At 42.5% G+C, this 72,089-nt stretch overlaps 3 protein-coding genes across 3 annotated transcripts; 2 read left to right on the top strand and 1 right to left on the bottom strand.

The window, feature by feature from the left end:
• Positions 1 to 34,608: 34,608 nt before the first annotated feature.
• Positions 34,609 to 35,357, bottom strand: LOC139639791 (2-oxo-4-hydroxy-4-carboxy-5-ureidoimidazoline decarboxylase-like). The gene is made up of 2 exons (XM_071513941.1): positions 35,183 to 35,357; positions 34,609 to 34,943 (listed from the first exon to the last, which is right to left on the bottom strand). Exons 1-2 carry the CDS (start codon positions 35,355 to 35,357, stop codon positions 34,609 to 34,611), a joined length of 510 nt encoding a protein of 169 aa, XP_071370042.1.
• Positions 35,358 to 47,374: 12,017 nt separating this feature from the next.
• On the top strand, positions 47,375 to 51,797 carry snrpe (small nuclear ribonucleoprotein polypeptide E). Its single transcript, XM_071513939.1, has 5 exons — positions 47,375 to 47,536; positions 48,582 to 48,608; positions 48,753 to 48,815; positions 49,393 to 49,471; positions 51,556 to 51,797. The coding sequence occupies exons 1-5, from the start codon at positions 47,483 to 47,485 to the stop codon at positions 51,609 to 51,611; spliced, it is 279 nt and encodes a 92-aa protein (XP_071370040.1). The 5' UTR covers positions 47,375 to 47,482; the 3' UTR covers positions 51,612 to 51,797.
• An 896-nt stretch (positions 51,798 to 52,693) lies between these two features.
• LOC139639790 (cell division control protein 42 homolog) lies at positions 52,694 to 70,162 on the top strand. The gene is made up of 6 exons (XM_071513940.1): positions 52,694 to 52,750; positions 61,650 to 61,790; positions 62,420 to 62,492; positions 62,948 to 63,057; positions 63,720 to 63,917; positions 68,238 to 70,162. The coding sequence occupies exons 2-6, from the start codon at positions 61,686 to 61,688 to the stop codon at positions 68,325 to 68,327; spliced, it is 576 nt and encodes a 191-aa protein (XP_071370041.1). The 5' UTR covers positions 52,694 to 52,750; positions 61,650 to 61,685; the 3' UTR covers positions 68,328 to 70,162.
• Positions 70,163 to 72,089: the final 1,927 nt, after the last annotated feature.

The raw sequence follows: 72,089 nt of genomic DNA, 5'->3' as shown, positions 1-72,089 counted from the left end.
TGCACTTTAATAACAAGGTTATAACAGGAGGCCCTGGAGTTAATGACAGCCTGCCTTTGTGACCGATCGAGCATGTCAGTGAGGCCAAAACGGAGCGGGATGGGAGTAAAGCACATTACATGATGTTGACTATGGCAGCGGGGCTCGCAGGGTGATTTATCGAATCTGACAAGATGTATTCATAATATACAAATTCACTTCACAGGCTTTAATGCCTCTTTTCTTGTGGAATAATCAACATTTCCAGCATCTAGGCTTCCTGCAATAATTACGTAAGTAGGAAAAAACCCCAAAAAAAACCATTTCATCACTTGATGTCAAAATTCGCCATTCTTGCAACTTTCATGCAATCTGCAGGGGGTCAAGAGTAGGCAGAGTTTGTTTTTGGGGGCCCGCGGGTATGTGGGTGGGTTCTTCTGCAATTATGTTACACTTCAGCTAACCGAAAGACATGTCAAAAAATGAAAACATGCACCGAAGTCCCTGTGTCCTCGAGCCGAGCCGCCGAGTGAGAACATACGGCACAGCAAATAGAGGAAGTAGAGCTGCTAACGAATTTTATGGCCTGTAACTGACACATGTCGCAGTCATACAATGCAGCATCTACATCCACCTGTATCCCTCCTCTCTATCTACCGCCTCAAACTTTTTTTTTTGGGCTTGTCACTCTTTACCACGGTCACCTGCTAAGAGCGGCTATCAGCTATGTGAAGTCCTCAGTAGCCGTCTGCAATCTCGCATCTTTCAGCACAGCGAAGCACCAAGCCGGCACAGATGAAGATATATATATATATATACATTACTTTCTGTGCATTTCCCTGCTGGATTTGCATGTTTTTACCCCTCATTATTTGAATAAAGGTGCTGGAGATAGCGGAGTACGTGCGATGGGGAGAGAGATGAGTGTTGATATCGCGGCGAGATACAGCGGGCCGAAGATAAACTGTCCAAAAAAAACTGTATCTTGAGGTCTGTAAGAATCGTGAGAAATATGTTTTTCTTTTCTTTCTTTTTTTTTTTTTTTTTTTTTCAAAGTTCCGTCTTATCGGAACGCCACAAGAGGCACCGAGCGTCTAAAAAATGGACCGTCAGCGATAAGCTTCGGTCATATGATGTGACTCTCGAAGCCCGTGAAATAAGTCATAGTTGGAGCAGACGCTGGAACGGATCCCTGTTTTCTATGCTGACTATCGAGCAAAAAAAAAAAAAAAAAAAAAAAAAAAAAATGTCGAAGTGAGGCAAACAACCAACTTATACAAAGCGGACACATAATGGGCCACTGTCGCTTTAGATTTCACTGATTTTCAAAAGAAATGCAAATCGTGCCACTGGACTGCTGCGGAGCAAACAAACGGTCTCTGGTCATTTGCAAGTGACCACACACACACACACACATACACACACAAACACACACGAGGAGGGGGGGGGGGAGTCTTATGATGCCCGAATCAACTTAAAGTGCACAAATGAATACAGAGCGGTGTTGTGCGAACGCAGAGGGGGGGGGGGGGAGAAAGTCATGTAAATGAACCAGGAAGCGGGGTATGTTTTTATTTGTAAGGCGACACATCAATAGAGCGGTTGTGAACGCTCCCGATCGGCGCAGGAATAAACAAATCGGCTGGAAAGAGGAGGAGGAGGGAGGGAGGGAGGGAGGGGGCGGGGGGGCCCGGTAATAGCTCCAGTCTCCACAGTCCTCGGCAAACGCGAAACATCTGTCCGTGCCCGCATCTCTCACGGCCATGCAAATGGATCGGTGAGCGGTGGAAAAAAGTAGCAAAAAATGAAAAGTAGACGGAGGGGATTAAAGGGAAAGAGAGAGCGGAGAGCGGAACGGTGAAATGTCCGATCTGAGCCCCTTGACTCAAAGAAAGGTCTCCTTCGTCTTCCGCTAGGCCAGTCGTCTGACCGATCGGAATCGTTTCCCCGATCCGATTACTTCCCGATCGGGCAGAGCCGACACCAAACCCCCGAACGGCACCAACGCATCTCACCTCTCAACATCATCACCCTCCTCCCTCTCTCTCCCCTCTTTAAGAAGACCCGACCGAGCCCGAAACCCCGCTGACTTTTACAGTTAACGTTGCAACCGGGGGCCGTTATGTGGCAGGGCATTGTGGGAAAGGTTAAGACGGCACTGGGGGGGGGGGGGGGGGAAGGTCAAAATTCCACAGCGGGGAACGCACAAACCGCTCAACAAAAGATTCCCTCTCGACTCTATACTTAATGGAAACACACCTCGGTCCTGTAGGAGCTTGCACCTTGACGCCGCCTCATCACTTTCTCTCACACACACACACACACACACACACACACATCAGTCTAAAAGTCGAAAGCGCTGCATTTTACAAGGATTAGAAACTGTTCAAAAGTGGCATGGGAAAGGCAGGGGCAGCGTTCAAGGCCGCTTCCGTTCTTTCTTCTTCATGCTGATTTACTGCCGCGCACTAGACAAGCCCGCTTATAGCAGAAAGCGCCGCGAAAGGCTCGTCCCCCGCGTTACCATCATCACATTATTACATTATTATAAGCTTATTGTGTGCGTTCACGGACGCCTGAATGCGTAGTCAAAGCACAGCTGCCAAAGTAGAAAAATGCAAATGGGGGGAGGGAAAAAAAACTTTTAAGCACAGTTATGCAGAAACAGTGATTTAGCTCCAGCTTCTCCTGTAGTATACTAACCTAAATGTGTGAAAATGCTCTCCATCACACACACACACACACACACATTCAAGATAGCTGAGGCTTTAACAGCATTTTCTGCGTCAGACGCCTACAGATGAAAAGATCTGACCTTGCGAGCTGGAGCGGCATGCGAATCTCGCTCTCCGTATTATTGAGCCGGTGTCAAACAATTAAGAGGAGAGCTCGTGTAAAAGCGAAGGAGTCTTACCTTGAGAGGCGCGTGTGTGTGTGTGTAGATGCTTGCAGGACGGTGTGTGTGTGTGGCTGCTTTGTCCTCTGCAGTCTATAGGTGTCTACTTTCTCCTGTCTGTCTGTCTGTCTGTCTGTCTGTCTGTCTGAGAGCGGCCTATCACCAGCAGAAGACTTTTACACTTTATCACCCGCCCACAAAAGCGCGTGTGTGTGTGTGTGTTTTCCTACAAAGTTCCTATAGAGTCATTTTTCTTCCACTACCAAGGCAACAGGTGGAAAGAGTATTTTCAGAAAGTGCCGCGATGAATACCCGGAGAGAGCCTTCGCACCTTTTCGCACCTTTGTCGCACAAAGAAATGATTTCGCGCGAGCATCTCTCTCTCTCTTTTCTCCTTTTGACGATTGACATCTCCCTTCTGTAATTACCCCCCCCAACCCCCGTTTCATCGTCTCGCCTTGTTTTCTTCTAAGATAAAAAAATAAATAAAAGAGAGAAAAGCGAGTTCCCACCAAGCAGATTTTTTTTTTTACGAGCTGGGATACAGGAATTTGTCTCGGTGACATGTTGACGACTTCAAAGAGTTTCACGGGCTGTCACATAACGCAAGAAGGTCGTAAACGATGACTGTACATATCACTCTGCGTATATAATAAGGGATGTAGCGGAGGGTGAAGCCAACCTCGACTTCTCCGCTTTTTTTTTTTTTCTCGAGTTCAGCCACATTTTTTAGGCCGAGATCAATTTAGAATGTCACTTTAGAATGTAAATTTACAGCATGCGGCATGAGAAGTAGTATCAAACTGATGTAAGGTATACAAGGTCTTTAAAGGGTTAAAAAAAAATAAAAAAAAATCGTTTTCTTAATCTGTTGGGGAAAGAAACGTTTTTACTTTGGTACTTAACTTAAAAAGTACTTTATTAAAAAATAAGTGATGAGAGAACTTTTGCACTCAGCACTTCCACAACACATATTTAATTCGACATTAAATATTCAATACGTAGGCGAGCGTCAAGCGGATACACTGAAAAGAATCAGACGTGTGACTTGAATTATGACCGGTGAAGAAGAAGAAAACGCCGCTGACCGACCGCCACCGCAGCCCGCAAAGTCTGAGACAGGTAACTGTGCAAATGCAATTAAGGCAACAAGTGTATTGTCAAGTCAGTGAGCCAGCTGAGCGTTTTTTATGCTTCAATTAAAATTCCTCAAGGAGACAATCCAGCCAGACGCATGGAAGAGGGTTTCTTTTTTTTTTTTTTTCTCAGACAGATCACAGGCTCCCCCCCCCCCCCCCCCCCTCAAAATCTAGCATTGTTCCATGTGATTGCCCCGGCCTCACACTGCGCTAAGGAGAGGCTGAGAGGCTGAGGAGCACACGCGCGCACACACACACACACACACACACACACGCACACACACGCAGTCTCACACTATTATTCTCCATTGTGGTGCTTCTCTGTGACTCCTGGTTCAATAGGATACAGAGAACAATGTCCAGAGCCATACAGGAGGTCAGGAGGAGAGAGAGAGAGAGAGCGAAAAAACCATTTGTCCGCTCTGCTGCCCTTATGGAGAAGTCTGAAGTATAGGAAGTGGGTGCACGCACACACACACACACACACACCAATTAGAAAGCAATGCAAGAAAATGCGGAGATAATAACGCTCAAAAAGTCTTGTGCAGGTAGGGATGGGGAGAATATGGCAGAGGAGGGGGGGGGGGGAGAGACAATGAGAGAGAGAGAAAGCGAGAGAGACCTGGGTCACCTTTCGCCCCGCATGAACCCATTCACCTAGAAGACAAAGCTCCAAAAGAGACAGGAGGAGGAGGAGGGGGGGGGGGGGGGGGAGAGTGAAAGGTGAAACGCCGAGCCACTCCTTGAGATTATCCAGCTATGCGTGTGTGTGTGTGTGTGTGTGTGTGTGTGTGTGTGTGAGACTGTGACAGTAGAGCTGTATATAGCAGGCACTATACAGTAGTGCTGACAGACTGGCTCTTCACTTTACGTCTGAACTCCTCTGTCCTGTTCTCGCACTGCGCCCATCAAAGAGCATGCTGGGAGTGTGTGTGTGTGTGTGTGTGTGTGTGTGCGTGTGTGTGTGTTCTGCGTCTGAATGTGAGTTGAGGGTAGGAAACATACATACTAGACCCAGCACAGTCCTTAAGAAAGAAAGAAAGAAAGAATGAAAGAAAGAGAGAACGAGAGAGAGAAAGAAAGAAAGAAAGAAAGGAACAAAAAGAGAGGTGGCAGCGACGGCGGTGGGGGGGGGGGGGGGGGGGGGGGGGTGGAGGGTTGCTGTGGATGGGAGAGAAAAAAAACGAGTGAGGAAAGAAAGGAGATTGACGGAGAGAAAGGTCAGGGACTCCCCACTGACGGACAGCTTTGTATGCAGCAGTCACTGTAAAGACAAGACACACACACACACGCGCACACACACACACACACACACACAGAGCACCCAAATCTAGAAATGCATCGTTCAGTACACCCCCCCGCTGTGCAGGACGCCCGCATGATTTTCACATGCCACAGACTTTGTCCCCGGCGCATGACATCATCACTCTAAACGGGTTAACGTTGCCGTTCCAAAACCGGTCTCTCTCTCCGCTCGGGGTATCCCAAACTTTTTCACATCAAGGACACCCCCCCCTCCCCCCTCCTCCTCCTCCTCCATCCTCCCCAAATAGATGCACATGAGCCCACAGACATAAGAGAAACCCCCCCCACCCCCCACCGGAGAAGCCTCTCGTTACTTTACACACAGTTCTATAACTGTACTGTACTGTGAGGAGGCCACAGTGCAAAACAGCCACTCTTATACAGTGTCTTCTCTCCTTGTGCCAAGCAGCCAGGGAGTCAAATGAAAGTGTGGAAATTGAATTATGCCTCATTTTGCCCCTGGAAGGCCTCTCGAGGACCCCTGGGTGGGACCCCGGGCCCCCTGCGTTGAGAACCGCTGAGCTAGGCCTCCGACTCAACAGACACCAAAAAAGCTATTTCACTTGTGGGTTAAATTTCCGGGGAGAAAAGTGGACTGACAAGATATTACGATTTGGTCAATATGATCAATTATTAAGCATTAGTCCTGAATTCTCCCCCCGATGGGATTTCCTGAACGGTTCAACTCTCTCCCTCTATTCTTCCCCTCTGAAAGTGGATAAAGTTAGAATTCCACAGCGCTGCCAGGCTTTTAGGTGTTGAAGCCTATACAGTAAAACGTTCACACTTGTCTGTACCTATTCTTGGGGAACCTGCTGATATCTGCTCATTTGCATCTGCCAACAGAACTGACATCATCATCATCCCCGCAAGTTAATTGTGTGAGCTGCCAGCCGTGCGGCGCTGTCAGCCTCTCACTTCTGGCATATTCAGAGAGAGAGAGAAAAAAAAAAAAAAAACCCCACATAAACACATAAAGTTGTCAGAGAGAGTAAACTTCAGATCTCATTTTTGACACAGCATAAGACTAGATGGGGAGTCTAGTTTCCTGGTATAGGAGATATGGCAGTGGCAGATACGGGCTGACATGAATACATATATTGGACATAACTTTACATAGGCTGTCAGTTGAGATATGGCAAGGTATGGGCTGGGCTAAGTGAGCCCACGTTTGATCTTGTCCTTTTTTAGCAGTATACTGGAGAGCAAAGATCAAGCAGAAATAGCCAGAAATGTGTTTTGGAAGTTAGAATTTCACATCAGCTGATAAGTTTCGTGACCTACATCTTAGAATTTATCACTGAGCAAATAATATATTGTCAGTCATCAGTCTTTGCTCCACTTAAGTCTACAGTCTGTAGTCGATTTGGAAGTTTTGGTGGCAAACGGTATTACATGCAGGGACTTTGCCAGTGAATTGACGCCTAATTTGCGCAGAAGTTCACACTGTCGAAACGATTTTGTTCATGAAAACGACGCTTCGCTTAATATGACATTCTACCCCATGCATTGCAAGCGTTAAAACCCGATTTCCGAGCAGATACAAGCGCACAGCGGCGTCTCCACTCACCAGTCCCGGTGCGTCCGGAGCTCTCCAAAAAAAAAAAAAAAAAAAAAAAAACACACAAACTTCCGTCCTCCTCCTCCTCCTCCTCTCTCTCTCTCTCTCCCCCGGTTAATAGCTCACCGCATGCAAAGCGCGGCGGTTTTGGGGACAGAGCGCTTGGTCGTCGGCTGTGCGTGCGGGACTTCTCCTCCGGTCCTTCGGGGGTGGGGGGGGAAAAGCAGATGATAGATGGCAGAGAAGACGATGTGTGGCGGTGGGAAGTGGGGGGGGGGGGGTTTCGGGGAGAGGAGGGTGGGTGGGAGAGAGACGGCGAATGCGCGTCGCGTGCGTTATCGGCGGTGCGTAATGTTTTGGAGAGAGCGCGCGCAGCCCTCCTCTCTCTCTCCCGGTTGACTTTCCTACTGGTTTGGGTTTCCTAACACACTCGCTTCGTCCGCAGCGCCCTGCCGCTCACCTCCCACTTAAAGGGAGAGGGACTGATTTCCAGGTCCGGGGAGAGAGAGAGAGAGAGGGAGAGAGAGAGGGAGAGAGAGAGAGAGAGGCTGGGCAATAGACCGAGGAAGGGGGGGGGGGGGGGGGTGTTGTCTCGTCAATATAATCTATGGCACCGGGGGAACCGAGTCCCTTGCCGTATTTACACACTTATCAATGAGTTAAATCCCCATCTTCCAACTGACTATCACTCTTCATTTCAATGGTAAATTCAGTTTAGTTCAATTCAGTTCAATTCAATTCAATTCAATTCAATTCAATTCAGTGCATTCAGTTCAATCTGCTTTACTGAAGTGAATACTACATGGACAGTAGCTTATTGCCAAAGTGTCTAAATACTATTGAATGAAACTAATAAAAAAAAAAAAAAAAGGATCTGAATCTCTCTCAGACACACACACACACACACACACACACACACACAGGTGGGGTCGGCCATTTGCACCTTGATAAAACTAAGACAGAAACCTTGTCTGCATCTGTGTGAATACCTGTCACCTCCGCTGTCACCTCTGCTGAATAGCTGAAAGAGTGGAAGAAGGAGGTGAAAGGGGAAAAGTGAAGACCTCAAGGAGAGCGAGAGAGCGAGAGAGAGAGAGAGAGAGCGGCAAAGAAAGAGAGAAAGACAAAGAGAGGAAAAAGAAAGAATCAAAGAAAGAAAGGGAATCGGCGAGGTCATGGGACTGTACACAGCGAGGAGAAGATAAAGAGAGGCGAGGCTCTATGGGGACAGAGAGAGAGCGATGGAGAAAAAAAGAGAGGGAGAAATAAAGGAGAGGGGAGAGAGAGAGAGAGAGAGAGAAAGAAAGAGAGAGAGAGGGAGCGAGGTTGGCTGTGCATTGGGGGAGCTGATGTGCCATTTCTAATCCCTCCTGTTCGTGGCTTTGTGCCGTGGCCCAGCAGGAAGTGGGAGCTGGGCAGACAACAATTAACAAAAGAGCTGTGAAGAATACAATTAGCCGTCAATGGCCAACCACGGGCCTTTGTGCCTGTCGCCATGGAGACGGCACAACACCACTATACCGAGATTACAAAACCCTTTTCTACACTTCTCCTTTTTCTCTCCATCTCCCTCTCTCTCTCTTTTACCCTTTCCCTTTTTTTTTTTCCACTTTCTCTTTTCTTCTGCTTTCAAACTCATGTTCCTTTTTTTCTCTCTCTCTCTCTCTCTCTCTCTCTCTCCTCGGTTCATCTTTTCAGCCTCACACACACACACACAAACACACGCATAGAGACACACACACACATGTTTGTATTGCTATACTTGTGAGGACGAAGGCGAGGTTGGTGCTTTCTGTGCATACTTGTACCTTGGCGTTTGTGCTTCTAGCGCTTTTCATGACCAGCGCACACCTGAAGACTTTAGTGGCGCTGTAGGGAAATTCGGCTCCCAACTTCCCCCAACAAGTAAAAAATAAGCCCACCGGAATCGACCAGTAGTTCCAGTTCAAAGACAGCTGATGAAAATTGAGGATTTAGAAGCTGTTTTACTGTACCTAGTGCTGAAAAACAGTCGACAAAGGCACCGGAAGAGGAAAGGAGAAGCTTTCCCGCACAGCAACACTAACCGGTCATGTGATATTTTAGACCAATCACAGACGGTCACACAGTCGGGGCTGGTGTGCGAAAAGAGTTCGGCTAGCAAGCCAGTCCAAAGCCGCTTCGTTTTTGTTTTTTTTCTGCAAACGTGGCCTTTTTCATTAGAACCTGCCCGAAATATGTTTTTTGCCTCCAATTCCCATGAATTCCCATCCCAAATTCCCCTTGATTGACGTGGAGAAACCAAGATGTCTTCAAACCGCGTTAACCTTGTACCATTTTTTCATTTGTTTTTCGCACACATAGTCATATAATCACACTGTGGCCACAAACAAAATGTCAAAAAAGTTAGCTTACTACAACTTATTGTACTAATTGTAGTAAGCTAGCTTAAAATGAATGTTAAACCTGCAATAAGCGATTTCAGACCCTATAACCAATCCTGAAACTAACGTGTGCTATGTGAAGATTTCCGTGAGATGTTATGATGTAAACAAATATCCACACAGCAGCCAGCTGTGTTGCTGTTTTCACCTCTTTTCTAAAGCTTGTCGTCAAAGTCGGTCCGAATCGAAGCTCCTCCCGACCCATTCAGCAGCTTTTCATTTTTAAAAAAAAAACTAGCTTGTTTCCTCCCTCGCTTTTTAAAAGCAGCGCTCTCCCCCTCCCATTCCTGAAATCAGTTGTTGTAATGGCGGAATCCATGAAGCGAGCGAGAAAACTTGTTACACTAGTAAACTTGTTAAACTCGCTACCTTCCTCTTCACTTGTCATTGTGGGACATGTGACCTTCAGCGGGAGAAAAATCTGGCAAAGTTAACCCTCTAGTGATCGGAAAATCGCTTAGTGCAGCTTTCATTCCTCAGGAAAGCTTGCTAGCTACCCCGGGCTAATGATGCTACTACTGCCGTGTAAACATGATTCAGTAAAGATACAAGTCACAATAAATACAGCTATATAGCTAGGATTCAATATTTGATCCAGTCTATTGCTTCTAGCAAGGCTGACTGGAGTTCTGTTGAAGCATTTCCCCAATCGCTAATGATCCATGTCATAAGATAACTGTACAAGATAACTGTACAGCAAAGCAGACTGCACCAAAATGTTAGCAAAAGACTATGACATGTATTGCCTGTTTGCCAAGTATATAGGCTACATTCATTTACAGTGGCAGCTGTCTTCTACAAAAAACAATATTTGAAACTGACAACCAACATACAATTTACATTGTAATTGTCACTATGCTATTTGTGTCTAATTATCATAGGACTCCACAGGACAGGCCACACATCTACAGCTGGCTGGAGACACAGAGTTACTGCAGAGTTTACTGTGTTCATCACTACCTCAAGTCTGATACCTGAGAGGGAAGACAACTCAATTATCAGGATCTTCGAGATATTTCATTTGTATATGTTGGTATTTCTATGATAATTTATTTTCTGTTTGTGCAATAACTCTGTGAGATGTTTGCTGTGTTTGTAATGAAATACATTCAGAAATAGTTCTACTGCTTTTATTGCAGAGGCACTTCAACAATAATGATAAAGTCAGACACTCCACACAAAACCGTATTACTATTTACAAGACAATCAGTATGCATAAACATGTGTCCATCCCTCTGGTTTGCACATGCTGGTTCACTCCAAATTGTGCTCCATCTCCTTGTTGTAATCAGGACATATTCTTCCATTAGACTTTGCACCATTTATTGTTAGATAAAAGATAAAATCCCGTGCTACGTCATGTCTTGCGTCTCTGCTGCTGTTTGCTGCTTATCACTCTTCTTCTTGCTTGGAGACTTTTCGAAGATCTAATTCTTCTTTTCTGGATCGCTGTTAGCTTCTTCTGCCATGCTGCACTGTACCTACTAGAATCCAAAACAGCCCACAGATCGCAGCGTAATTCTCTTCCTTGTTTACCTGATACATGAACCGCATCACTTCTTGTCTGAGAGGATTTCCTACTACTGGTTATGCCTGGCCGCAGGGCCTGGAATGGACCAAACCTGTTTGTCTTATGCATCACTGATGGGTGGATTATCTCTTCTCCTGAGGGCTTAAGGATTAAGAACCACTGCCCTAACCTAAACTTAACCTTAACCCTAAACCCAAGTCCTAACCCTAAACTAACCCCTTGAAGAAAAAAAGACCCCACTTTGCAAAAATGTCCTTAGTCCGAAGGTCTAGAACTCAAATTGGTTCTCACACGGATAGCAAAAAACAGTCCACAGACACACACACACCTTGAGGCGATGGCATACTTACAACAAACTCGCCCCAAATCAAACCACAGTCACACATACAAATATTTGTATTCTCACTGCAGTTTCGCACTGTTCATTTGACTCCACACCAGCGTGGGCGCATGAAAATGATGGCGCTTTCCCACGCTTTCCCACACGGCCTCTCATTGTAATATTTAAGACCAAAAAAATGCAGATGATCCCACACCAGGCGCCGGTGAGCGAAGAATTCCACGAGTCGGCCGAAGCCACCCCCCCCCACCCCCCCACCCCCCCGTAAATGTGTCCTTTTGTCTGGACGAAGCGGGCGAATTTTGTCTCAGCAGCAAGTACACTGCCAGCTTCAGATTCTCGTAGCTTTCTTCTCCCTCTCTGCCTTTCAGGTCGTGCACCTTTGTCTGTGCCGACGCAGCCGGCCAAGCCTCGCCGAGCGGTGCCAGCCTGCTGCGTTTGCTCTGTCTGTGGCCAAGCCGGGCCGAGCTGCAGCGCCTTCACCCCCGCTGTTAGCTGTGGTTTCCTCCAGTCGGTGGCTGGAGCGCTAATGCATCACCGGCCTCCATATTGTCCGAACCTGAACTCCTATATTTGCTGCTCGCGGAGCTCCGGAGTTTCCACGGTCGTGTGCCAAGTTGTTTTTTTTTGATGAGGTAAGATTGGATGAAACTTTAATGATCCCCGAGGGGGAAATTGAGCCGTTCGCAACAGCAACTAAATGGATACAGCAAAGGAAAATAGAATATAAATAAGTGTAGAGGAAATGGGGAGCATTAAACCTAATAATTTCAGCGCGTAAGAAAAACGTGTTAAGTAGAAATGCATGAATAAGAAGTATGAAAAAACATGAGCTGCTGCACTATGAGGGTGTGCGAAATAACGGCAGGAGAATGTGCTGAGGCAAAGAAAAAAATGAACACATGTATGATATGAGAAAATCCCCCCCAAAAAATACTTATATCCAATATGAAGTAAACAAAAAAATTGCTAAAAAATTGAAAAAACAACAACAAAAACAACAAAAACAAAGACAGAAAACCAATATATGAATTGATGTACTACTGGTTTGATAACACTTTATTGAAGTGGTGCTCATAAGGCCATATAGGCATATTGTGAGTGCAAACTTATTATAATCAGAGCAGGATACAAGCAATGTACAAAGGATGTAAGTGGTTGAATACTTCATGGGGCAACTGAGCATAGTTAACGACATGATTTCTATTTTAATGTAATTTTCTAACCTTTGTCTGATGGTTATATTGCATGACAATGCACTTTAAGTGAAGTGTTCCTATACCGATATATGACAGTGTCAAATAAGAAAGAACATGAAGAAAGCAGATATGTGAATGTATGTATGTTTTGTAACGTGGCACCAACACAAGCCCTTCTGGCAGCAGTGGCAGTTGCTGGCTGCTTGCTGTGCATCAGCAGCCCAACCTAATCTACATGCAACATGTCATAACAACCCCAACCTCAACTGAAGTCAATTACCCACACTCTCTTCCTGTGTGCCAGTTTGCCCTTCTTTTCTGAGGTTGTCAGCCCCCGATGGTAGAGATTGGAATCAGACCACTCGGCTGCTGTCTCCCCTGACCCATTAGATGGATATCTATTCTATCTGAGGGCTGCTGACTGCACAGTCTGCTGCTTCACTCTCTTCCTCGCACACATGTACGCACACTAAATAACCAAAACCATGCACTTTGCATACTGGGTCTGTGATTATACCCAGCAAACATTTTGACATTAAATCGAAGTTGATATGACAACATTGAAAACCTGTATAGCACCAAAATAGGTAGCAACTAAGGACAATGTCTGTGGTCGTCCATAGCTGCTACTTGCATTGTTTTTTTTTTTTTAATCTGGACCTAAATATCTTTCTGATATCAGTTCAAAACAGTTTCCAAAGCTGTTTTAATATGAAGTTTTGCCATGCCATTATATTGTATTTGAAAATTTTGCGCTTGTTTGGGTTGACGTTGAACATCCACCTCCTGCATGTCGCTGTCCGTCAAATATAATCCCTCTACAGGATGTTGTACAGCCTGCTGTTGACCAGTGGTTTTCAATCATATGCTATGGAGACTGAAGAGTCTGCAGGTTTTCATTCCAACCAAACAATACAGCAGCTCATCTCACCGATTAGCACACCTTCAACCAGAGAGGAGGAACTAATCAGTAAAATCAGCTGCTGTAGTGTTTGGTTGGAATGAAAACCTGCAGCCTCTTGGGCAGTGATAGCATATGATTGAAGCCTACTGATAGATGTGGAAAAAAAAAAAAAAAAAAGGTCCTACCATTGGTTCTTATGAAAGCAGTGTTTATCAATCGAGGGGTGAGAAATGATTCTGGCTCGCCCCGCAGAAAGACACATTTGAGTTTGTTGGGTCACAGAACTGGTTCAGAGCCCTGAAATAGACACGAGAAACACTGGACCAAGAGAGAAGTAGGCCTAGCCATTGCAAAGGGAGGTTTTGGGTCACTTTCCCCAGCAGCAGTCGTCACCCTGTCCCTCACGTTGACTATCTTTGTCGCAATAGCAAAGCTCTCTGGTCAGATTGAGATCTGAAGAATGTTGTCACAAAATGAGATACCTACTATTTGTAAATAGAGACACCTGCTGCTTTGAGAAAATGATTATTGATCGGAAAGCCGCGATGGACTCACAGTGTACAATTGAGGTTTCCTAACAAAAAGTCATATTCCTATAATATTTCTATAGAGACTTTTACTGTGTCTGTGGTATTCAATACTGAATTTATTGTGACCTTATCATACTCAGTGGTATTTTTTATCTCCTATGATGATACTACACGATATTCTGTGGTATATTTTAGTAGTTGCTATTAGTAGTTATGCTATTATTATAGTAGTTGCATTATGTTAAAATGTTATGATATTTATATAGTATCCTTATAATATTTATTACAGCATTACTAAAGCTCTTTTTCGTAAGCGTTATCAGCAATCATGACACAGTTTGGAAAATTGTAACATTTTAGGCAATCAGTTGAATTTTTTTTTTAAGTTGTGAATTGCAGATAATGATTTTTTCTGACAAATTGGATATAGTTTTACAGTGAAACCTTTCCCCTGTAACAATGTGACCCATGACATCAATCATAAGTATGGAATGTAAGCATTGCACACCAAAGGGAGAGCCCCAGCACAGACAACACTCTGAGATAAAAACCAACAGTGGAAAAACCTCATAAGATTATTCTGCTTAGCTGACACAATATCGCGGCGATAAGGAAGATCTGCCTATGTGTGCATTTAGCAAGACCGAGGTGTCTTCACCAGCATGCAAAAAGGCAAGGTGGGAAACAGCACACGCAACCGCGCAGGAGCACGCGGCTGAGGGTGAGGCTGAACGAGGCCTGTCGACATACCAAACCGTTTTATTGGTGTGTGTGTCAACAGGCGTCCGTGTGAGCGAGCGTGTGCTCGAGATGCTCCCGTCCGATAAGAGAAAAAAGTTCGCATTATTTCTGAGAAGCGAGCGGACCGCAACACCCTCTTTTCCGACCCATCATCCGCCGAATGCGGCAAAACAAACACATCTGCCAGCGGAAACGTGTCAAGCCGAAAGACGCGAGCCGCTGTTCGCAAAACACTGCAGACCGCAGTGGCCTGATTGAGCCGATAGCTTCGCGCACAATGTTCGAGAGAAATCCTCTGGAAGGAGCGAGCTCGCGTCGGCAAACACCGAGTCGACGGGAGGGCCCAAAAACACCTAGAGCGGGTCAAAGACGGGGTCGAAGCAGGGTACCCCCCCCAATCCCCAACCCCCCCCACCCTACCCACCTCCCATTTTCCTTCTCCCTCCGTCTCTCCGTGGCGGCCTCCGCAGCCAGCCGCACTTCTTTTTTGCCCTCCGCTGATGGAAAGCAAATAACAGGCCACATAAAAGGCCTGCTCTCTTTCCACAGACACACGCACACATGCCCGCGCTCACACACACACACACACACACGCAAGAAAAAAAAAACAAAAAAAAAACAGGGCCTCTGTGGGGGTGGGAGGAGGGGGGGGGGAGAGAGAGAGAGAGGGGGGGGCAGAGGGAGTTGAGAAGCGAGGAGGGGGGGGGGGTGGGGGTGTGTGGCACTGCCCCACACAAAGGCAGCCCTGAAATAGCCCCCTCACACAATGAGACCTGCCACTCTGTCTATGAGATAATGTCTAATTGAAAACACTGCAGCCATTGTGCTCCTGTCACCGGCTCTATTGTCCAGATAGCCCTCCCCCCCCCCCCCCACCCCCCACCCCTACCCAACCTCTCTTTTTCCATTGACGCGGCACGATTGTTCCTTGCCATTGTGGCAACCCTACTCTCTCTCTCTCTCTCTCTCTCTGTTTCTCTTTACCTCTCCCTCTCTCTCTGTATTGTTATAATTTCATTACTTATTTGTTTTTTTTTTGTTCCGCTTCTCCTTTCGCTCCCCTGCAGACCTTTTGTTCACCATATTTAGGCACTTCATTTTGGATCTGCTGCCACTGTGTGTGTGTGTGCGTGTGTGTGTGTGTGTGTGTGTGAGCAGGTGTCAGTTTCATGAGCAGATAAAAACAGGAAGCAAGATAAAATAGTTCTGCGAGATGAAATAAAGCCCTCACAGACATCGCGGAGGGGGAGATTCATTTTATCCGCGCACGGCTCTTGATTCTGGTAATATGAAACATGGCCCTCGTGATTCATTGTCCTCGGAGACAAGCGGTTATGAGGGGAAGAGGCATTGTCGGAAGCGAATTACAGCCTTTTGTTGACATTGTTGTGTCCTGCCCACGTCTACCAGCTATGGACAACCTATCACCTAATGACACAGATACCAGACGCAGAGACGGGGCAGACGCGGATGATGGGACTGACAAGGCCGGTGGAGCTGAAGGGAGAGGCGGCGGTAGACCTTGTACTTCTGGTTCTGGACTCCCTGAGGCCCTCTGGGATGTGGTGCTGCAGTACAGAGTTTGGCTTCTAGGCTACGGACAACCTGTCGCTGTACGCTGCAGCCTCTCCTGCACCTGGGTTTGGACAATGTTCATGCGACTGCTGACCACACAACTGCACTCCACCTTACAGCTGCTACATGGGCTACACATATAGTCTGCAGCAAGTGTTATATTGGTACTGTACATAGTGCTTTTGCAAAGAAAAGCAGGGAACCAACCTGATCAGACTACCTGATTAGAGACTAGGGCCTGGCCAGTATGGGTTTTGAAGGTCGATACAAATGCTTTCGGATTGAAGCTCATAGCTGATATTTTGTGTATTCAATATATTTAAATCTGACCATTTTCAAGCCAGAAAAATAAAAAAAATCCTGAGTATTCAGTGTCCGAAAACCTGTGAAACAGCTTAGACTATGTAACACTAAAATGCCATTGAAACCCATGATAATACCAATGCTAATACTGATAATAAAACATATTCAAGCATTCTTGTGTGGCATCCAATCAAAATGTTGCATTAGAATCAGCTCGGGGTAAGGGCCTCTCATAGACAACTAGTGTGATATTGATCAGTTATGCAGCAAATATGAAATCAAACAAACTGCATCAAATCCATCATATCAGAAGTGGACGATATTGACTATTGGATTTTGAATAAAAGGCCAATATATCAGTCTAACGCTAGAGACTTTTAATGAAGATTTATTGTGAGTAATAGTGGAAAGCTTCCAGAAGACAATAGTTCATTCAGTGTTCATTCAGGCCCCGGGAGTTCCAGGTGGAAGTGTGCGAGCTGCAAGCTGGGCCACTTTTCCTGTCGTTTGTGTTGAATGAGCAGACCCTTCCCTGCTCTGGGTATCGCTCTTAATACGGCCGACATGTTTGGAAGCACATACATCTGCTACGGCAATTTGTCCACACTGAGTGAGACGCGTCAGGTTGGAAGACAGCAACAGAGGAGACAGATGAATCATTGTTCCTGTCCCTCTCTTGCAAGTGGAATGCACGAGTACGGCAACTTATTTATCCTCTATTGTGCACCGACAAGTCAGGCCACAAATGTCACATGGAGACAAAGAATTGCCAGCAACACTGATAATTATCCCTCTGTTGAACTTCTCTACTGTCAACAAAAAAACCCGCAGTGGTTGAAAGGCAGAGTGAATATGTGAGTTTCAAACTGTGGACGGATTAAGAGACACTGGATACTTCCCATGACTAACCTGAATTTTGCACAACAATGTCAATAACATTTTAATTTTGAACTAAAGATTAATTGTAGAATTGGTGGCATTTAACACGATTGTGATTTCTGTTTAGTCTCACACTGTGATTTTTAATGGTTCAACAGGAATAATTAAATGCGCGAATCTTTCCCCCAGTACTTGAATGTGGTAATGTCTGTTTTTGTCTCATGCTGCTTTTTAAAATAGTAGTTGAACTGTCTTGACAGTGAATAATAAAAACAGCTCATAATTGCATGGTGAAAATTGCACAGGATTGTCTCCATGTAATATAAACTCTTGACCATGATCCTTGACTACGACTGTGTTTTGGGTGGGTGGGGAAAGATTAGGTGGGCTAGCAGTGGGGGTTTGTTATGGACTTGTTATGGACCCTTGTAGTTATTACAATTGTTTTTTGGCACCACCAAATGTGTTAGGTAGTTAGTTTGTTAGCTAACTAGATAGTGTCTCAGTGGAGGGTGCAGATCATAATATCTATATTGTCAATATTTGAGACAATATCAAAGACTATATCTATCAATATCTATCTATCTATATATATATATGTATCAGTGGAGTCTCAGTGTTTCAGTGGAGGGTACAGATCTGACTAACTAGCTAAGTGACTAACTAGTCAACTTGTAAGTAAGTGGCTAACTAGCTAACTAGTAAGGTAACAATCTCTCTGCTTTTGTCTATTTTTGTCATTTTGTAAGTTATTGTCTGGCTGTTTGGAGTTATTGTGCATGTGTGTTAGTGTACATGTATTCATAGTATTTGCACACAACACAGAAATACAAAAGCACCGCCACATTGTTGACATGCATAACAGTAACTTCACTTTGGTAGCGCTGCAGCTGAGATTGGCGAGCGAAATTTTTTTAAATAGTTCTGCTTAATTTTAGTCAATTCATCAAGAGGAGATATGCAGAAAAGATTGGTTTAATTGGTCTGGATCCCACACAATAGAGCTAGTCTTAGTCAAGACAGGTCAACATTACTGGTGTAGTTTATATTCCCTAACTCGTATGTCGTTAATGTCAACAATATGGCTGATATGACATCATGCAAATACTATGGATACACTAGCTGTGATGCAGTGTTTGATGGAGGGCTTTTGTGTCAATTAGTATGTGTTCCACTTTGTTTCGTGTTATTTATTTGTCTCTCTCTTTTGTTAGCCCTTTGAGGGCTTGCATAGTTGCATGATTCAATAGAGGAACAAAAGGCAAAAGGACAAGTCACTTGTCCTTTTCAGCTCCTGTCCGGTGACCAGAGAAAATTGATTACAGTTAGATAAATAGACAGAAAGACAGTTGTGAAAAGGAGGCCTAAAGGAAAACTCTCTGCATGACCTCGCGTGTGACTCCAATGCAGCCAGTTGCTTTGACTGCAATATATTTGACCACACACACTCTGTTGCGTCCATTTCCATGTGAAGCGTGAACCAGCTTTAACCCTACTGACTACTTTCATTCCCTAATTCCTACCTAATTCCTACCTAACCTTAAAACTGTACTCCATAAGTTTTGCAGTTTGATGACGCCTGTAGCTGTGAGTGGTTACTGTTCCCTCCAATTCCCACAAATCCTTCTCCATCAATTTATCGACCTGGCTGATCTACAGAAACAGTTGGAGAAACCAAGTGAAATGTCTTCAAGCCAGGTAACTTTGTGCCATACTTTCATTTCATTTTGTTTGTCCCACACATAGTCATATAATGATACTGTGGCCACAAACAGAATGTCAAAATAGCTAGCTTACTAAAATGAGAAAAGATTGTCTGGCAGTGAAAATGAATGTTACTCAAAAAGGCATTTCTAAAGAATGTTAGTTAGCCAGCTAGCCACCCCAGGCTAGTGATGCTACTACACAGTAGGCTAGTCGTGTAAACACAATTTAGTAAAGATGCCTGGATCACAATCAATACATCTATATAGCTAGGATTCAATATTTGATCCCGCTTCTTGCCAAGCTGACTCTGGAGTTCTGTTGAAGTGTTTCCCCAATAATGATCCATGTTTGAAAGATAACTGTACAGCAAAGTAGACTGCAGCAAAATGTTAGAAAAGGACTGACATGTATCGCCTGTTTGCCAAGTATATAGGTTACATTCATTTACAGTGGCAGCTGTACAAAACATTGATGCTCAGTCATTGATACTTACAACTAATATACTATTTCCTGTACATTGTAATTGTCACTATGCGTATCTAATTATCATAGGACTCCACAGGACAGACTAAGCACAGCTGGCTGGAGACGCAGAGTTACTGCAGACTTTACTGTGTCCCTTACTACCTCATGTCTGATACCTGAGAGGGAAGACAACTCAAGATAATTCTCAGGATCTTCAAGATATTAATGTTTAATTTGTATATGCTTGGTATTTCTACTGTAATTTATTTTCTGTTTGTGCATTCCCGTGTGATGTTTGCTATGTGATCTTTGTAATAAAAACCCTCTGAAATAGTTCATTTGTTTTTATTGCAGAGGCACTGTAAAAAAAAAACAACAAAAAAAAACAAAAAACAAAAGCAATGATAAAGTCAGACACTCCACACAATAGCATATTAAAATTTGCAAAGCAATCAGTATTCATAAAAATGTGTCCATCCCTCTGGTTTGTACATGCTGGTTCACTCCAAATTATGCTTCATCTCCTTGTTGTAATCAGGACATATTCTTAGACTAAGATGAGAAAACAAAAACCATTAGACTTTGAACTATTTATTTTTAGATAAAAGATCAAATCACATGCTACTCCACAAACACATGGTTAGCTCCACATGCTCCACATACATAATCCACACTATGTGGTGGCTCCAACTGTTAACTTACCCATATGCTAACTGAACTGACTGACAATATTTTTAGTATTAATAATGATTGATAGCAATTAAAAATGTCAGAATAAATAACTGGCTAATGAGGGACTTTTTTTTTTTTTTTTTACCATCCATTAAAAAGACGCCTTCTCTGCATCAGCTCATCAGATGCTTTTCTGCTTCTTGAGTTCTTTCCTCTAAGTAAAGATAGAACCAATATTTATTCTTGTTTTATTGTATCACTTTTCACTCTCCTTGTTTGCTTGGAGACTTTCCAAAGATGTAATTATTTTTTTCTGGATGGCTGAAGGGGAAGGCGGTGAAGCCAGTTTGTCTGCCATTACCTACACTGCACCTACTACCATCCAAAATAGCATTCATATAGCGACATAATTCTTTACCTTGTTTTCCTAATACGTGAAACGCACCACTTCCCAAGAATCCCAAACACATTACTACATTGCCTTATTTTCAATAAGGCAATGATATTTTCATGAATGTTACATAGTGTATCTTTAAGTGATGAAAGTGTAGACACCAAAATCATCCATGTGTCCCCGGTAGATCATTGGCCCCTGTGATCCATGCTAACACTTTAGCATACACTATGTTGAGTGATAGCAGGCTCCATGCTAACACTTTAGCATACACTATGTTGAGTGATAGCAGGCTCCATGCTAACACTTTAGCATACACTATGTTGAGTGATAGTACGCAACTAGCAATATCCAAAGAAGGGCCCAATCCCAATGTCCCACCTAAGGACTGAACCCTGAGCCCTCTCAGACTTAATTGACGTCACCTGTGTGCGCAGCTGTAGTGCCTGAGTGTGAGAAATCATGAGGGCTCGAAATGGTATAGGAGGAAAGGGACAGCACTTTGTGGCATCACGTGTTGCCTTGACGACGTTCTCAATTAATCAATTTGTAATTTACTCTTTGTTTGCGCCTTTGTCTAAACAGCATCATTAAGCTAAAATGAAAAGATGAATAATGTTAAATAGGCCTAGGTATATGTTTTGCAATATTGCAAAGGTTATACTGTGCTAATGGATGTAGATAATACTCTACAATATGTAAAATATGTAAAAAATAAATAAACAGTAGGAGGCATGTTGAAAGCAAAATGTACTTTTAATAAAGCTTAATGAGCACAAATAAGCACATAAGAGGCTATATTACACGCTGCTTATATTAGCAGCATCTAACATCCTTCTTAAACGTTTAGGAAAACGTAACTTTATTTTTTCTCACATGATCTGTTTATTCTTTGTTTTAATGTTGCAGTGTTTTCTCTTTTAACTGTATCTTGCATGTGGTTTCACCCTTTCATTCCTGTTTCTAAGTTCTTGTTAATTGTTTTTTGTGTTATGTTTTTTTCCTTTTGTATCGGTTGTGTTGGCTGATATTTTCCACATACATGAATATTAACGTCACAATACGGCTCATAAAGTCCGCCAGTGAGCCCTCATGCACTTACCGATTTCACAGTGGGACGTCCTGAACCCTCGCGGGCTTGTCGGGAACGCGCGTCAAGGTCTGTGAGTCTGTGAGTGCGGACATTGGGATTGGGCCTAAGACTGACAGGGAAGACAAGGAAAGTAGTCCCAGGCAGTTCAATACAGTGCACTATTTTTGTATATTTAGTGTAAAATACATTTTACAGAAACATTTTAATACTTGACAGGTAAGTATTAAAAATCTCAAAAACTTGGTGTATTTCCGAGGACTAGCTTGCTGAGAATAAAAGTGCAATTAAATCACACTGAAGTGGAGTGACACATTGTGAAACGAACACACATCAAAGAGAAACTTTTGATTATACAAACTGAAAGCCGCAGTATACCCTGGCTTGAATGATAACATCGACCGCTGTCCGTTCCTGTGAGAATACAGACTAAATTGATACAGTCTTTTTCATTATATTTCTCAGCAAACATAGGATTACATAACGAAAAGTATGACTGTAAGCCGCATTATGTATCACCTGTCCTATCCTTGTACACATTTATGCTTATTTTTACTGGTGCCAGTGTGTTTGTCTTTATAAACATGGTCTATCTCTTGCGCCCTCAGATCACCAATCAAGTGAAGTTAATGGTCAATGTATTCATGACTACACCCTGATGAAGGCAGACACGTAGCTATGCAGTTTTAAATCTGCAAGATGCCATAGGCAAATAAATAAAGGCTATTAAATGTGCTACATGTAACATTTTAACATCAATCAATCATTCATTTTGAGACATTAGTATAATAAACAAGTGATTGCTGCTGGATCGCTTTATGGCACAAAACAGGAAGAGGTTCTGTGCTTCCAGAGCAAACAGAGATAAAGCTTTCAGAGTTTCTGGCAGCGGATGGTGGAAGGAGGGAAAGATCGATGGAAAAATCACTTCCAACATGTTGATCACTGAGCACATGTTGAGCACTAACAATACCACTGGTGTGAGATAGAGGCTACCAATCATCTCCACCATGGTCTCATTTGTTTACGGTAATTATACCAAGGCATCACCATTCATTTGACAATGATATATTGATGTTTAAAAATGCTACGCATAGCACCTTTAATATTTTCATAAGAGAGAATCACCTTGGATGTTTTTGACTCTTGTTTTGCCAGACAGACAGATCTTTTCACCGCCCACTGTAGGCTATACTGTATATACATTCATCTAACATGGCACCAAGCCACCATCACCCCACACTGCAACAACTTTAAAGACATAGCAGACAGGACACAAAGCAGGTCAGGCCATCATAGTTTGTTTAGTGAGCAGACGGCTCCCTAAACGACAAGGGGTCAAAGTGTTGGAATAATGGTCGATTATGTCAGGGGGCATGGCGATGGTCAGTGATATATTAGTGAGACATTGCTGAAACCCCCCCCCCCCCCCCCCCCCCCCCCCCCCCCCCTCCAGTCCCTCTGCTCACTGACCCCGCCGCTTCTGGAGCGGCTCCGGCCGACGTGTCCATCAGATCCCCAGCGTTAACAGCCAAACAGCCTCACAATGAAAAATGCCTCCACATTTCCTCGGTTTCACAAACAGCGTCTCAAACAAAAAGCCCTTATCGGACCTGCGTATTATTCACCGTGTTAATTGGAGGGAAAATAAATGTATTGTGCATCTCGACGGTCCTGTTAAAACAAGATAAGGGCCGCACGAGCGAGCCCAAGGCACTGGCCATTGAATGGATTGTTTAGTAGAGAAAGTGTGAACGAGTTGGAAACTGTTTTTTTTTTTGTTTTTTTTTTCTTTCTTTCTTTCTTTCTGCCGTGTTGAGACCTGGCGTGACCGATCTGGAAGTTCCCCCCCCCGTAATGTTAATGCAATGTTCCCAAAATGTCTCCATGAAGCTGTCACTTATCGATTGTCACTTATTGATGCTGGCATTACCCGTACAAGCCACAGAGGTCACAGGTCAAATGTATCAGCACTTTGCTTTGAGCTACAGTTACACAGGAAACTATCGAACACACACACACACACACACACACACACACACCATCACCCTCCACAGGGATGTGAAGTTGTGTGGATTCCCCTAACAGCAACCACAGTAAGTAGCATTTGCATTACCAAAGCCCTCGCCGGCTGCACCGACTGAACCGCCCGACCTACTGTAGATACGGATAATATCAAACTGGTTAAATGAATTTGAATGCGTTGGAGATTTTATTATGTTTAATTTACATATACGATTCCACAAAGGGCCTCACCCCTTGATTACCAGTTGTCTGATTGTTCCCGGCAAATGACGTCAACCTCCTGTCTCCGCATGATGTCAGCTTTTCAGGAAGGAACAAAAACAGCTTTATTTTCTACGCATGATGACCGTGCATTTTTTTTGTTTGTTTTTTTTCAAGTGTTTCGAAAAGGTTTCATAAGTCACATTTTCTCAACCCGTACAGAAATGCAAACCTGAAAATAAAAAAAAATTGTAGTTGCGAGGAGTAAATGCAGGGAAAGGCTGAGATGTACTGTACCGCCTGTCTGCAATATGTAGTCTCTGTCACAGACCGTAACACGAGTTTATAGCATTAGTAAAGGGAGAAGATAATCAGTAAAATGAAGCAGTACAGTTGGATAATTAATGTCATGACTTACATCAATATACTCCATATTTGGTGAAGTCAGGGCGCAGACAATACCAACATGATTACACACGTTCCTATTATTGGTGTGCTTCCCACAACACAGGTTAGAGCAATAATGAAACGCCCCGCCCTCCACAGAAACAAACTGATTGTGGACTTTGAATAAAGGAAATAAACATGTCAGTGATCGCGCTTGTTTCGCAACGGCCTCGCTGACTGCCGGCTCTTTCTCAGAACTGTCCTGGGCGATACCATCGGCCGGAGACGCACACACACACACACACACACACACACACACGCGCGTGGAGAGAATAGCGCCGCAAACACGTCGCACTGAAAGAGCATGAATAGGTAGAGGGTTCAGACGCAGTTTGAAACCGCTCCACCTCACAATGGACCCGCAGAGCTGCAGGCTACTGGGTCAGAGCTGTTGACTTTAAACACTTTATCCATATCCACACATCTGCAAACAAACCGCCGACTGACATGTGTAAAAATGTGATCCTCTGACAGTCTACTAAGGATTAGGGTCAGGATTAGATATGGGTTTTTGAAGGCTGATACCGATAGATATTTTGGATTCAATCCGCCGATAGAAAGATATGTTGTGCCAATAGTCAACTTTTTATGGCTGTTTTTTCTTGTTTTTCTTTCCGCGTGTCAGTTACCTCCGCCTCAGGCTAGATGACAGCGCGTCAAGATGAGTGACAAGTGTTGGGACTGGAACTTGACCAACTGAGGAGGATGACTAACAATACGCCTCCTGCCTCAAGGAGAAAAGCTGCTTGTTGTAGCTTTAAATTTGACAGTTTTCATGCCCAAAAATGACAACAAAAAAAAATATTCAGTATTCAGTGTTTCCCCCCCTGAATTGTTCATCTTGTCAGGGTGGAAAAGCCTCTGAAACAGTATTTAGACTATCATGAGACACTAAAACTCTCCACTGAAAACCAGGATGATAATAATAACAAAACATATTCATCAATTCAGGTTCAGGTCTTCCCATAGACAACCGGTGTAGCATTGATCAGTTCTCCAATAACTATGTAATCAATCAAACTGCATCATATCCGTCCTATCAGAGGTGGATGAAATTGACCGGTCCAGATCCCATTTTTAATAATAAAAGGCCAATATCGGCTCCATATATCAGTCTAACAACTACAATCTGCTGTTCCAAGCACACTATGAATATCCTGTCAGTCAGTGAGGCAGGAAACAGACAGCCAGCGGGTTGTCTGGCTGGCTCTGCCAGGCTGGCGGGGGTCAGGCCTGTCAGGTGGGGGTCAGGCAGGTGAGGCAGACCGGGGAACAAAGAACCAACCACCCACCCACACCCCCCCTCCCCTCCCCATCCCGTCTGCCTTCCCTTCCCCTCAGAACAATCGCCACCAACAGGAACGGGAAGTGATGTAGAGAGGAGGTTGATTTAACCGGGGCAATTCCTTTGGCTGGGTCGAGGCAGGGTGTGTGTGTGTGTGTGTGTGTGTGTGTGTGTGTGTGTGTTGGGGGGGGTGGGGGTGGTAGGTAGACGAGGAAAGAGAAGGTAGAAAAGACAGCCAAGTGAGAAGACGAGAGGAGAGAGGGAGAGGAAAAGATCGAAAACACACACTGAAGTGCAAGTCTGCACTTGCATCCTGTATGTCCTGTATGTGTGTCGGTGTGTGTGTGTGTGTGTGTGTGTGTGTGTGTGTGCGATTGTGTGACTATGTGACTGTCCCATTTTCATAGTAACTGTCACAGCACCTCAACAGTGAGTGCACAGGTCATATTTAGAAAAAGATAACTTATATGTGTTGTGTATGTACATTTGTGTACAAAATTTGATTGTGGAAACTGAACTGACACAAACCCCCCAAAAACCAACAATAAACCGGATTAGGTGTTGAAATCTCCCACCTATCAGACTCAAGTCTCCAAATAAACAGGATTTAAGCTCATCCTGGTTTTTGTAAACAGGATGTGGCTTTTCCATGCACCAACTCTTCACAGGAAAAATTGAGTTTGCGGAATAATATCAGAATTATCACATTAATATGATGTTGACCATGAGCACTCACACCTGAACATTCCTATAATACTATAATATAGTGAGTTTATAGTCACCTTATTGTACTTTATGGGATTTTTTTATGTCTCCTATGGAATCTCTATAATATTCCTCTGGGAACTTGCAGTTTTTCTGTGATATTCTGTATAGCGTATCCTTCTAAAACGTCTTACAGGACAGTGGTTCTCAACGTGGGGTCCGGGGACCACCAGGGGTCCTTGAGGGGGTTCCAGGGGGCCCCCAGCAAGTTGATGAATTGTCAAACTTCAGCATTATTTCATTTACAAGAATTTAACACAGTTAGAGAATGTAGAAGAATGATTGTGTTGATCATAGTTTCTCTTTTATCTCTCTACCTACAATACAGACAGTCATGGAGTTCTGGACAAAATCATATCTGACAATAAAAACATTCTCAGATTTGGGTCCGAGAGACTAAATCTCATCAAATGGGGGTCTGTGGCCCTGAAGTGGACTAAATTACGGGTCCATGATATGAAAAAGGTTGAGAATCACCGTTACAGGATCACCATAGTTGTTTTTCATGAGAGATATCAGAAGATGCACATCAACATGACCTTGACTGTGAACATGGCTATGCAGGAGGCGGGGGGGGGGGGGTATAAGGCATGTTAACATGGGCCTCCTCGTTGTTATTTTGACTCCGGGGGCCTGCATGGCGGTCGGCCCGAGTGCCAGTGTCTGCGGTGTCTCCCCCCCCCCCCCCGCCCCCTTCGCTCTCTCAGTCTTCCTTGAGAATGCGAGCAGGCGTGCGGCGTCGAGCGTCAGCGGGCCATTCCTCTCCTCATAGCACAAACACAAGCATGTGGCACTTGACAGCGATGCCTGATGAGCGATGCGCGCCGCCACAAGCCGCGGAGGCCCGGGCCTTTTAAGACGCGGGCCGAGGGGGGCTCCGGCCCTGAAAGGCGACACCTCGGGGGCCGCCGCCGCCGCCGCCGAGGCTCCTTGCGTCTTTTCTTTCCCCCCCACTTGCCGACTCCTGTCTGTCCTCGGCTGCTAATTTCCATCACACTTTCTCGGCGGAGCGGAGGAGTAGGGGGGGGGGGGGGGGGCGGGTCTGTGTAGTATGTTATTAATACTATTGTTAACTGCACACTCAAGGCTGGCCTCCCTGACTCAGCTCATCATGTTACAGGTATATTGTGCACAACAGAGAAATTGCCAATCCCACTTTATATAATACCGTCTATTAATATCAGAGGGAATACCTTGGCCAATTATGGTTAGATGCAGGCTGATTGTAATGATGATGCCAGCATCTAGCAATAGGTTTAATGGCTTTTTTGTAGGTTCAAAGGATGAAGTGTGTTTGAATTTAGATTAAAGATGAAAGAGAGAATTTTTTTTGGTCATTTTTCTTGATTATCCCAACCCATAAATTGAGATGCTACATGTGGAAATGAGTACAGCCAGGAAGTGCCAAATGCCAAACCAAAAACGCAAACTTCCCCTGGTCTCGGGGGCATATGGATGATGATGGAGAAATCGAGGCTACTTTACTTTTCCAAACATTTTAGAATGTCTGTTTAAACTTTGATTCCAGCACTGGTTGTTGTACAGGTGGTTGTAAAGTTTGATATAGGGCCACAGCACCCTCTAGAGGACAATAGGCAATTTGTAAAGGCAAGGTCTGTTTAAAGGAATAGTTCACCCAAAAATGAAAATCCTGTCATCATCTACTCCCCCTCATGCCAGTTGAAACACAGGTGAAGTTTGTCCATATAACACACAGGGAGGCTGCCAGCACAACTCCATAGCAGCCTTCTCCAAAACAACTGAAGTCAGTGGGGACCAGTTCTTCAGAGTTCCAAAAAGACCTACAGTATATTTACACCATCATTTAGTGCAAATCTTAACTACAGCTGATTGATTTGCAACAAATAATGGTGTCTAGGTCTTTCTATTCACAGTGTGATTGTTTGGCTGTTTTTGTTTTGGAGCTCTAAAGAACAGGTCCCCATTGACTTCAGTTGTTTTGGAGAAGGCTGCTACCAAGTTGTGCTGCAACCTCCCTGTGTGTTATATGGACTAACAAATTTCACCTGTGTTTCATTTGGCATGAGGGGGAGTAGATGATGACAGAATTTTCATTTTTGGGTGAACTGTTCCTTTAAGCTCTTGTAGTTGTAGCAATTCCTTTAATGATAATAATAACATCATCAGAATTTTAAACATAATAACATGCTTATGGCTTGTTAAAGTGAAAGTGAAATTTTCTGGGAATATGGAAGCATTTTATGACTTACCAAGCTCACTCTATTTTAAAATCTTTCTCAATCACTGAGTAGAAAAAATGAGTTTACATAAGAAATGTTAGTGAAGCAGCATCTAGATGATAGAAGGAGAGGGTTGTTCCTACTCTCTAAAAGGCCTATATTGATTGGACGGTTCCTGGTCAAAAGAAACATGTCAACACCAGCACCATCCTGCAGAGGGTTATGTCCACTCGCGTTCAAAGCTGCCCAGCGGACAATAGTTGTTCCATCTGTGACAGTAAAGGAAACCCTGCATTTATTCATGACATCCTCTTCTTTCATCAGGGCGGCTTAATTAGCCTGCTCCCCCCGTCTCCAGTTCCAAGACAAAACCGTTTAGCGAGCCAATATTTTTCACAAGAACCAGAAGCACCGCGGCAATAAATGAACTCACACAACCAGGATTAAATTGAAGCCGTTGCATTCCTCAACCATGCTGTGGAAAAAGACATTTTTGAGATAGCGGAGTGGATTCTCAACCTGGAAGTGAGGCTACAGGAAGGGCTTCTTCCTGTTGACTGTAATGTTTCCTTCACCTCCAACTCGAGTGGAGAAATTTTAATTGACTGTTTCTGGGGCCTAAATGACATCATGTTCCCAACAATATTATCCTGGGTGTTTCGGTTTACCTTGTCAGTCATTTTGTAAAAGGCCGGGAAGGTCAGTGCTTGCTTTCATCAGATCTTATCGTCATAAAAATGTGCGTTTTGTCTATAAGGCCTACTAAAGATTTTCACAAATCATGGCAGCGATATCGTAAGCCACCAATCTGTATTAGGCTGTTATTACAAAATGCTCCAATATTTTAAAGTCATTTTTTGATTGATGTAGTGATAAATAAATAAAAAAAAACGTATAGGGATTAACAGTGAAGAGCTGTATCCGGCCATTTTATAAACATTGTTATCCAGCCAAAGCTTGCAGCCTAAACAAAGTTATTGATCAATTGAACAATTTAATTTATCAAACTTTTCTGCCTGACAGGTAGGGTGGCATTTTATTTATAGACATTTCCCTTTAATTACACCAGATGGAAGTGTGTTCCTAATAAGCGGGCTTGCCCAAGGGAAAAGTATGAAGTTTTAGGCCACAAACTTTCTTCAGATGAAATAGCCTATGCATGGACTCCACAAGTTCTTCCCGTCAAAGAAAAGTCCATCTTAGCAAATGATTCAGCAGAATTTCTCCCTGCTTATTATTATTTGCTTATTTGCTTATTATTTAGTTGATTTGATAAGACAAAGTCTTACTTGATCAATTAACCTAGTCTTAAAAGTTGGCAGGCTACAAAGGCCTCCTGTGACATTGTAATTTTGTGGTCATTTTTTTCCACTATGTTATTAAAAATATGATTAAATAAGCCACAATTAATTCTAACTGTTGTTACTCCTTTGATTGGGCATAGTAATAATTATGCCTATTATTATTAATTTATATCCTATAGCTTAATTCCAGTAAATTGAGCTATCTCATGATAAGCTTTGAAGAAACGCAGATTTTTTTTTCTTTCACGCTAAAGAAATGAAATATAAGTCTAGGGATACAAAGCCTCTGAAGGTTGTGCGTAAAAAGTGAGAGCGCTCAAAAACTCTCATTCAAAATCTCAATATCGTGCCATACAAAATGAATACTTGCATCAATGTAGACTACACGTGATTGCTTTCATTCAAAAAAATATATATTTAAAAAAACGTAGGCAACTGTTCAGGCATAGGTCTATGTGTTTTCAATTTTAATCAACGCAAATATTATCTGTGTCAAGGCTAAATTTTTTTGAACTTCAAAATGTGATCCACTTAGTTTTACGCAGAAGGAACACGTAGCCTGGCCCTAAGGATCATAGAAATGTTGGTACTCATATATTTTTCAATTATATTTCTAAGTAATTAGTTTAATTCTTTAATTTTATTTTGGGGAGTATTTAGTCATTAGAATGTTTGCAGGTTTTAAATTTAAAGTTAGAAAGCTATATTGTCCAGCAACTGTCCAAAATGGCTCCAAATATCTGTGTAACTGTGAAATGTATTTGTCCATAAGCTCAATCAATATTATTCCTTATCACTTTGTTGCTGATGGAATAAAATATATTTTCGCTAGACTGTTGAACACTGCTTTACGCTCATTATAGCATGAGCCGCCAGGCTCCTCAGAGGAGTCGGTTCACTAAACCGTAAGGCAGTGGTTCGCTAGTGTGGTCCGGGGACTCGCGGGGCTCCTTGAGGGGATCAGGGGGCCCAGCAAAATGAGGAATAGTTTAATTTCACTATAATTTAATTTACTAGAAATTATCCCAATGAGGGAATGTATAAGAATGAGTATTGGAATCAATGGTTTCACTATCACAACTATGATCTCCCCCACGTAGCTGAGAAAGTTTAACATAGCAGGCTATACAAAATCAGTGACAACAAAAATTTGCCCGTTTGGGTCCCTGGGACAAAGCCTCATTAAACGGGGGTCCTTGGCCTAATGTGGGTCTGTTGGAGTCTGTGACATGAAAATGTCTGAATATCTCTGCCCTCTGGTATGGCACAGCCCCGGGATCTAATAGCCTCTCATCTAATAAACTCTGCTTTTATGGACTTAATTTCTGCATTGGACAAGTGGAGCAGTGACTTCTGACGGGCAAGATGTGAAGCTATTTCTGGTCACTGTAATGAATTTTTAGACTACTGTTCTTCAATTAATAGCCCGGGCTTTTATTTGCTTCAAACACTGAACTCAACCGGCCTATATTTGGGACAGGCGTCTACCCAGCAAGCAATAGACATAATTTCAACGTCTCCGCTAGATATAGCCCCGATTTAGTCCGGCTATGTAACCCACTTCTAGCCAAAATAATCTTGAAATTGGTTAGATTTAGTTTTTGCCAACGCAGCTTGCGAGATGTATGATATTCCATCATGTAAGCAAAGTCAACAGTGATTACAAGGTGTTTAGTTTCATTTCTTTGACATGGTCTATGTGTAGCCACGATTTAGCTCCCAATTACCTCGAAATCGAGGTAATCAATTGCCGTCATTTCAACGGCTTGGCTATAGCCCTGATCACTGGCTATGTGTATCCCACTTCTAGCCAAAATAGTGTTAAAATTGGTTAAATGTAGTTTTTGCCCACGCAGCTTGTGAGGTGCATGGCATCAGATCATGTTAGCAAGTCAACTATGAAAACAAACTGAGATTAGTATAATTTCATTGAAATGGTCTATATGTAGCCACGATTTAGCTCTGAATTGGACCGGCTATGTATAACCTGCTTAAGTCTTTGCAAAATCTTATAGTCTGTCACTAAAAACTCTGTGACTTATGACACATTGTCTTTAGATGTGAGCTGGATGTGAGAGGGTGTCAGACTTTAGTCTTTTAAAAGTCTTTTCAAAGTCTTCTAGTGTATGGTAGGCATTAGGTGGCATAATGCTCCGCCCGGTTGAAGAAGCAATCAGAGGCAGAGCAGAACTCAGCAGTTCACGCCATGTTTACGGCTTATTTGGTTTATCTTGTAAGTCGCTGTGTTTTTGTCTTGTCATATGTTCATTATGTATCTACATTATTTGTTATCATGTGCAGGAACCGTGCCATTTTTAGTGGTTAGCAGTGTAGAGTAAGCCAGACGATGTGTATTCAAGTTGCATCTGTTTCTGTATTTCCTAAAACTAGTGCAGTGCCCGTTCAAAACGTGCCTGTTAGCGTTAGCAGTTGTGTTGTTGTTTAAAATGTTCTATGATTGTAGTTTTTGTAATAAATTCTTTATATATTTATCATGTTTTAATATGTTAAGTTGTTTAAAATGTTCCTGTATGTAATTTTTGTAATAAATTCTTTATATATTTATCGTGTTTGTTGTTGTTTGTTGGATGGATTGACATTTATTATCAGAACATGTTATATTTGAGTAAAAAGAATCCTTTAGCCATTATTTTGTTGTCTATTAGACGTATAGTAGTCATTCAATAGCCGTCTAATTGATGGCTAGGCTATACTTGGGCTATGGTTAGACGTCTACTAAACTTTCACTGACAGCCCAAATGTAGCCGTGTTTTAGCCTAGACGTCAGGTCTACGTATAGACGGCTTTTGGTTGCTGGGATGGGACAGGCCTATCGAATAACATATCAATTACGAATCATTCATTTGATCTCGCTCCAAGAGAGAGAGAGAGAGAGAGTGAGAGAGAGAGAGAGAGAAGCGGTGGTCGAGCGAGCTAGAAAGTGAATGAAGAGAGGGAGCGGTGGTAGCGAGAAAGCCGGTGAATCAGAGAAATAAAACGTTATTTTCTGATTGTTTCACAGCGGTTATGTTCTAAAGCACAGAGAGCAGAGAGAGAGAGAGAGAGAGAGAGAGAGAGAGAGAGAGAGAGAGAGAGAGCAACCTATCAAATTACCGGTAGCCTATCTTAGAAAGGATGAAAGCTGAAAAAAGATCAACGGAGAAATGTCTTGCTGCTGCTTCTCCTGAGTTTTATTCAGCAAATTTGACAACTGACAGCTTGAATTTCAGGTCGTACTTTTTTCTCTGTGCCACCATGGCGATCAACAAATGTGACTGAACTTTAAGCACAAATTAAAAAAAAAAAAAACTGCTTCGCAGCGTCAATGGCAACCGGCTTCTAATTGAGACCGGGCTGTATTTGTCAAAACGTGCAGCCACACCCGGCCAGTAAAAGGGATCGGTGTTTAATTGGGACTCGGCTTTTAATTGAAGTTTTACGGTAGGTCACCAAATGCGCACAGCTCAGGGGGAACACTGGTCCCGAGTGCTTCCCTCCTGTGACTTTTCTTTTTAGATGGGCTTATGCTTCCAAATAGATTTATGATCCAAGTGAGATCCTGGCGCTCGGCCTCACCGAGCACCACGTCAAGATCTGGTTCCAGAACCGGCGCATGAAGTGGAAGAAAGAGGAGGACCAGAGGAGGGCGCACGGGCGGGACCGACCCTGACCAGGACTCCTCCATCGCTTCCAGGGACCTGAGGGAGTCTGCCGGCGGGGTCACGTCCACTAACGGACCCCACACCACCCCGCCTCTTTCTCCCCTGCATGGCCACACTCTCTCCAGCTCCGGAGAGCCCGCCTAGAGCCCCCAGGAGGGCAGACACACCAAGAGGCACTTATTCTCAAGACTGGCATCCAAACCCAGATCACAGGAATCCCCAAACTTTTGTTTTTATATTAAGAACCCCCAAATAGATACACATTTGACCCCTATCTGATAAGATTATGTCCAAGGAACCCCCATCTGAGAGGATTTATGTTGTTAGATATAACCTTGTACAAAATGATATATTGTAGGTGGGGCGATGAGAGGATGAAACCTACAAGTGAAGTGAAATAATATTGACATGAAACTATTCCTCATTTTACTGCGGGCCCAATGGAACCCCCTCATGGACCCCTGGTGGACCCCAGACCCCAACTTTGGGAGCCACTGTCATAAATGACTAGAGGGGCATTTCTGTGATCTCACTTCGCCATGGGTCTGAGCTTCTGTTGGGACATAGGCTACAACCAAATGACAATGATGTGAACATTACCAAATCATGCAAGGACCACCTCTCTTTTTTGTCACAGGAGGCAGAACCTACATGGATTCAGCTGCTTACACAAACTGTGGTGTTATGGGCTAATCTGTCTGCCATGAGTACGGCTTTGTATTCTTTTTGACCTCAGAGAAATGAGTGGCAGTACAATCAAGTTTAGTTTATGAATGTATATTTTATGACTATGTCACAAATAAAGTATAGGCCATATTATCAATGTTCAGTTTTATACATATCAAGTGTTAAACTAAAATCAATGATCCATTTGTCACATTGCTTGAAGAATTCAATGTGGATGAATGATGGAAGCATGAATGAATGTTTACTAGATGTTTAAAAACGATAACATCGTGCGTAATTCGGAATAAACTAATCATCCCAGTTTACAATATACATCATAGGGTGTTAATGTTAGGCTTTACATAGAGACGGTAAGAAAATTGGCACAGGTGAAATGCCATGTAAATCCAAAAATAAGTTCAGTCAGTGAGCACGAGCCCTTGGAGACGCAGGTGACAGATCTTTTTCACCTCCTGGACGCTGCGCGCTCTCTCCACTGCGCACTCGTTTCCGAGGCGCTCGGACAGCTGCCGTAAGATGGTCTCCTTGTCGCTCATCCGGGCGCAGATGACAAACGGGAACCCGAAGCGCTCCTTGTATTCCGCGTTGAGTCGGGCCATGCGCGAGACCTCCGCAGAGTTCAACGTGTGCAGTCCGGCTTGTGCCTGTTCCTCGCGCGACTCCCGGGCCAGAGTGCCCCTCTGGAAGTCCCTGCCCGCGAGGTCGGGGAGACACCTGAGGAGCCCCTCTTTACCTGAACACACAATGGAGACTGGTTACAAGTTTATTAAGAGACAGGTCTTTTCAAACAGGTCTGTCATAAACGAGGATATTAAAAGAAGTGCAACAAAAACTCCAAGTCGCAGGAAAAGATCTTGTGTTTTGTGCGCAACTGGCCTGGGAAAGCTATATTGAACAGCCAGTCTAACCCTCAGCAGGGCTAAAAACGCAGATTAATGATGATTTGTGAATAAAATAAAATGCATGACCAACCTGATTCTGGAAGAGCCTCGATGAAATCACTGATGGCGGCCTCCAAGGCAGCCAGGCTCGCAAAGGGACGCCTCGACCACACCGCGGCCGTTATAATGGGGCATTTCTCCACCACATTACCGAGAATATTCACAAAATCGTCGTAGGAAAGAGCATTTACTGCGCTGATGTCCATGTTGTTTGTGGGGACGCTCTCCAGTTATTGCACAGGCAGTAACTACTACTGACCTTCGGACATGCTAATGTCATTTCATTTGGCCAAAATGCGTCTCCTCCTCCGTCCTCGCGGCCTCGGCATCCAAAAATGAGCCGCCATCATGAAGGACGTTCCAATTGGTCAAAAGACGCATGAAGGATCCTTCAAGTCTCCTCGGGTGCATTGTCTTGTGTCTCCTCCTCTGTCCTCGCGACCTCGTCTCCTCGCTGACCCGGCATCCAAATGAGCCGTCATCATTACAGTTTTTTCTGAATGCATAAACACTAACAGTGATTCTTGAAGCACTATCTCTGAAACCATTAACACTTGTAGCCAATGCATTTACCAAGTGTGCCAAACTGAACGCACGTTCTCTGCTTTACACTCAGTTTGTAATTTTATAACACACTTTTTTGTAAAACTGTAAACACAACTCACTGCTTTACACTCAGTTTGCAATTTACACACTTCTAGCAACACTGTAAACTTATGGCCAGGTAGCATATTTTTTTCTGTTCTGCTCTGTTTCTAGCACAAATGTTTTTGTTTTCTTCTACTGCGCTTTTGTTGTTTGAGGAGTGTTACTGTAGAACATTTTGAGAAAAAAACAAAAACGTTTTCCCCTTATTTGTATTGATAGTGTGTTATGTTCGAAATACACATCCATACTTTACACATTTGGATACCTGTGTGTATGTGTGTTGACTACATGTATGACAAAACTTTATTGCAAACTGCTATGTCCTGTACACAGAAAAAGCAAAAGCCACAAGTGTTTTTCATTTATACTATCAGTGCGTAGTTGGTGGCTTATTCAAATGATGGTTTGTGTGAACTGTATCGATGCAAAAACACCATTTTTAAAAGAGTTTGATGAGTTTTGCAAGAAGTGTTCACTTTTGCAAGAGATGTATAATGTTTTGCTGGTTTGGTGTAAGGTTTTGTGGTTAGTGTGTAGAGTTTTGCAAAAATAGCCTATAGTTTCAAAGATAGTGCCTAAGCAATCAGAAAAAAACTTTAAGGATGTTCCAATTGATTAAAAGACGCATGAAGGATCCTTCAAGTCTCCTCACCTCCATCCTCCAATAATACTGAGGTGTATCCTTGATGAGGAAATAATGAGTGAAGTCAATTAACCATTGGCACGTGCGGATATAAGCCCTCCTCCATACCATCAGAAAACGTGTGGACATTGGCAGATAAAAAATCCACAGGTGTAAGTTGCCCCAACTTGTTATATATTCTTCAAACAGAAATAGCAGAGGTTTTAAATGTTAGCCGAACTTTGTTAATGAAGGGTTATACGTTAAATGTTCATATACTGACAGATCTGTTGTAGTTGTAGGATGTCAAACTTTTCCCAAATAGGCATCAGTGAATGATCTTAAGGCTTGAATGTGATTATAGGGACAGAGGAGACGGCCAGTTGATCCTCCAGCGCATAGAGAGGGTGAGTGGGGGCAAGTAACGTGAATGTTAGGCTATATGGAGTTATTTTATAGGATTTATCATTAATATGAATGACATTCCATGATCTAATAAGCCTGAATGAAATCCGTTCAGTAGGACATAGAAATAGCCTATAAATGCACACATGCCACTCTTTTACCATGCGCGTCTCTTTCTAATAGGACCTCAAGTCACCAGCGCAGGGCTCTGGGTCTGAGGATGGGGAGCAAACGGCTGCAGCTGGCCCCGGTTCTCCCTCATGCATGAGACTACCGGCGGGAGGCCATCGGTGCTCCCTCCCGCTTTAATAGACTCATGTGTGGAGGACCAGCAGCCGGAATCAGCCCCTGTGCGCTCCCCATCCAGCCCCGATCCCAGTCCCCCTGATGAGCAACCGGGGCCATCAGATGCTGCTGCCCGCTCCCATGTGTGACCTCTGACCTCGGCGGCTTCCTCCGGTCCCCCGGCAGCCAAGAGGCGAAGAGGAGAGGGAGCGCTGCTGGGGTTTCTCCAGGAAGAAGCGACCGAGGACGCACGGGCTGAGCAGCAGATTTTCAACTATATTAGAGACAATTTTATTTTTTTATTTTTATATAAAAAAATAAATAAAATGCAAATTTCTCTGCCTTTTAGGCGTAGCCTACCTCTGTTTCCATTCTCACCATATTCATAACCTTGGTCACGGTGCGTAATGACGTTGCCATGACAGGACATATTTTCATCATAAAGGCCGGTGTTTTTGTCTTTTGCTGGAATCACTTCTGTCTGCTCTGGATCACCAGTTGGTTTGCTGCATTTGTTTGATGTGTCTCTCATTCAGTATTCATCATGCTTATGAATTGTGTTTGTGTGTTGCCATGGAATTTCTCTTCGGGAGAATAAATTCTTACTAAACCTCATTAACAGCATTTCATTGTTTTAAATCGCACATTTTGCTCTTACAGCTAGATCTATGATTATTTGGGAATTTATTATTTATTATATTTATATTATTTATTCAGGAATAAAAAGAAAGCACACTGGTTCATTGCCAGTGAGATGTCAAACAGCCCACATGATCGTTTTCTAATCCAAGTCGCATAAAGGATAAAAGTTGGACAATTTGTATAGCACCTTTCTTATCAGTGCTACAAAGTGCTTCACAAAATTAAAATGTAGCATACAGCAAACAGAATAACAAAAAAACTGAATAGAAACAGAAACGCTTTTTAGGCATTAGGATTTTTTGAAGTGTTCTACCTTCATGAGGTAGACAAGGCTCACTAGAGGCTGGCATAATTTAGATGAATTAAACATTAATCTAAACTTTGTTAAACATTTTATGTGGATAAAACATGAGCCTTAGAATAATTTAGACAGCTGTCATCCTGCGTGGGAGGAGCCTCAACGCAACGCTTCACACGTCAGTTCAATATGGCGGAGTGAGGACGTTCCAACTGACAAGCCAGGTTCACTCGCCTCCTCCCATCTTCTCCTCGTTTCCTCCGTGACCTTTGACCGAGGAGTCGAGGAAGAGACGCAAGGCGAGGAGAAATCGTTACCAAATGGAATGCACCCTTGGCACGGGGGGTGGGGCTTGGGCACCTGTCCTTTTGGTTTCCATTGCAAAAAGTGTCCTTTTTGGCCAGGTCTAAATTTTAAGTTTCTGCCCGCAGCCAGCCCCCCACTTTTTTATTTATTTATTTATTTATTTTTACAGTTGAGCACCTGCCCTCCTAAAAGTCTGTGCACGGCCCTGTCAGACACACACAGACCTATAGACCCTACTCCTGGCTGTGGTTAATATTAATACATGATGCACATTTTAGATGCAAATGGCCACAGAGCCTCTCAAACATGTAAACTCTGATCTCTGGCGCCATTTAGCACACAGACAGAGCCTCATGTTATCCTAGACTACTTCTGTTTGCAATCTACAGCCTTTTACTTTCAATATGCAAACATTTTGGGGATTTTTTTTTAAATACTTTATTGCAGGTAGCCTATAGCCTAATACTTAATCTTCAAAAGAACAAACGCACAGTGTAATATAGTATAAATCCCATTAAAATCTTTCAAGGAAGCATCAGAATCAACTGGTTTAAAAATGTGTAAAAAGGTATTGAAAAAAAAATAAGTCTGGGCTGAATCTGTTAGTAACAATTAGCTGCTGATGTGATAAAAGAAACACAAAAGGAACACTGTAATCACATTTCACTGCCCAAAAAGATCAAAAGGCAAATGGTTGCAGTCATAACAGTAGCCTATATTATCATGAAATCTAAAACCAACAGTTGATTTATTGCCAAATAACGTAGAACAAAAAGCTATAATTCTGTGCCTACAAGTGCACAGAATATCTGACACTGTTTTATGAAACCTGTTGGAGGCAGTTAGCTGCACTGATGAAAGAGACCTGAGAATACAATAATACTGTACTTACATCAACACCATATTTTCATTGTTCAAATATTATAGGCTGAAATCCGTCCTACACATACTGATAAAAAAAACGTATACAGCAAAATAAAAATATATGTAAAAAATTTAAAATAAATGCTACATATATTATTCAATCCCACCTGGTACCCTGAAAATGCTGACAATATTTTAATTGTGTGTAGAATATGAAGCAACTACATTCCAACTCTTCTGCTACATACAGTTGGAGATTATTATCATGAAGAGGATCTTATATAAGCTGCCTTATAGACTGCCTAATAAAGCTAAGGTGGGGTTTTTTTTTTTTTGTAAATTGCCTCCAGAAAAAGACCACTGGGTCTACCTCAGCATGCATTCAGTGAGCGGAAATACCTGGAGCTCAATTCCATCACTCTGACTCTGTATCATATGGTTTCAGATATTTGCCATCAGCTGTCTTGGTGTCAGACTCGGACGTTGTTGCTGTTGTAATTTCTTCAGTGGCATGGGTCCGACTGCATCTGATTCTCCTTCTCTTTTGTCAAAGCTGAAATGTCCAAGATGGCGGGTCCATTCTGGTAGTCTGAGTCATTGGAGTTCCGGTCTGGTATATTGTGGTGGAGCTGAAAGAGACAAGAGCTTGGTTAGGTAATGGCATGAGATTTGATAATTATGCTCCTAATGTCCTGTCTGAGAGAGATGTCTGCATTCGCTCTCCAATGGTATAGATGAAGGAGAACACTACGCTTCAAATAAACTTTTTCTATAGCATTATTTGGGTAAAGTCTACCAAAGAATATTCATGTATTTGTCCCCAGTCAGCAGGTGCCCCCCATGTCTGCCAGCTGGTCGTCCATAAAGGCCACCAACTTGGAGAACGGAGGGCGGCTGCAAGGCTCCAGGTCCCGGCACTTACATATCATCCCATACCTGGAGGAGAGGGGAGATGAAGTATTCACAGATTTATGTGGTGTTCTTGCAGCAAAATAGATATTATACTTTTTGGCAGGATTCAGGTGGCTCGGTCTGCCCTGGTGCTTATCATGTGCTTGCAACCATATAGATTATTTTCACTTTCACTCACTGTACTTATTGCGCATGCAATTAAAATATCTAAGATGTGATAACAGTGTGCAATGTTGACTAGAACTATAGGGCAATATCACTAAATCATTAGTTGAATGGGTTGAATATGGACAGTAGATGGGTTGAATATGGACTGAAGACACCTACACTGGAGACAGACAGGACCAAATAACACAATATTACAATAAAAATGAATGAATGAATAAATTTCTGGCTCTATTTTTGAGGAACAAATATGCAGGAGAGAATGTGCACCGTACAATCTCAGAGGGATAGGATATGGGAGAATCGTTCTTATCCTTTTTAGAAAAATGCAGTGGTGTATATGGTATGTTGAATGGAGAAAAAAAAGGGATCTCTGTGTGGGGGTGTGGACTTAAAATATGTAATGTGTGAGCCTTGCCACAGTGTGGCCCTGTGTCCTTACATTCTTGGAGGAGTATGTATGTATGTTCTCCTGGGTTTAGGGTTAAATTGAGGGAGAGGCTGATGGTATGCTGACCTTCACAGCTAGCCATGGGGCCGGAGTTGAGGTTGAGGAGGGCTACGTTCTCCTGCCCCCTCATGGTGGAGGGGTACATGGGCACATAGTTATCCACCGGTATCTGGAACTCGCTGAGAAAACACAAGCATGTAAACACAAGAGTGGAATCAACTAATTACATTTACTCACATTACTGTAATTGAGTAGCTTTTTTGTGTACTTGTACTTTCTTCTTCAAAGTCAATAATTTTACTTTTACTTAAGTATGTTTTTACTGAAGTATTATACCTCACTACATCTTAAATCACATCCATTACAGAGTACAAATTTTGCGTCTCTCCATAAACAACAGAAACTGGACAATGGTAAATTGGCCAAATGTGGTGCTATTTACAGTGAACAATCAGTCAGCAAAGAAGAAAAGAGTAAACTGGCCTTACTTTGTGCACTTTATTTTGTAATTTTTTGTAATTTGTAAATTTGCAAATTAAAAGAATCAAGTTTGAACTGTACGTTTAGAATTGCATTGGAAAGATCATCTATCAATGTTCTCTTTTCTAAAAAGTAACTCAGTAACTTATACTCTGAGCTATTTTTTACCATTTTGCACCAGTACTTTTACTTCTACTTAAGTAAAATATCAGCAAAGTAACAGTGAGTAGGACATTCTACTCTTTCCACCACTGCTGTAATGTTAAACCTACCCTGAAAACAGAGCCTTAACAGAGAATCATTTCACAAATATGGCTGTGCCTCTACACATACAGTATATCTGTGTACATATTTGACACCCCCTGTGTTGACCTATCCCCAGTGTTATTCTCCCTTTCCCCCCTGTTCCCACCTAGAGCTTCTCTTGGGCAGGTTGTGGTACAGGCTGCTAAAACGGTCCTTGTTGAAGTCATCGGTCAGAGACTTGTGGTAGCGCTCCCTGTTGTTCTATAGATAGTTCAACAGGTCTCCATAACAACAGTACTGGAAGATCAGGTATATGGGTCCTAAAAGACAACAGACAAATAATTCTTAGCATTTATTTTGACCTCCTTAGAGTGCAGGATGTGTGGGGGTTGATAGAATCAGATAAGTTCACACTCCAAAGGTATACTAAATTGATTTTCAAATACTCTTTTGTGGTCATCTGAAATTTTGGCACCAATTTTAGCACCAACCATCCTAAGTGGCAAACTCCCACCACCTAATTACGATAAAATCAAATGCAATAAGTGTGTACAAATTCTATTTGGTCCAAGACTGTAAAACACACACAAATCACATAATTAAGACTAAGTTCAGTCATTCTAATTTCTTTGATGCCATAGGCTGTAGCTTGGACCACCATGCCAAAGGCCCCGGAGCCAACTTCTTTACTTGGGGGGATGCACATACAACATTAATGTGAGTATCATTCTAATGAGCTCCACTTTAAAATGCTAAATCGTCTGTTGTACCATGGCAAGTCAGGAGGGAGTTTACCAGCCTGTAAGCTCTTTACTGCAAAGCAAAGACAGGAAGTTTGTCTCATTCATACCCAGTTCCAGGTTCTCCCTGGGAAACTCCCATTTCTGGTCGTACTGGAAGTCCTTGAAGTTGATGTAGATGTAGTCATTATCATTGGGTCCAACCATCTGGATCATCTGTAGCTGGGTCTGATACTGGGGTTTCTATTGAAAAAAAAACCAGGTTTGATGCAATGTTTTTTGTGTGTGTGCACATGCATGTGTGTGTGTATAGATGTGTAATGCATACCTTTTTTTGACAGTGTACATGAGCACCACAGTGACTACTGCCAAAGCCAGAAGCAGGAACAAGCTGCCTACTTTCAGCACCATAGAGTTGCCTTTGTCAGGGTCTGCAACACCTAAACAGCTATTTATGACCACCAGTTTCTAATCACAGTTAAAAAAAACACGGCAATTTCATTTAATCATTTTGTAATGAAAAACTGATCTTCCTATCTGTGGAGGCCTGGACTGAAGGGCTGTTGAACAGCTGATGGCTGCACCAGGAGCCAACTGAATTAGTAAGGCAAAACTTAAAGTGGTCTCCATCCACTTGATTTGTGCTGAGTGAGCTGTTGAGCGTCTTGTTACAGAACAGATCAGAGTCTTGTTGGAAGGAGCCTGGGATCTCTTTCCAGACAGCAGAGCTGCAAAGAGACATACAATATAGCAGGGACTTGAAGAAACTCAAAGCTTAGTTTTTGTTTTTTCTCTGTTTGTGTGCGCACATCAGGGCAGCAATACCCTCTGACAGTAAACATACCTGCCATTGGACAGAGAGCTGGACATCCAAGTGAAATTTGCTGGTCTGGGACTTGTAGTCTCACAGGTGAAAGTCTTGACAGCCTGGTTAAAATAGCATTTGAAGTTTGGAGGCTCTGAAACAAAGGTGTTTTCAGTGGGACTTTGTGTCATATAAAACAGTGAATAGGCACTTTTAAATTGTGATAAATTGTGCAGAGGTTATATAAATTATAGAAAACACACACACAAACATAAACGCAAAAACACATACACACATACACACGGTGTATCCATCTTACCTGCCACACACAGATATATTCTTTGTTTCTGTGTCCTCCCGCCTCCAGGTGCAACTTATATTCTCCTGATTTTTGCTGATTACATAGCTCCAGAGTCCTGAGGGGAAAACCTTCCAAAAGTCATGCCCCTTTGATTATACAAGTCATATCATCATATGATTGAGATGATTAATTTGTGGCTGTCTCCGTTTGCTTAGAACATCTATAATTTTAGTGTTTTGTGCATTTATACCTGCTGATGGTCAGTGAACTATGGGAAATACTTGAGGATTGAGTTCTTAGATAGAATTGAGCCCCGGCAAAAAGCAGCTTTACAGAACTACCTGTGATTCGATATCCGTGTTGGCCTGCGGCACTCAGTTTTGTTTTTTATCAGGGTCTTCCCAGGCACAGCGCTGGAGCACAGGGTGAAAGGAGACATTGGCTTGCAAGCAGAAGCTGGATGACCTCTGGGCCGATATGGTTTTGCTCTCATCTAGCTGGACAAAGAGGAAACTCTCAGCTGAGGAAACACAAGAATGAAATCAGTCAGCTGAGAGTTGTGATCAATGAACATCATCTTGAGCATCTCAGTCTAAAGCTATTATATACCAAATGCATTCTGAGCCTAAATATTAGAAAGAACAAGACGAGAATCATTCGGAATTATGATTATATGGTAACATTTGAAATAATCATACACAAAATTTACAGCTAGTAAAAAGGTAAATTGACAAGAGATGAGTTCTACTAACCCAGGACACGAATGTGGACAGACTTAGTTTTGTTTATGTTATTCCTGCATGTAGATGTGCCACTGTGGTTCACATTAGCTGATTCGATGAACAGGTAGGCCATTTTATGACCGGCATGCAAATCAGTCTTCATACAAATCTGGAAAGAAAAATTAATGTTGTATTGATTTGAATGGGGAAGATCAATGCAGTGATTCTTCATGATGAGCTTGGCTAAGTATGAATGAAATATGGAAGGCTAGTTTTATGAATAGCACGAAGGGAAAAAACTCTATTCACACGAAAATTCAAAGAACATCACAGAAACCGTCAGTGGTCACACACTCTACAGTAGGAATTACCTCCTCCTTGGTGTTAGTTGGGCATTCTACTGCGGAGTTAGCTGTTTTACTGTCTCTCTCCCACACTGGCAATGGATGCTTGTAGTTTCTCCAGCGAAGCAGCAGGGGCTGACCGGGGCTGACCGGGGCTCGGGGTCACCTCGGAAACCTCGTCATTCTTCCTTCAGTCACTGTCCATATCTGAAAAACACACACAGCAGGGCCACAATAAGTCATACAATGGACAATGATTACATGGTCAGCGTCTAGGGTGTTTTCATTTACGGGGTTAAATTGTGCACATATTAAGCCCTTTGAGACTGTAGCTGTGATTAGGGGCAAGACAAATACATTTCACTCGATTGACAATAATTCCTTATATGCAATTTAAAAAGCAAGGCGGTTTGACCAGGTTAGAGAGACCAGCTAGATGCTGGAAGGCTGCTGTGTTTTATTTGTGTGTGTGTTTGTGTTTGTTTCTTAAGGTGTGCATATGAAAGAAAATGAAAATGACTACATTTCTCTGCAAGTGGATAAACCTCTCTTCTTCTGACATTGTTTATATTTCATTTTTGGACTTCACAGTCATTTATTATATGGGATTATGAACTGATATTTTGTAGGACATATTTGGTTACATTGTTGATTATTTGAATTACCATAGTCATACAGCTGGGAGCATTCTTCTCCTTCAGTGTTAGTGGCACAGCACATCACTGCTTTATTGACATATGAACTGCCGTCTATTGTGCTCGCTGTCCTCTCACTGTATGTAGAAGGATTTCTCCCATCAGTACCGCTTCTGTTTAAGGGGAGGAGAAACATCATTATTTAGATAGGATTATTTCTGTCTGATGACATGGGAAAGTGATGTGATTTGCTGTGTTTTTAGTGAAATTAATATAACCAGACTACATTATTAACGTGATTAATCGTTGTTGGGTGAAATCTTTGTAACTCCAGTTTTGGTTATTTTCATGTTTTAACTTAAATTGAAGGATTCCAGGCTCCTCTATAGGTTGAGAAAATTCTACCACCCTTGGTTTGATGAAAGCCTCTCAAAACCCATTGGTTAAACTGAAAAATACATGGTGGTCATGCTGAAAACAAGGCTGTTTTTCTTAGTTCCTCAAAAGGTGACATTTTGGAGATTTTCACCCGACAACAGCGATTCTTTGACATATGCATCCACATGCAATGCGTGACATCTTACCCAGGGATATTTTTAGAGACCAGTTTCAGCTGTGGTATTGTGGGGCGTTCTAGACAAAAAAACACAAGGTAAAATGATAGCTTCATTACCATTGATTACATGAAGGCTATGTTTATATAAGCAAAACTTTTCTCAGCATCCAAAAGTCTAGCGTTGTTTTTCTGCTTAGTCAGATTTGCAACCCAACATACTGGGCTAAAACTACCAAGCGCTGGGTTAGTCCATATTTGACCCAGCACTGGGTTACATACAAACAACCCATATCGGGTTAATTTCAACCCAGCGTTTTTTAGAGTGTCATCACTTATTTTTCAATGAAATGCATTAACATAAGTGTTGCCGTCAACATACAGTACTGTGCAAAAGTCTTAGGCACTAAGCTGCATTAGTGTGTCAGTAGACTGCTCTTTATAGTACATTTTTTGATATTTAGAAACTTTTCATGTAATTATTTTTGAAAGCATCTTCACTTTACTTTTTTTTCTTTTACATGTGCCTAAGACTTTTGCACAGAACTGTATACTTCTGTTTCTGTTGTCAGACAACTGCCTGACTGTCAAAAGTGACTTGTTTCAGGGTCACATCATGCTAGCAGGCCAGGAAATATACTGCATCGTTGTAACAAAACAATGACAAAACAGTAGCTAACAAGCTAACGTTAGTGCCCGGGAAAACGTCAGTGTCACTTTGTCAACGATACCTTTTGAAAAGCTCTAGACTGACCCCAACAGATTTTGTATCCTTGATAAAGTAAAAGAAATTCATATCAAAATATTGCAGAATTATTATCTTTGTAACATTTTTGCACAAGTTTAGAGTTCTTTTTGTGGGCTTGAAAGCGAGTCCATTTCATCTGTTTTTCACGTGCTATTTGGTTTGAGACAACATTGCTCATTTTTCTTATAATAGATTAATGAACATAAGGCACAAGCATTACCATGATAAATAACATGGTCTTGTTTCTGTTTAGCAATACTGGCACTTTGCTCATTTATAATACAATCAGGGTCTTGTGTCTTTGGGGCATATTTCATATTCACAAGTCCAGAGTGGCTCCTAACCCAAAAACCTAATTATCACTTGTTTTGTACTGAAAATAAAATCTCTTGTTGGCTCCCTGCTTAAATTATCAAATAAGAAAAAAGCAACTGAAATTACCTTATTTAAAAATATATACCGTATGTTGCTGATAGAGATTAGCTTTAATGGTGAAAATGTTATTTATCCAAAAAAATGATTTTGTCCTATTTATTTATTCATTTATTTCTCAGTTTATTTAGAATGTATCTTTCTCCTCCATACCATGTTTTATTTTATGCTGTGGAAACTGTGATTGTGTCCTGGTACTATACCTTTCCATAAAGGATAGTTTACAACAACAAAAAACATCTATGATGCATAAACAGGAGTGACCATTTCAGATGTGTGAGTCATTTTTTTTTGCTTTTATGGTTGATGCCTGCAGTAGATTTGCACTGATGTTCAAAAACTTAGTATTGCAGTCACTGAAACAGCATTTTTTTTTTTTTACCACAGCCTGATGATATTCAACAAAATCTAAACAGTGAAAGAGCTTGTTCATGAACAGTAAAAATATTGTTACTTTTTATTTGTAAAATTAGGTGTATGCAATACATGCATGCCTATACTATTTATATAGACTACAGCAACTGTTTGTGGGAAGAAATGTAGGCGCAGTAATGGCCTCCTACCTGCAGGGGCGCTGTTCCACATCATGAGACAAGTTATTCGCTACACGCGGAAGGAAACACGCCATTGGAGCAAACTTCCAACGTGAGGATTTCGTTGAAGTGCACTGCTTAAAAAACGTGCAATTTTTTGTTTATTTGTCTATCATTCTTATTCTGTTGGAGTGATGGCGTACCGAGGACAAGGACAGAAGGTCCAGAAGGTTATGGTGCAGCCCATTGTATCCTTTTATTATATAAACACGACGTGCGCGGTTGAATTGCTAGCTACAATGGCGGCTAGGCTAACCGGTAACGTTAGCTAGCCATTCATCGTCCAACAACAGGGTTAGTGACTGTTATATCGAGTCATTACTAGCTGGAAGTCGTATATTTATTTTTGCCTACTTTACAAACATTTTCTTTTTCATAGGAGCGCTTAGAAAAGTGCTGGATCCCAATGTGGACCTAGCCGCGATACGTACCGGAGAAAGAGTCGCGCCACTTCTCTTGAAAAAATCTGGTGATTTAACGTTGTCTTGCTTATGGTCAAAGGAACATAAGGTATGAAACATGACTCAGAACCATTTCTGAGACGTCAAGAGACACGTTTCAATGCGGCATGCAGATGACCTGCTAAGCAGCATTTGATTTCAGTCAAATTTCAACTTTTAGCATTGGCTCACACTGTTCGCTAGCGCTCACCACGGTGCATTTTGGTGGAAGAAGATCGTGTGAATAACAGGTAAACCGACTGTAAAGGTTACCGTTTGTTGAAATAAGCGCTGCTTCGTGTATTGCACGTATGCCGAATTGAAGAGTATATCCTGAAAATTCAGAAAAGGTCTTGAGTCATGTTCTACCTAGTCTGTACCTTGCGGACAAAGAAAGCTAAATAAATTGCAAGATGTACAGAGTTGAGCATGGCGTTCTTTCCCTAGAGGATAAAACAGCACACATCTGGGCTAGGATAGCACTGTAATGGAATACAGGACCTTGCATACAGTGCAAAGCATACAACAGTCAGCAATATGTTACATATAACTACCAATATACATTTAACATTAAGTCACTGTGTGCTTTCAGTCAACATGGCGTAGGCCCTACAGCAGTGGCTCTCACCCATGTATCAAGAGTGTGCAGGTTTTCATTTCATTACATCTGGATATTAATAAACAGCACAGGTGTAGATTTACCAAAGAGTTTGTGTGGGTTTGGACAGCTCGCATGAGTGTGTTTTTACTTATTTTAATAAGGCTGTTGAATTTCCTTGACTCCTTGTATCAGAACCTAATTTTCAGATATCTGCAAAATGTAAGTATTTAGTTTGATCTTCCTCTATAATTGATGCTATGTTTTTCTTCAATCTGTGTACGTGTCTGAACACTGATTTCAGTTAATGTTGTTAATCATTGAATGGATATTATTCTCATCTCCCTTCCCTCTCTTCAACTCTAGCGCTCGCGGATCCAAGTGTGGTTGTACGAACAGGTGAACATGCGGATAGAGGGCTGCATTATTGTAAGTTTCCTTCGACTCCTTTTCTTTTGTTGAGCTGGGATGGAGTGAAAGCTTTCTGTTTTCTCTCAGAGTTTAACAGCAAATGTGATGATCCACAGACTCAGCTGATACTGATGGCCCATGTTGGTTTATCCAGGAAGAAAGTTATTTCCCGCACTGAAATTCTAACCAAAGAAGGAAATGACTGCTCCCACATGGCTTTAGTTAATAAATTATAGTTTGCTTGAAGTTTTGTTGTGTCAAACTCAACCAAACCAATGCTTACATCCAAGAAAGTAACTTCTCCTGATTTGGACCAAAGCAAACAGACTCAAGGTTTTAAAACATACTTGATGTAATGTAAAGCTGGCTGATGTCCTCCCCTAAATATACACAGTGTGCTAAATCATTGGCACAGACTGTAAGGAATGAATTAAATACTGGCAACACACAGTTGAAACTGTTAATTTACACATACTACAGTAAGTTACTGTCCTAAAAATATCCATATATTTCTTAAATGGTGATTGAGTGCATACATCTACCTCGTTTTGAAAGGTCACTGGGCTTTCAACTCACTTTTCCCTCCCTGTCTTAGGGTTTTGATGAGTACATGAACCTGGTTCTGGACGATTCTGAGGAAGTCCACATGAAGACTAAGAACAGAAAGCCCCTGGGTAAGAGTCCAGTGCATTTAACACTGATTTTTCTCACCTTTGTTTTGATTTATACACACGTGTTCACTAGCACACTTAAGGATTTGAGCCAGATTAAAGGAATAGTTCACCCAAAAATGAAAATTGTCATGGTCTACTGACCCTCATGTCAGTCGAAACACTGGTGAAGTTTGTATGTCCACATAACATACAGCGAGTTAGCTAATGCAGCTCCAAAAGAATTTAAAGGCTGGTGTTTTTTTAATGCATAAGTCTGGTCCATGTAGCCAATGCCCAGTAAAGCCATGTCTCAGTAGCCATAGAACTCCATTGTGTTGAAAAAAAACTATTAAAAACACGTCAAAGAGCCATGCCGTTGCTCTGGGACGCATTGTTGATTTTGTTATTTTCATAGGATTTGTTGACGATAAGAAATGTATTTAAAAACACAAGCCGTATCCTTTAAGTTAACTAGAATTGGTTCTTTAGAGCTCCAAAAGGGCAAATGACCATAAAATTACTCCATCTTGTGCAGCATAACCCAGAGGCCTGTCTCACGAAGTGAGTTCAGCAAAGTCAGGCTATCTTTGAGTTAGCCGGCTTCACTAAACCCAACACTGACGATCCTGATAACCGGTCTCATGTAGCTGGTTATCAACTGGCTTTGCCAGGATTTTGCTATCCAGCTATGAGCGCGTTCACATGAAAGAGGCGGGGTTTGTAACAAATAGCCAATCACATGCAACATGGACAGATCCAGATCAGACAGTTTGGATAAGATGAAACTATTGATCCCCGTGAGGAAATTAGATTGTTGCAACAGCAAAAGTATTATGATTCAGCAGGGAAAAGGATATAGAATATAAGCGCAAAAGTATAAAAAGAAGTAATAGAAATAGGTGAAAATAAAATAATAATCAAACAATAAAAGCCATAGACAATAGACTGATAGAATCCAATGGAAAAATTCAGCGCAATTAATATGCAACAGTAGCTTTCATTCATATAATATGGTCAATTAAGTAGGCTACCTGCTATATCTCCGATATAATAAACTATCGTGGAAAGCAAAGTGACTCTACTGGTCCGTAAACACATTGCCCTGCGAACAGCACTTCTTACTGTGTGTTCATTCAATAGTAGCCTTTTCCTTTATTACTTTCATTTTCATTTGAATGTAGTATATTTGTCCATATCGGGATCCTGTAGGAATGCCAACTCCCTGTTTCCAGAGAGCTGATTGATCAGGAGGTTTTGATCCGATAGCCTGAACTTAACCTCAACTTCTCATTAATTGTTTACCCTGTATTTGATAAATTATTGTTCAGTAATTATTGGTTATCAGTAATTATTGTTTAGTAATTATTAACTTCGGTCAATCCGTTGACATCCCTAACTCTTTCACCCATTTTTCTCCAATTCTGTTTAAAATGCTTATTGATTGCTCTGTAATTCAGAACCGTGTAGAGACCTTTCTCTCCATTCATGTTTGTCCCCACATTAGTATGGTGTGAGTGCATCCAAATTATTGTCTGAAAAACATGGAAAATTAGGATGCTGGGGGCTTGGAAAAATCATTTTAAGGTATGAACGATGAAGTTGAATGAAGCTAAGACGTAATGCCCATCAAAGGTATTGGGATATAACTTTTCTAACGTTTTCTACCTATCACACAAAACAACAATTGATGCTGTGCACCTAGCTAGGTGCCATGGGACAAATAGACACAAATAGAGTACAGGCATGGAGAGCAACACATAGTATTAACCAATTTACACAGTGATCGTCTCATTTTTCTGCAACCATTATACTAGACTATCAAAATGAATTTGAGAATGATATATTGAGGTATTCTATATGTAGGGGCTTTAAATTAGGTTATCAAGCTCTGAAAATAATAGAAAATGCCAAAATACTCCATATTTTCACTGTTGTAATGCGCCCAGAGCAGATCTGATGGATTGATGTGATAACCTCGGGACTCGGTGGGTGTTTTGTCCATAACTTAACAAATTCTTTCTATCTCTTTCCATCCATCATCTCGCTCTCCTGATCCACCTCAACTTGGGTTTCTCCCTCTTTCCTCCACCATCCATGTCTCCCAGGGAGGATCATGTTGAAAGGAGACAACATTACCTTGCTGCAGAGTGTGTCCAACTAACAACTGAGATGCCCACACCTCTCACCTTTTCTAGAAAGAGAGATTTTCCACCCAGTTTTTTTTTGTTTTTTTGGTTTTTTTTTTGCAAATGGTGTTGTACTTTTGTCTATATAACATGAATAATGTAACTGTTTCTTTTCACCCAATGGTCCCCTTTCCAAAATAAAGGTTTTGTTTTGTTTCGTAGAGCTGTTGTCAATATTTGAATATATTCCACTGAACATTTTTTTTTACCTTCAGCTAATTTGTCTGCAGGCTTTTTTTTGGGATATTAACCTCTATTGCCATCTAGTGGCAGACACTTTTATTGCATTGGTCTTATGTAGGTCAAACTTCAAGCTGCAAACATAACTGGACAAAGTACATTTACTGGGAAGAAAATTAGTGTCCTTGTTTGTGCAGTATGATGGGACCCTTTCCTGGAATTTATACACAGTGTTGCCATGCTTAGGAGTGTCTAGTATTTGGTACAATAAATGTAAAAATAAAGCTAAATGTGAGAGCACTGCTTTGAATTTGAAGAGAATGGGATTTCACTCATAAATGCAGTGGAAGTATGTCGTGTGGAGCACTAAACGTTCTATAATTCAGCAACCAGATGTCCCGCCTAGGGTATTTTTTAATATTCTTGATATGCTTAGCATCCAATTTCGCTTTTTATTAGATACAAATTTTATATACGGACAAAAACTTGAATGGAAGTTCTAGTACAAATTATATAGGAGAACATGATATACAAGTGAATGAACGTTACCTTGTAAAATACCAACAAATCCTCAAAATGAAGTAGCTATGGGAGTTAGGATTCAGATTTAGTACAGTTTGTCATTCTAACTCACTGTACTCCTCTTATGAATGTTGAAACAATTATCCTGGAGGCAAAACTAGGGGAAAAGTTTGGTCTGTTTTAACTTAGATGTGCATTGTCCCTATTTTCATTTATATTATCGAATATGTAGTATGATATCACAGCTTTTTCCATGCTTGAAAACGAAAAGATACTAAAAATAAACTATTTTAGTAAATTTGATTAACGTTACGACGTACTACGCAACGCAACGTGTCCCTGTTCTGTTGACTGGGAAGCCCCTAGCGCGGAGCTGCCAACGCCCGGCGCAGAGACACAAATAGAGGATACGGTATGAAAAAAAATCTTTCTTTTCGTTATTGTTCATGATTTAACTGTGAATAATGTCATCGTATTATTACTTAGACTACTGTGATTATCCTATGTGCTGTACATTTCTTCAACGCGGGTTATAATTGTTTATTTGGTTATCTCATTCAGCAACAGCATCCGCTAAGGTTAGCTCAGCTAGCTAGCAAGCAACTAGGGAGGACACCAGCTAGCAAAGCAGGCAGACAGACTATCTTTGTAGACCGGTTAGTAAATAAACGTCTTCTGGGCCTGTCTAGCTAAAGATTTGAGAATTTATTTGTTAGTTATTTCATTTGACAGGACTTTGCCTCCAAACTAACGCGAGGAGATGTTAGCTGTACTAGTTAGCTAGCTAACAAGCTCAATAAAAGGAGTAACGTTAACGTTAGCCATTTTTGCAATCAAAGCCAGGCCCTGACCCTAGCTGTACAAATTAACGTTTCGGTGCTAAGGCCGAGGTCCACAAAATTGAACTTGTAACTATAATGTGAGTTATCTTAGTTATAACATTCAGCAGGCAATTAGTAACCTAGTCACGGTGAGTAAATAAAGGCAAGCCAGACTGAGGCCGGCCGATGTGGCCGAAATTGAGCAGCTAATGCTAGGTAACGCTAGCTAAGACTAGGTTGTAATAGTAGCTGTCTATCAGGTATGGTGTGGTAATTGTGTTTCTTGTCATTTAGATAACTTTAATAACATGGACAGTCTGATAGATTATCACATTGCCTACTTTATCACCACCAATTGTGGTCATTGCTGATCTAGACAGTCTTCTAAAGCACGAAGAGAACAGAAAGTCTTAAGCTTATGTTGGAAAACCATCTCTTCATATCCATTCTGTCTTGATATGAGACAAGACAGAATGTTTGTGTTTGTGATACGTTTCACACTGGGTCTGTATATGTCAGTTTGAAATGGCCAGATGTCCATTCTTTTTCTTGATCAAGCCTGTGTTTAAATGCATCATTGATTCTTTGGTTCCAATGGGCCTGGAAGGAAGGTTTCAGTTAAGCTGTGACCAAGCAATGAGGGAATTTTAAGTTGGTAAATCCTGTGTAACGCCAGTCACTGCCTTGCAGTATTGTCTCAGATGTCTGTGTATACAGTAATGGTCAGATCCTAGGGGTGTCCGAGCTATACACTTTTAAGTAAAAACACAGACGCCCCATTTATGATAAGCGTATTCGAGTGTTGCTAAATATTTCACTTGATGCACTTGTGCCCCATCTACAGTGTTTATTTCAAATTAGGAGCTTTGTGTTCTTGTGTAAATGCCAGCATCTGCCACCCTATCAAACTGGATCTCAGTTGCATTCACTAGTGGTCCTTAAGCTGGCCTTCCTTCAGAGTGCTAGCTGGCCTACAAACACAAATGAGTGGATTAAGTCTGAAGGCATTATTACAGCTGTAGCCAGCCTCTGTTGCCCATGAGCATCAGCTTACTGAAGTGTCTGGCTGCTATTGCAAGATTGTGTTCAGATCAGATTTGCCTCTATTTGAGGATCCAGCTTGTTGAAGTTTTGGTCAGTCACACATTGTACCAAAAAATGCATTGGCCCTGCAGGACAGTATGATTCCTGTGCTATTGTATGGAGATTAGGTTAGCCACTAGACAAGGAAACTAACCTTTTCCTCCATTGGCTACAATGGCGGATGGATTCCAAAAATTTATATTTTGGCTCGCCTGTCAAGGGCTGGTAAACAAATAAATACCTGCCAATATCTTTTACTGGTCAGAATAATTAGCCTAATACATTTTAATGAAATATGTCACCCTACCAGTTTCAAGGCTGTTTTCTGTGCTAAAATTTGCACTAGCACTTGCAAATTATATAATGAATTAAGTTTGCAATTCTTTATAAAGTGCAACCAAATTCAGAATGGCAAAAGAGCATGCATACTACACTCAACTCATACACTCTGAAGTTAGAATGTTTCACATTTTGATATTAATCCTAACATCAGGTTAATTAACCATCCAGGTAGTAGCAAAACAGAAGTTCAGATGCTACAGCTTTGTGTAGAGCAGTGTAACGGGCAGCGATTAAGAAGCTTGTTTGATACAGAAGCTTTGATTTGGCTCACAGTCAGAGTGTAGTGCAAAGACAAAACGTTACTGGAGTGTGGCGGGTTACCCGTATTGATTTATCTGCCATATTACAAAATTAACCAGCATTTGGCACTTGGAGGGTGTTAATATCCCACTGAGCCATTGAGCTTGTTTCACTGATTTTGCCCACTAGCGTACTACAACCTTGTCTCATCTATTTTTCTTGCTTCTCAGCCATGCACTTAAATCCTCAGTCTGGGCTACACCTCTAGAATCCCTTTGCCGTGACGCAACAGATAGTAGCAGAGCTGTCACCTCTCCTAAATTTGAAAAATTCTGCCTATAGGCAAAATTGGTTAGACTATTTGTCAAATACATGTAATTCAAATTCATAGTAATAAACTTGTGGCTTGTGGCCCTACTGGCTGCTTAGAGAAACGGACTGTGAAATGAGGTTGGTGCTCGGTCTGTGCTAACTCCTTAGCCTCAGTATCACATTATTTAGGGTTTAGAACCATATTGTAATTAGTTGCCTACTAGTCAGAAGCTGCCCCACTAATTGGGCCATTCTGATGGTGATGACAAATTTTCACAAAAAAGAAATGGGCAAGTTAAGGGAGCTGTTAATGTAAGTCCCATAGTTCTGTGAGCCACTAGTGTTCAAAAATACTTTCAAAGTCCACAAACTGTGCTCTCATAGTTGAGCCAGTAAACAGCTTGCATTTAAATTGTTTTCAGAAATACTTGGTAACATGTGCACTGTAATTTAATCTAGTTTTTCCTGTACATTCATTTAGCTGCAGTGGCCCTCCACAGCTGCAAAATGACCCCCGCAGCTAGAAAAATGTAAATATAATGAAATTTCCTCATCTAGTCTTGTTGCTCAGCTAGCTGAAGAGGTTCGCAAATATGTTCATTTGTATGACGCTTCATTCCCAAATTATAAAGATTAGGCTACCAGATGTCACTGAATCCGTGGCAAGAAATATCCCAGAACATGGGTTTCAGATAATGTAAACCCCACTACTTCTGTTATTACCTCTGTGTTAACAAAGCAAGACACTCCCATCTAGCATTTTGGTGGTCTATGCGCAGAGTCACCAACGCAGAACTATAAATGCTTACACTGCCGCAGACACCTATGGCGTAGCTACAGCGACACCTTCACGCAGAAACATAAATCGGCCTTTAAACCGCAACACCTATTGGAATTGATTGATGGAACAGGCAGAGGAGTGAACCTGGGTTGCAGAACCAGAAGTACTGCTCACCCCCACAGTCTACAACAAAAAATTCCACAGGAAACACTGATAATAAACACTTAATAAAAGCACGACTACGCATTTTAGTCTACCATGTCAAGTATTAAGACAGTATTCTGTATAACAGCTTATGATTAAACAACAATAACAAGGTTAGCCTTTATGCCTTTTGCTGGCAAAGGGTTCTTGGTAATGATTTCCAAAGAATATTTTTCTACAGACTGCAGTGAAACATATTAGTTTGAGTGGGAACACTGCTTTGTACATGCATTACTGAAGCAGCTGTCAATCAGATGCCTATGGTTCCCACGTATTGTTGTGCGATTGGGCTCGTCTTACTTAAATTACTCTAAAAAGACGTAACTGCTGTTCGGTTCTTTAGACCTGATGGAAATCAGTAGTGTTGCACATGTTACATGGTACATTCAGAGTGAAATCCCACTTTGAAGCAAATAGCTGCATGAATGTTTCACAAATTTGTTTAGGTTTTGAAAGTTGTTGAGTAGGCTATGTTTAAGTTTAGCTATACACATATATCCTTTTCGATTTGGTGTCCCTGAAACCGCCATTCCCAATCAGTTTGGATCTGCTACTATGAGAGAAAATCACAGGTGGACATGGATGGGAGAGGGTAGGAAATGCCACCTGGCTTCCTCTCCCCAACCCCTAATAAGAACATAGGACTTACCACCTCATTCCATTTCAGTATGATACACTTGCCCTGATGATGGGAACTAAACTGAAATTTCATTCAGTTGCACAGTTGTCCCTCCATTTCTGACTGCGCTTGCACTTGGACTGTCACTTTCTCCCAACATTGAATCAAATGCAACATAAAGGCCTAGCTAGCTAATTGGATGTAGAATGTGTTACCACTGCATTCGTATCTTAGTGGCTGACAGGTTCATTTGTTTCTGCTGGACTTCCCCTCTCCGGTGTGCTCTCTCCTTTTAACCTTATTCACAATGTAACATGGTCTCTGCTGTTTTGTCCCTCCTGCTTGTAATTCTCCTTTCTCATACTCACCGGCTCTCCCCTCCTCTCCCCCCTCAGTGCTGCAGAGCTCTGCAGAGGCTTAGTGCAGACATATCATAACTTATGGAGGAGAAATGTTGGATCACTGTGCTCCACATACACCCAGTCTGTTTTATGGAGGATCTTCTCATAAACTAACCTGTCTAGAGCTCAGGGGGGCATATTAGACAGGCAAGACAGATGGATGGTTTTAGGCTGCTGGCCAATAGCTGATGGACATACTGTGCTCTCTCACTGGGAGTCGAGTTTGCCATTGTGTGCCCACCATCAGTGAGAATATTGAATTGCTCCTTTAGCCTTCTAATTCTACCATTTTTACCTTTTTATATGCTACTGCAGATAAGTTTTATTGCCTTCATCTTGCAGAAAGTTATCTTGTTTCTCCAAAACATGAAGCTTATATATGGGCTTGAATAAGTCCTTTGGTGTCTTAGTACAGTATGTTGTTGTGATGTGCATGCCACGTAATGCTGCAAGATGCATAGTAGTGGTATTATAGGCATAGATTTAAGGCCAATATTTGTGACTTTACCCATTGGTATGAAGGTTGAGTTTTATGGTAGGGGAAATGATCCTATACTGGTGACTATGGGCAGGTACTGGTCGACTTGTGCTTTGCAGCACAACTAAATGGATGACGTTATGCTCCAGTTTAAAGCCGCAGTGACCCACTGTCTGCTGGGAGAGGGAGGAGAAAGCTGTTCTCTCAATGAAGGAAAAAGGGGAGCAAAGGGTCATCTGTCACATAAATTGGAGCTTTGCTGAGGATTGTGCTTCTTTCCCCTACACTAAAGGACATTGCCTCTGGTAGGCCTGAGATTAGATGCTGTTACATTGCTTCTGGGTAGCCACACTTCTGTACATCAGCTCTACTGGCATGGTTCCTTGTCTCAAGCCCCTTTCACACATGCAGCCTGTTCCGCAAATGTGATAGCACGCCGTCATGTGTGAAAAGGAGCCGGTGTCGAAATGCCAGTAAATCAGTTCTGCCAATTTCACTGCTCATGACGTTGTAACGTTACTAGTAAAGTTCCATATCGACTGCATGTGTGAACAATGCTGTAACATTAACGGCACAAGCCATACAACGTTAGGACGCTCTGTTGTCGAACTGTAGGAGGGAAGTAAACACCACTATACAATGGTCTGTAGCTTTACTTTTTGACAAATGTGGAATTGGACAGACGTGGAAATAAGAGAGATCCTCGGAGTCTGGGTGGACGGAGAGATTAGCCCGCCCTGTTTTCAAACTGTAGTCTCAGACTCCAGCAGTTAAACGTAATTTCCGGGAGATAACGGTGCAATTTAACGGTATTGCCAGTATTGTGTGAACGGTAGCATTACATTAAAGCGGAAAAGCATGTCTTGTGTGAACAACAGAAACTGCTACCTTAACCGGAAAAATTAAAATTTTACGTGTTTCATGTGTGAAAAGGGGCTTCAGGGGGGCTTCAGAGTACCATGCTCTGATGTATGCTCCTGGTGGAGCCGTACCAGCTATGAGTAAGATGCAATATTTAATACCTTTTGGAAGTTACTTTTACCAATCTCTGATAAATTTGTCTATTAGAATATTGTTTGTTCAGTTCTAGCATGCCTCCAGACTGAAAATTGACCCAGTTTAGGGGCCAAATGATCAGTTAAAATCTAGAGCCAGAACATTTGGCAAGTATTTAACATTAAACTGTCCTTTGCCAAACCAATGTTTTTATGTTGCCTGCCTTTCATATCCCTGCTTATCCCTACAATAAGTCCAAAAGTATTAGTATTCACTCCTGCAATTATCTTGCAACCTTATACACTATCTCTGCCATGGATGAGTGCCATATGTCATTGGTATTCTTTACTGTCTCAGTAAGTTTACTTTGAGGTAATCAGAGCTGCGACCTATTAATTCAGCACAAGCTGTATTTTGTCTCAGTCTTCATAAGAAGAAACGGTGAGCTGAAGTTTTAATAGCTCCTGGTTTAGGCTACCACTCCAGTCATGTGTTGAACTGAAATTTCATAGGAAAATCTTCAGAATTAACATTGTGTATGCTTATGATGAGTGCTTTATAATCTGTGGATATACAACCAAATACAGTACAGTAAAAGACCATATGAGTTACTAATATTGTTGCTTCTCTCTTATATCTGTTTTGCTGTAGTGGGTTCTTGTGTGGTGTTGTGCTGTCACTGTTGATTTGATGTTTCAAACTATTTCAAATCTGTTTTTGGGGAATTGTGGGGAGAAACAACAATGCTAAGGTGGTGTATTTCCCTTCTATTTCCTTTATTTCACCCCGTCAAAATCAATGACAGTTCATCCTATATTAGCGCAGCCTCACAGTGTGCAGTGCCTTTGTGTGAAGGACGTTCATACTCACCACTTGTTCCCCAAAGGGGTCTCTAGCTGTGCTGCCTGTAGGATCCCTCAGTGCTGGTGAGAATCTGTATTAGTAGGGACAACCTCATCTGGACGTCTGGCCAATCATACCCTTCCCTTTGACACCAGGGTTGATCTGGGAGTTGTAGTTATTAATTAGTAGCAGGAGGGGGTTAACTCCCCATAAACGGCCCCATGTCAAATAGAAAGTGACATTAATGCAGAAAAATGTTGGGATGGCCTTGGTCCGCATCAATTTTAGGTCAGGCTCCAGTTGAATAATGTTGTTGGAAAATGCTTTTACTAACTATTTGTCATAGAGAAATTATGACAAAATGCTGGCTGTACTTTGAACTGGCATAAAGTCTTACCCCTTGCGTGGCTGCATTTGGACAGAATGCAGGAGTTGCATGTAAATGTGGCGTGTTAGCTGGACCAGTGAAGAAGATGGTGTGTGTGTGTGTGTGTGTGTGTGTGTGTGTGTGTGTGTGTGTGTGTGTGTGTGTGTGTGTGTGTGTGTGTGTGTGTGTGTGTGTGTGTGTGTGTGTGTGTGTGTGTGTGTGTGTGTGTGTGTGTGTGTGTGTGTGTGTGTGTGTGTGTGTGTGTGTGTGTGTGTGTGTGTGTGTGTGTGTGGGGCAGTGACCTGACCGGAGATGGGGGAGAGTGTGAAATGGGTTAATGTTGAAATGTTCCATACTGATGATTGCCACGGTGTTGTCTTAACTAGGTGCTACCTAATGAGCACCCTCTCACCCACTCCTTCTCACCTCTGCTCCAGCTGTCAATTAAAGGAGACCCCTATAAATTCTGTTTTAATTGTTTGTGATACTTTAAATTATCCTCTAGGAAGGGCCTCCCTCCATAAGGATGATGGATTGTCCCCAATTTCAATGAGTGAAAATCATGCAGTATTTTAAAATACGTGGGTGGAACAAGTACTAGGCTATGTGTAACCATATAAAAGCAAAAGCATCATACCGTTGCTAGCTCAGAGCCGTCATGTCAGCCAAGAGTGCTTTCATTCACTCAGACTAAACTCCCACACACCGGAAAAAAGAGTAATCGAATACTATTCAGTAAGAGAAAATAAGTACTCGTTTACTAAATTACTCGTTATTTACATCCCTAACATCAATGCTCATCTATGCCTACAACAGTGTTTATCTTTCACTATTTTAACAATCATGTAGGCTAGTCAGAATTGAGCAGTGATATTGCATGTGCTTAAAATTTTCCTTAGTGAACCGTAACATTTAATTCTGAGAAAGATCCATCATCATCAGAGTAGGGGCAACACACACACACACACATAATGAACCTCACAGTACACACAGTACTTTTCAGAAGTGGTCATGGACATTTGGAAAGTGACTAGATTATCAGAGCTGGGCTTTGTTGGCCCACTTTGGAAAATATCTGCAGGCTCTTGTACCCTAGTTCTAAATTATTGGTTTTTCTGCTCTTTAGTGAACATTGCCATACAAAATGGAAAACGTAGGCTGTAGTTGAGTGTTGCAGAGGCAGACACCCTCACTGCAAAAGCTGTTTGTGTGTAGTTTCATGTCTAGCTGCATATATTTGCTGACACTCGCACTGAATTTGCTTGTCGACCTATACTGTTGGTTACTGTCACTGTGACATGGCTCCATCAGTCCATAACTTTGCAATGTGTGTGTTTATGGACATGTACAGTCAGCTTAAACACAGCATCCCTTGAACATAGCTTTGCACCCCATACACAGTATCATGGCATTTTTGTTCATCTATTCATAATAGACATTGCTCAAAATAGCCTAGCCTACATCTTTTGCTGTTTACAACAATTTCCCCATGACCCCATAATTCTGCAATGTTCTGCATTTATGTCTTCACTACATTATTAAGCTTTGTTTCTGTGATGCTGCACACAATTCCCACAACAGGGAAAACAAAAGGTAGATCCCAACTTCCTGTTGTGACCCTGTTGTTAGATTGACCTGACCGGTTTAGGGACATAGGGGAATCGTCTCACGTCCATTTTCAGGCAATTCTCACTTGTGCATTTTAGTGTTTTTGTTGTTGTTGGGTTGGGAGTCAGTTGTTATCCTGGTGTGTGAGCCCTCTGCCCTGACCATCACTAATGAAACATTCCCTTCTTCTTTTTCCTCTTTGCTTCTCTGTTCCAGATCTTGAATGAGTAGTGAGGACTGTAAAACACAGCTATGCAGACCATCAAGTGTGTTGTAGTCGGGGACGGAGCAGTGGGTAAAACCTGTCTGCTCATCTCTTACACCACAAACAAGTTCCCCTCCGAATATGTACCTACGGTAAGTGCGAGAACTAGGGTTACACCAATATAGTTTGCCAATATGTCAGGCCGATATTGGCCTCTTGTTATTGGATATCGGCCATGGTCATGTGGTTCACCTGTGATGTGATGGAGCTTCCTCCCTAAACACAGCTACATAAAAACAGTCTGTAAAAGGTGCAATGAAATTTCATTTTCTTTGTACATTTTTATTCCTTTCCATGGTCAATGATGTTTTTTGTAAATTAATTATTCTTTTACAGGCAGTATCCCACTGAATAAATGTAATGGGTCACCCTGCCTTAAGGAGGAAAATAATTTAAATCATTTTGGTTTCTTTGGAAAGTTTTAGTGTCCCATGATGATCTAAATGCTGTTTCAGAGGCTTTTCCAGCCTCACAAGAATAAAATTCTGGTGGAAACACTGAACCCTTGTAATTTTTTTGGCATGAAATTGGTAAAATTTAAAGATAGTGGATATAACCACACAATGGCTTCAGTGTAAAATATAGGTTTTGGCGTAGGCCTTCAAAAACCCATGTGGTTGAACCCTAATGGGAGCCAAAGATGTATTGATATTTTATTTTATATCAGCTCCTTACAGTTTGTGTTTGTGCATGACCACTTGTCTCTGTCTCTCTGTTGTAGGTGTTTGATAACTATGCTGTAACTGTAATGATCGGAGGGGAGCCCTACACTCTGGGCTTGTTTGATACTGCAGGTATGTCTTTCTTATTCCACCCTACACTTGCTCAATGCTGTTCATCCAGGACATCTAATCAGTCACTTTAATTGCTAGTCCTGGTCGAGGGGAAATGTCAGTCAATACATTTTAAGCCCTTGTCAATACAGACACTTGGTACTGTAAAACAGTTGTCTCTAACCAGTCGAATGGAAGACATGGTATTGGGTTGCTTGATGGGAGGTAGAAGGGAACCACCTTAGATGAGCTGCCTTCCTCTGCATTCCATCCGAAGGCTGACGTTTGTGAAACTAGGGCGTGCATTGATGTGAGTTTTATTTTAGATTGAGGTGTGTCCTGTGGTTTTGGCGGTCTGCCTCTGTCTGCTTACAGAGACGTCCTGCATTCCGGACCGCGTAAATACCGGTACCTGGATTGTCGATGGACAGATTGTGCGTGTGTGTTACATGTGTGTTTTTGTGTGCTTTCTCCAGGTCAGGAGGACTACGACAGGTTACGACCTCTGAGTTATCCCCAGACAGATGTCTTCCTCGTCTGTTTCTCCGTCGTGTCCCCCTCCTCCTTCGAAAACGTCAAAGAAAAGGCAAGTCTCTCCCTCTTCCTTTTTCCTCTCACTACTCACCCTCCATCATAAAGTATGGATGCTCCGTTTGGGATTTTTTGGGGGGATGATTTCAGCAATCTTGATACATAAATAACTATTAATCTGGGGAGATAATCACTGGTTAATATAATGATGTGAATGTTATGTATCAGTTGCTACAAAGCACATTGCAGAATTTCATCAGTTGCGGATCAGTTGTTAGGTTTCCCTCCAAGTATTTTTATGTGGATTACAGTGTATCGAAATAATGATGTTGCAACATCCCAGACCTCCCAGAAATCCCATGTATGTCTCCATCGTGTTTGTATAACTATTAGTTGGTACAGTAGAATATTGCCAAGTGCATTTCTTCGTTTTCATCTTCAGATGAAAGCATGAAAAATGACCAAGATTAGCTGACACCAAAGAACAGCTTACCCAATACTACTACATTCTGGAAGATTCTTTCCATTTTTCTGGTGGACATGTTCTCTGACCTTAGGAAAGCCGATTTCTTTGCTTCAACCCAGCTGTTGGAAACTATCAAAGTTGCATTTTATTTTTTGCAACATTTTAATAGTTTGCTTAATTCCGTAGTGACGGCCCTTTCACAAACACTTCTGATGCAGTATGTTAACAGCTGTTTTGCCATGTGTTCCCAGTGGGTACCAGAGATCACCCACCACTGTCCAAAGACGCCCTTCCTGCTGGTTGGGACCCAGATTGATCTGCGGGACGACCCATCTACTATAGAGAAACTGGCCAAGAACAAGCAGAAGCCCATCACTCCCGAGACAGCAGAGAAACTGGCTAGGGACCTCAAGGCTGTCAAATACGTGGAGTGCTCAGCCCTCACGCAGGTAAGATGTATGCAGACACACACACACACACTCTGGGACATGCATATGTTAGGCATTTCAGTGGCAAGAACCAAGAAAGTGGAGGAAAGGGGAACATATCCCCTAGCCTGTACACACACTGTTTGTTGTGTTTTGATCTGCATGCTGCTCATGAGTTCAGTGGCGTTGCTCATCTCCTTAAGGTTTTTCCCCATGGCTTAGAAAAACCTTGCTTTTAGTCCATAGTATACTCAGGCTGCAGTAAGAAGTCTGGCTTCAGTTGTACTAGAGCAGCTGAGGAAGCCAGTTGAGGCTGCATGTAGGTTGTGTAGACTCCATGTAACAGATCAGAGTGGAGAGTCTGGGAGGGTCAGCTCATGTGTTAGCTATGACCCTTTCCAACACAAGTGCCCAGAAAGACCGGCACCAATCCACTCTGTTACACCATTATCCTGGGAGCGTCCCAGCACAACATGGCCCAGGGCCCAGTTCTGGGATCAGCTTCCCACACGCTAACCCACTGTTAGAGGTGCACTGATAGTATCTGTAACATCGGGATTGACACCGGGGCAGCTCCCAAGTACTCGGATCAGCAAATGAAGCTGTCCTGATATCGATACTTTAATGGCACGGCTTTGCCGCAATATAAAACTTCCAGTGAGAGGAAACATGTCTCTATTTGTGAAGTTCATGCCATAGCACCTATTGTTTAGAAGAGGAGCCATGATTATGCCATGGCTAAATGTCATTCTGTTTTATTTGGCCCAGCATACCACTGTTCTTTATCTGTTAACATATTTTGAATAAGCTGTTTTTGAAAGTTGGTCAGTAAGCTGTTTGTCCAGAGTGAGAAGCCATTTCCTCTAGCTTGTTATGTAGCATGTGCAGCCTATTTTCTATTATCATTTGTCATTATTCATTATTTTTTTATTTGAGGGTTGTTATGTAATGGCCAGTGTATAATTTGATCAAATGAATAAATGGTATTCAGTAAATATAAATGTTTAAAACAGGTCAATGCTAGACGGCATGAATGAGTGTAAATTGAGTAGTGCTTGGACCAGTATTCATATTGGTCAATCTACTTGATAAAGTACTTGATACTTGTATCGGTCGATCTTCTTGATAAAGTACTCTGAACTTGTATTGGTTCTGAAACATTGGTATCGGTGCACCTCTATCCGCTGTTATAACCTCAGGCCTGGGAGAGGCAACATGACACTGGTTTCAGATCAGGGTTTGGGCAACCAGGCTTTGGTCTGGGAGAGAACAATAGTGTTGATGGAGCTGAGGTGTAGCCACCCCCCTCCCTGCTCTGCTCCTTCCTTCCTGTCTCTCCCCCTCCCGCCCTCCCTCCCTCCCGCCCTCCCTCCCTCCCTCCCGCCCTGGCAGAGCTGTTGCACAGCTGCTGATGTAATTTCCTGTTTCCGGTCTGGGATCGCAGCACTCCGTCCACACCTCAACCTCAGCCCACTGTTCAACTACTGCTCTCTCTCTCTGCTCTGGAGTGCCGCTCAACACCGTTGCCTCTCACTCTTTATCTTTCTACCATGCCTTTCCAACACTTCTCACTGTATTTCACACAAATACTTTTCCTCCTTGTTCTGCCATGTTCCTCTTTATCTTCCTCCCCCATCTCTCTCTTTCTCTCTGTTTGCTGTGCTAACTGTGCTGTTGTTCTCTCCCCTCCCCTCTGTCGTTGTAGCGAGGGCTGAAGAATGTATTTGATGAAGCTATCCTAGCCGCCCTAGAGCCACCTGAGACGCAGAGAAAGAGGAAATGCTGTATATTTTAAAGTCTCCCTGTCGCCTCTGCTCCCATCTCTTTCCTCCTCTCCATGCCATTGTTCTCCCATTCTCCTCTCCCCTTCTCCTTCCCCTCTTCTACTCCACCCTCTCTGTCCTTTCAGTCCTTTCTCTCCTCCCCATCCTCATCTTTTCACTTCTGCTGCTTTCTAAATCTAGACCAATCTCAATCTCAGCCAACCAACTAACCAACCCGTGAATCTGCAACCTATTTCCTGCCCTTACCTCTCCCCACCAACTGCTCCTTTGTATTGAGAGGGCGTCATAGCTCTCGTCTTTGCTTTCCTTTTGGTCTTCTTTGCCGACTCCAGGCCTCTCTGCACCTCAAGGACTTTTGCTAATTGCCTTTTCTAATCTGTAACTGTGCTAACATTTGGTTTGGTTGGTCTGTTAACATACTTAATGCCTCACTTCTGGAATGGGGTTGCTTCAGCTTTGTTTCATGAATCTAACAGTTCACCACTCTGTCATACCATTCCCCGTATAGGTTCCTACTTTTGGCCAGTGCTCATGTGTCTGGTCTCTGGCCAAAAGTAGAGCGGTAGCCTATAGAGGATGTAGGATGTAGTTGGGGATGTAGCCATTGTTTGCTTTAGTTAGTCTTTCCCCTCTCTCTTGTAGTTATAGTTTATGTGGAGAGGGTTTGGACTGGAGGGAGGGTGGTGGCTTTACATGGCTCCACATTATTGAGATTGATCTGAACACTAATTAAACAGAGTCTCCATTCCTAATGTTCATGTATTTTTTGTACTACAGTTGATGTATGATTAAACAGGCCTTGGAGTCTGACTATGGTTACATATAGGGCTGTTAAGTACCAAAGTCATATATAGAGAGTGTTTGGCTGTTTTGGCAACATACCAATTGAATTAATATTTTTCTCTGTTAAGTACCAAGATGGCAATATTGGCACCTCCTTAGCTATATTGATGTTATTGATAGAGGTTTATAGATGGGTTTCATATGACTTTTCTTGTGGTAAATCCTATGAGATACGGTTTCTGACTTATTTGGCCCAACTTTCTCTATATATGACACTAATGTGCCATTTGCTGCGGTGCATATCCTGCTGTCTTGGAAGTACAGATAATAAAAGAGCTTCTATAATTGTGTGAAATGATCTGTGAAATTCACTAATAAAGGACAAATGAACTTGCTATTCTTTTTCTGGCTCTCTCTTCCTTTCTTAGCACTGTGTCACAGTCCATAGAGAAGAAATGTGTAGGGTTAGTCTACTGAGTTGAGCAGTTGAGCAATGCTGAGGGCTTATTGGTTTCCTGTATACTGCAACACTGTTAGAACGGATCTGCTTACCTCACATGACTAAGCTCAGGCTGTAAGCAGCTCTGCTGAGGGGCAAACAGGAAGAGAGCAAAAACATGTACCTCTAAGGCTGGGAACACACTACACGACTTTGAGGCCGATTATAGCTATGATTTGGCATCAAGATTTCCAAGATTGGACCGAGTTGGCACTAGTTTGTGGCAATTATACAGATGATCTTATGTGTGAGGGTTTTGGACTTGCCTCCCGATCAAATCTGGACCAATGGAGCCAATGAGAGTTTGAGGGTGAAGTAAAAAAAAAAAAAACAGAAACTATAGAAAGTAAAATCCACCACGTCCATGTTTGTTTGGTTCTGTGTTGTTGTGGCATGAGAGTGTGTTTCCGCAGGAATTTGGAGGTTGCGTAGTGTTAAAACTCGGGTAGTGTGTGTTCCCTTAGTCCAGCCAGTCGTTTGTATTCCCCAAATCCAACTTGTCAAAGTGTGTTTTCCCCAAATCCAACTTCTCATCGAGTGTGGTGTTCTCCCAGTCCAACTGGTCATCAAGTGTGTGTTCCCCAAATCCATCTTGTCATCAAGTGCGAGTGCCTCTACGTTACAAGATATAAATATAGGAATGGCAGGTGTTAAGTGTGTGACTTCCAGTCTTTTCAGTGTGTCAAGTCATGTGGTGTGTTCCCAGCCTGAATACAACCTCATCAGAACAGAACTGACTCTTGGATTTACTGTGAAGGCTGTGGGCGGGTGTGTGCATGATATCTGTGTGAGTCTGGCTTGTTAGTTTTATTTGGCCTACCTTACAAACCCAGCTTGTAGTGTGTGTGTGTGTGTGTGGACAGTGTCTTTGGACCCGTGTTCTCTTGTTCCTCCACTTTCTTGTTTTACTTGCCCTTGATTTGAACTGTCACAACCCAGCTGCACCTCACGCTGAAACAGTAGACTTATGATTTGTGTTGACACTTTATCCCTAATCTGACTCACATGACTATAATAACGGTAACCACATTTAAGGGAAAAACGATTAACTGATTTGTTGAATTATTGACTGCTATATATATTTTTCATCCAGCACTCTCACACCCCGATTGTCCATTAGGTCACACTGCAGCCCACTCTAAATGATGTTTTTTGTTTGCACCTGTTTATTTTTGATGTTTATGCTGTCATTGAGTTTCCCTTCAGCCCTTTTTATTTGACGTGTGTGTGTTGCCCCTCCATTGAGCATGTGTGTTTGTGTGTTTGTGTCCACAGAAAGGCCTAAAGAATGTGTTTGATGAGGCGATATTGGCCGCATTGGAGCCCCCAGAGCCCAAGAAGAAACGTAAATGTGTGCTGCTATGAGAGGCCCCCCCCCACCCCCCAACCACCTTTTTTCAAGCTCGCACACAACACAACACACACATCTTAAATACATACACACACGCCCGCCCCGCCCCCGCCCCCACCCCCTAACCCCAACCCCCCCCCCCCCCCCCCCCCCCCCAGCCCTTTCCCTTGCTCTGCTAAGGCTGGTTGACAGCTTTGTCCTCCACAGCGAAGACGAGAAAGAAAACAACCTACCAAGTTTCACATCATTCTCTGCAATAATGGAAGGCTTCATCCCCCGAGTCTGAGTCCGGGACAGAAGATGAACCTGCGGGCTCCGGGAACGGGGACCAACATACCAGGCTTACGTACAAGTAGAATTCAAAATCTGTGAGCTTCGATAGATCGACTTAAATCCAGTCAGTGTTGTGGCCTGTTCACGTTTTTTAGATGCCCAGCCACTTAGTTGTCCTCAGCCAATTTATAGCTTTGATGGAGATAAGCCCCGCCCCCCCGGCCCTTTCCAGCTGCCTGATTGACAGCTGCACATGCTGCTGGTCCCGCCCCCCCCCCCCCCGTCGACGAGCACACTCATCGCCCGATCTCCACGCTCTTTTCTCAGCACTACCTGAAGAAGTGCTAACAGAATAGTGTTTTTTTTTTGTTTTGTTTTGTTTTTGTTTGCCAACACCCCTTCCCTCCACAAACACAAGAGAAGTCTGAGATATTTATTCCACGTTCCAGATAGACTCACTCTAGACCACCGAGGATACCGCGGAGATCCGACAGGACTCGGTAATGCGGCGCGATACGTCTGAAGCCCCACACAGTCCGGTCCTAAGCCTAAATGGAATTGGTAAATATTGGCGTCTAGCATCCGGTCCTCTCAGCTCTTCAGACAGGTGTTCAGGGTGCAGAGTAGCGGTCCATCTGGATTTGCGGTGTTCACCGAAGAGCTAAAGGCATCCAACAGCGGCGGGTCCACCGGTCGACCGCAGGAATCGGCCTTTCGGAAGCAGGGAACTTAAACAGTGTTAGCAGAACAAGTGGCGTGCTCTTCATGTGTTGCCAGGGACCAAGGGAGAGTAAAGCGGGATAACCGTCGGAAGCGTCGTCGTCACCTTTTACAATTAGAACGGGTACAGCGGGACGTCCAGGCCGTACAAACAAATGTTCCTCGGCAGCCGTATTTGGAGATCCGTGTTTTTTTTAGACAACCGATCAGTTAACATGAATTTACACCAGAATTCTGTGCCAGGTCAGAATTTGGTGCCTTCCTTAGTGTTTTTTTTTTTTAATCCAGGCTGCATGTCTGTGGTGTGAAGGGCTGTCTGGTCTGTTGTACCCATTCCAACTGTATGGTGCTGCATGTAGCTGAGCCTTGGTCTCTGTTCTGACAATAGGTTTAACAGATGTAATAATAATGTAAGCTGGCACACAATGTTGATGTAGGATCCAGATGTTTTTACCAAAATCTTTTTTTTTTTTCTGTTTGTGCTGTTTTTGATTTTATATATATATAAATATATATATTAAAAAAAAAGGTTACTTTCACTCCTTTTACATTTAGGGGTCGGAACTCATCTGAACTCTTACCTGCCAGTTACACCAAGAAAACCTCTGATTGGTCGAGTCAAATAAAAACCTCCAATGGCAGAGAGACTGTTTGGTTAAGATTATTTGTGATTGGTTCATTCTCGTTTTTCTTTACTGGTGGCTTCGAGTTGGGTTGACGTCCAGCCCAAGTCAGTATAATTATTATTATAACCTGTTGTTGTTTTGGTGCAAAACCAAATGCTTTGTCTGAAGTCTTTGTTCTTTGTATATGCATTCTTTTCAAAAATATTAAACTTATACCTTAATTGCCTTTACTACTTTTGCCTTGCCATCTTTTCTTTGGTTGTTGTGATTGAAGTACCAGAGTGACACACTCATCACCAAAGAGATAAATTAATCTGAATGTTATCTATGTGGTAGCTTCATTATTCTAATGGCATCTGGGATACATAAATGTCTTTATCCTGCTGCTAAAGGAAGAGGATCGTCTTTCCACATTAACTTTTCAAGATGATCAACGGTAATTATAAAAAGGTAAATTATGCCATTTAGTGGACACATACATCCCAAGTGTCTTGCATTACATTTGAATCATCCAGTCCCAGTGGAGTTGACCCCTAACCCTGACAGTGTTGGTGCCATGCTTTATTCATTGAGCTCACTGACCTTTAAAAACTTTGGTGTCGCAGCTGAAAGAAAGATCCTGACACGGCATGTAAAGCCAGCAGGGGGCGCAGTGTGCCCAGACATGATTGCCCCTGCTGTCTCTGCTGTTCCTTTGTGGGCCACAGTGGACCACATGCAGACAAATAGAGGCATGCATGATTGATGTCATTCACAATCCAGTCTGCACTGCCACTCACACACGTCTCTGTCTTCTGGAAATTAGATATTGGCATTTGGATGGTTTGCACAGAGGTAGTGGTATGATAAATATTCATATGATGTGTCTAGATGGTAAAATAATAGGAAACAGCAAATAGACTATAAACACAAATATAGCAAACAGGTATTAAACATAATCCAACTGGCACTTCTTTTCTTGAACTTATTAAGTGGACATTTCTGAATCATAAGGTATGGAAAGAGTTACAGCATTATGAGGGTGTGCAAAATAGTAATAGAACATACTGAGAAAATGAACTAAAGTATATATAATATATATGAAATATCTGCAGTATGATGGCTTGAGAAAGGTCCATTTATTATACAAGCTACTCTTTCTCACAAGCTACAGTTGTACCCCCATATCTTTCACACACACACACACACACACACACACACGCACTGTAGGTCAGTGTTGAGAGATCATTATCACCTTCACAGCCTCCACAGATGTCCAGGAATTCCTCCCAACGGCTTGCAAATGAGGGTGATGTCACCCAGGCCCGGTGACCCGGATCATCTGCCGCAGGGTGCTGGTTGACAGTGGGGGGTGGGGGGGTTCCTCTGCTACACCCAAACACCTCACACCCCTCACACCCCACCCCGCCCACCCTCATCCCACCCCCCCCCACCCCACTGTGAGGCGTTCACACATTCCCCCGCGTTTCTGGAGTGCTGTCTGTCAGCGCCTTCTTACGCTAAAGAGACGCTGACAGCCATTAATTATCACACAGGCTGAACGGAGGGCATTCCTCTCTGCTGAAATATCGGTGTGTGTGTGTGTGTGTGTGTGTGTGTGTGTGTGTCTGTCTGACTCTGTGTCCTCACACTAATGTGTATCACCACCTGGCCTCCATTGGTCTTCATTGTGTTTTGACAAATTAAAACTTCATGTTTTGTCCACTGGGACGACCAATCAGAGCGGGGGGGGGGGAGGGGCAACTCACCCGGACACTTGTCTCGACACACCTGAAACACACACACACACACGCACATCATGGCTGGCTGCACCCACTTTTTATGAGTCGATTTTACGATGATCTCCACAGATACTGACGAAATACTGATGAAAAGCTATACGTGGGCATGCCTGTTCAGCCCTGCTATGTGTGTGTGTGTGTGTGTGTGTGTGTGTGTGTGTGAGACAGTAAATCTGCTCCGTTGCTGGCCACAGCATGGGTACGGTCTACTTAGCCACGCCGGTGTTCGGGCCTTCCACGATCTCCGCTCTCTTCCAGGCAAAACCTCTGCGCCAACATATGGAACCCAAATGTGGTTTTCATCAAGGAGGAGGGGGTGAGATAGAAAGAGGATGGGGGTTGGGACGGGGGCTGGGGGGGGGGGGGGGCGTGTGGA

This window comes from Centroberyx affinis, unplaced genomic scaffold (assembly GCF_046629955.1).
Source record: "Centroberyx affinis isolate AG114_WGS23_722 - 3 ecotype Tasmania unplaced genomic scaffold, CSIRO-AGI_Caff_v1 ptg007711l_1, whole genome shotgun sequence".
NCBI classification, from domain to species: Eukaryota; Metazoa; Chordata; class Actinopteri; order Beryciformes; family Berycidae; genus Centroberyx; species Centroberyx affinis.
The sequence above is the reverse complement of the archived record's forward strand: the minus strand, read 5'-3'. Positions and strand labels throughout refer to the sequence as shown.

What these genes read in the sequence shown, in the direction of transcription:
- LOC139639791 (XM_071513941.1), bottom strand. Translation starts at nt 35,357, where the DNA reads ATGGACATCAGCGCAGTAAATGCTCTTTCCTACGACGATTTTGTGAAT. An exon ending in CGAGGCTCTTCCAGAATCAG is followed by an intron (nt 34,944 to 35,182) that starts GTTGGTCATGCA and finishes TTGTGTGTTCAG; the next exon opens with GTAAAGAGGGGCTCCTCAGG.
- snrpe (XM_071513939.1), top strand. Translation starts at nt 47,483, where the DNA reads ATGGCGTACCGAGGACAAGGACAGAAGGTCCAGAAGGTTATGGTGCAG. An exon ending in TTTTCAGATATCTGCAAAAT is followed by an intron (nt 48,609 to 48,752) that starts GTAAGTATTTAG and finishes CTTCAACTCTAG; the next exon opens with CGCTCGCGGATCCAAGTGTG. An exon ending in TAAGAACAGAAAGCCCCTGG is followed by an intron (nt 49,472 to 51,555) that starts GTAAGAGTCCAG and finishes CATGTCTCCCAG; the next exon opens with GGAGGATCATGTTGAAAGGA.
- LOC139639790 (XM_071513940.1), top strand. Translation starts at nt 61,686, where the DNA reads ATGCAGACCATCAAGTGTGTTGTAGTCGGGGACGGAGCAGTGGGTAAA. An exon ending in CCTCCGAATATGTACCTACG is followed by an intron (nt 61,791 to 62,419) that starts GTAAGTGCGAGA and finishes TCTCTGTTGTAG; the next exon opens with GTGTTTGATAACTATGCTGT. An exon ending in GGGCTTGTTTGATACTGCAG is followed by an intron (nt 62,493 to 62,947) that starts GTATGTCTTTCT and finishes TGCTTTCTCCAG; the next exon opens with GTCAGGAGGACTACGACAGG.